We start from the raw sequence: 72,089 nt of genomic DNA on the forward strand, positions 1-72,089 counted from the left end.
CCAGATATTTTATGCCTTCAGGAGACACATCTATCTTGGAGTAATCGACTTCTAGTATCAGATTTAGGATATTCTCTTATATGTGCATCACAACAGACTTCTAAGACCCGGGGGTGATGATATTATCGAAACCACGAGTAGCCACAACCATACGCAGCTTAACTGATAAATGGGGGAGATGGGCTATCGTTGAGTTAAAGATCAATTCCTCTCGATTCACTATATGTTCAATTTATGGATCAAATTTAGATGAAGCTGAGGTGTTATAGAACTTGAATATGGAATTAGCAACCTGGGCAATGCCGTTGATAATTTATGGTGATATGAATATTAACTTAAACAACACAGAGTTAGCAGGAGGGCCAGATAACTATAGGGGACGTAAACCCCGTGTCTTTAAAGCTCTTTATAATTTGATAACAGACCACGATTTAGTGGACACTTGAAGTAACATGAATCCTGCTTTGCCAGGTTACACTTACTATTCGTTTACACACAAGAAAATGGCTCGACTAGATTACTTTTTTGCTCCCTTATCATTATTAACTGACGCTCAGATTGAACTATACCCCAAAGTAGCATCCGATCATGCTCCAATTGTTATAAACACACCTGATTTAAAGATTATTTACACAAGTAGAACCTTTCCCTTTGACAGAAAACTTTGTTTAGATGAACAGTTTAAGTCCTATATGTCAAGCTGGATAACGGAATTTATTAATTATAACCTGCACTCGGCCAGTATTGACATGGTATGGGAATCATTTAAAGCCTGTTTCAGAGGGGAGGTGTTGAACTATGGCAATTATCGCCAGAAGAAGCTAAGGGCGGAAATACAAGATCTTTATATGGCGTTAAAGAATTCAGAGGAGAATTTAATAAAGGAAATTCAAAAAGGGGATAACCAAGGGAATATTGGAGAAGCTGAGGACACGGTAACTAGATGCCGGGCTAGGATATCGGGTATTTGGAGTAAAGAAAACGCAAGAAAGTATTTGGTGCATAAACGGCAATCACATGAATATGGTGAGGCAATCGGGAGGTCCCTGGCATTGCGTCTAAAGATGCAGGCATCATCTAGATCAATTGTTAAACTACAGGATCAGTATGGTATTGTACAACACGATCCAGATAAAATTCTAGATATTTTTCAGCAATTCTATACCGAATTATACACGCAACAAAAAGGAGACGGAGCAGATTCAGTATTTGATTTAGGGGGTTTTACACAATTATGTGCGAATGATAAGGAATGGTTGAACAGCCCTTTTGTTATGGAAGAATTAGAATCGGCTGTAAAAAGTTTGGCGGATGGAAAGGCTGCAGGCCCAGACTTTATTCCTGGAGAAGTCTATAAACAGTTTTTTGAACAACTAAAATATATTATGCTTGATACTTTTAGAGCGGCACAACTTGGTAAAGCACGGAAATCATGGAATGATGCAACTATTGCTGTTTTCAGTAAAAAGGGTAAGCCTCCAGAGCTGCCGGGTTTCATATCGCCCGATTTCCCTACTCAATTGCGATAGTAAATTGTATTAAAATTTTTTAGCAAACCGCATCTCTAAAGTCATCACCCCGCTAGTTTCTTTAAATCAACATGGATTTCTTCCTAACAGAGGCACTGTGACACATATAAATAAAGTTATCACTCTTTTTGATATCGCTCAAGCAGAAAATAGAGAACTAGCCTTAATATTACTAGATGCTGAGAAAGCTTTTGACCGCGTAGAATGGCACTATTTATGGGAGGTTATGCGTAAGTTAGGGTTTGGAGACAACTTTCTAACTGCAATTCAAGTGTTATATTCTGCGCCGAACGCAAGAATTGCAGCTATGGGCAGGAAATCAGAAAGGATCAAAATCTCAAGAGGGACCAGGCAGGGGTGCCCCTGCTCCCCGTTACTTTTTGCCTTGTTTATAAATCCTTTCTTGAGTAGATTATCTAATAGCCCATTTATTAAACCATTCATTGCTCAAAATATACCGCATACAGTAATTGCTTATGCGGATGATGTCGCTATGGCGACGGTCAATCAGGGTGCGGCCTTAGTAGAAATTGAGCTGTTAACCCATGAATTTGGTTCAACATCAGGCTACAAATTAAACTCCTCGAAGACGCAAGTCTTATATACTGGTAATATTCAAATTAGTGACCCCAGAGTTGTATCGGAAATAATATATCTTGGTATTATAATTAAGACCTTAATGAAAGATATAGTGGATATTAATTGGACTACCACATTGCAACAAATCAAGCAGTAGCTAGACAGATGGGTCGTTTACAATTATCGATAATTGGAAGGGGGAACATTATTAAAATGAGTATTTTATCAAAAGTCTGATCTGTTTAGAGCTATACCTTTAGAGATTCCATTAAATTATCTTCAACAGCTGCAATCCATATGTGCGAGATTACTTTGGGCCCCTGGAAATCCCGCCGGGCAATGAGATTAATGACACTTCCGGTTGATAGAGGCGGTCGTGCTATTCCAGATTTTTTGTTATATTTGTATGTATGTTTTCTACAAAGATAGCGAATGTTATTGACTGTCGAGTTTGTAGAGGATCCGGCAGAAGCACCATCTTTATTTTATTTACTTCTAGGGTCTCAAGCCAGACACAGTTTATTTAAAGAACTTGAAGGAAATTATTATAAAAGAACACGATAGGGAGATTGTCTTATTATACACCGTTCAATGCAGAGACAATATTACCCTCTGTCTTTCGGGATCGAGTGGCAAGAGAATGGTCGCATAGGGGGATAATGCAAATTGGGGACTTGTATGAATCAGATGGGCTAATAGCAACTTACGAAAGTCTGACATTAAAATATCAATTAACTAGATCATCATTTTTTAAATATCTGCAAGTTAGGGCTTTTTAATCCGAAGGCACATACAATTTGTTGTTAACCCTATTGAGAGGCTATTCGAACTCGGGAAAAAATTGGGTTTCTGTATAATATGTTAATGGAGTATAGATCTGATGATTTACAGAAGTATAATATGTATTGGCAAAGTCAGCTGGGGGAACCCGATCTTTTAATAGAAGATGCGATCTTGCTGTCTAAGGAAGCTTTCCTATCGGCTAATTTGAATGTTCAATTCTTTAAGACTGCATTTAGACTATATTACACTCCAGAGCGGGAGATGAAATGGGGCTCACAATACGATGGGATATGCTTCCAATGCAGATCTGATAATGCTGATAGCATTCATATATTTTTTAGTTGTGTTAAATTGCACCAATTTTTGATCAATATTGAAAAGTTCCTTACTATGATTACTCAGACCAATGTGATGATTTCACCGGCACTTATGCGATTAGGTATAGGGGATAAAGTGAAAAAGGGAACACCTTTATATAAATATAGATATTTTTTATTTGTTGCTATGATGGTAGCTCATTTATGTATCGCATCTGATTGGCTACAAGAGGAACCCCCAGCATTTGAATTTTGGCGAGCTAAATTATATAATCTTTATGAACTAGAATGGAGCCTTTATGCATTAAAGGGGGAAAAAACCGAAGACTTGGTATGTTAATTTGGGGTGCAATTCAAGAACATTTAGAGTTGTGATATGTTGAAATGTTAACTGCTAGTACAAATGGTGTAAAATGGAATTATGTGACTTGTGATATATCTGCTTTTTTTGTGCTGTTGACTTGTCCCTACTGGGGAATAATAAAAAAAAAATCCTATCTATGCTAGCTGCCCAACAAGCATCACAGTCTGCTATTATGGACAACCTCTGTAAACAATGTCTTGCAAGACAGAGCGAAGGATGCCGAAGGCCGGGCATGCTGAAATAATGTGGGCATCATTGAATGCCAGAGGGGACAGAAGGGACCAAAGCCATATTGTTTATTTGAAACTGGCTGCAGAAGGGGGTCGCTCCATGGGTACTTTCAGCCCTGTTTACAGTAGAGAGGGCATACAGAGTAGCAGTGCAACCTCCCACCTCCGCCCCCAGGGGGAACCGCCAGGACCTATCATTGTACTCATTCTCAACTTCAGAGACCAATGCGTGATTCTACAGAAGGCCAGAGAGTATATGCCAATAGTTATGGATAGTACAAATGTGTCCCTCTTCCCGCACAACACAGTGGTGATCCAGTGTTGGAGGGTATCCTTCTTGGCTGCCAAAAAATAACTTAGAATGGAAGGACTCACCTATGCACTGATGTTCCTGGCCCAGTTGAAGGTCGTCCATGGTCAATGCACTCTGTTCTTTGACATCCCAGAAGCTGTTTGGGACTGGTTAGAGCAGTATTACCCTAATGCACATCGTCCTCTTCCAAAGGAGTCACTGTTTCAGGAGGTGCATGGGCCTCGCAGGTGGTGTTGAGGTAGAGTTGATCAAACAATGATGACTAGAGCCGTCCCCTCCCCACAACAGGCCCTGGAGGGCAAGTGGGCCATAATAGCAACAGTGCCCTCCATTAGAACTCAGCAGATGTTGCCTTGCTCTAGTTCCTCAGCGAGTGCCACTTCTGATTCAGATTCCAATGCCAGTAGGGCTCTTTTTCCTTCTGTGACACCACAAACAGCAGATAATGTACTCTGAGACTGATGCTATTCTGATTGTAACCTCATTTATCGGTAGGTCTAATGATGACCTTAACTTAGGGGAGTACTCTCCCCATAGACTCAGAGGCCTATTAAGTGGCCCCTATTATGCTTTTACCTATTTGGGCGCTTTAGGCACACTTTGGAATATTGCACTTAATTCCGTACTGCTAGTCCCCTGCGCTCCAATAATAAATGTTTTCGCTGAACACATTGGCATGGGTCCTCCCCTCTCTTTCACTTTTTTCTATGGGAGCCTTTTAACCAAAAAGGATCTGTTACACCCCTTATCCGTTACCCTCACATCCATACTCTCCATCAGTTACATGCATTACTCACCTCACAATATGCTTTTTCAACTTGGTTTCCTGAGAGATGTACACGGGGGTACCTTTCCTTTGCTATTTCATACGTCTCTGTCTCACTTCGAGGCCTTGTTGGCCTACCCCAAAGCAGTTGCACACGTTCATTACCTGCTATTATGGTTTTACAGTTTTGGACGAACAATTGTTCTTCACTGGACCTAGTATTTGGGAACTGTTCTTTTCCTTTCTGTCATCATTTGAGTTGAATTGTCTCCTATTGTATCAAATGTCTACTGTGCGGAGTATCTTAAATTTTGAATCTTACGCATCATTATCCAATTTTGAATTGGAATGTCAGGGGAATGGGATCTGTTCACAAACGTCACTGAATCCTTGCCCAACTTAACGTTCCCAAGGGCAAGCATAGTCTATTTGCAAGGAAAACACCTGTACACAGCTAAAGCAATTAAACTCCAGACTACATTTTTTACTATTACATATTCAGCCTTTGCCCATGGGACAGCTGTTAGGTTGAGAGCTTGAGTACCATTTGAAGCCTGTGATACTAAAATAGACGCAAATGGTCGATATATTTTCCCTAATGGATATTAGATGGTGAACTAATTGTGCTGGATAGTATTTATATCCCAAACACAGACCAGATTGTCTTACTGGTCCACCTGTCCTCTGTACTGGCTGAATGGTCACACCTTTTCAGGAGACTTTAACACGGTCATGAATATACATTAGATCATTCACACCCTCCTCTACCGAGTGCAAGCTCAGTCAAACAAGCAAAGGCCCTAAGTGACTGGGTGTTGGGTTAGTCTTTTACTGATGCATGGTGGGCCCGTTATGTTATGTTATGTTAAAAATGCTCTTTTATAGCGCACGGCTACTCCAAGGAGTGTCCCGGCGCTTTGGCAAAGAGCCTAAGGAATAAGGAGAACATAGCACAACAGACACGAAAAGAAAGAAAACAGAAACCAAATACTGAGTGAAAAGCCAGGTTTTGAGTCCTTTTCTAAAGGAAAGCAAATCATCAGTTTTCCTGAGCAAAACAGGCAGGTCATTCCAGCCTTGAGTCGCTAGAAATCGAAAGGAACGTCCTCCGATTCTAGTCAGACGGATGGAGGGAGTCAAGGCTTTGAATAGAGACGCAGATCGTAACGTCCTGCGAGGCACATAAAAAGCCAAGCGTTTCTGAAGGTATTTGGGGCCTATCCGATGAAGGGACTTGTAGGCGAAAGTGAGCGCCTTGAAAGCAATCCTTTTAGCAACTGGAAGCCAGTGCAGTTTCTTTAGCAGCTCTGTGGCTCCAGCTTTGCGCTGGAGGCCAAAAATGGCTCTAGCTGCAGAGTTCTGCCCAATCTGCAGCCGGGCCAAAAGATATTTCGGCAGGCCAAGATAGAGAACGTTCGCGTAATCCAGACGCAAACCTATCAAGGACTGCACGATGATCTTTCTGTGCTTCAGCGAGAGCAGCGGAAGAAATTTCCACAGCATCTTTAGAAGGCCGAAGCATTTACCAGTCAGTCCAATGATCTGGGGGCCAAAGGTGAGGCCATCATCTACCACAACGCCTAAGTTTTTGGCTTTAGAAGAAGCAACATCCGGTGGGAACATGTCTGAAGGCCACCAGGTCTTCCAGCCAGGATCTGGAGGACATCCAAAAAAAAGCAATTCCGATTTATCGGAATTGCATTTTAAACTGTGGCGCTGAAACCAGGCAAAGACAGCTCCCAAACAGTCTCTAATCTGCGAACCGTCGAAATCCCTGCCCTTATCAGATGTAAAGAGCAGCTGGGTGTCATCAGCGTAGGTTATGATCTGGACACCAAAAGATTCCGCAACCGCCGCCAAGGGGGCCATGTAGATGTTAAAAAGCGCAGGGCTCAAAATAGAACCCTGCGGCACCCCCACCTCCAGCGGCGGCATTTCAGCGGAAAACGGAGGTGCCCAGACCACTTGCCGGCGGCCGGTCAGAAATGACTTAAACCAATTCAACACCGTCCCTCGAAAACCGATCTCCTGGAGTCTTAAAAGGAGACCTTCATGGGGGACGGTGCCGAAAGCCGCCAACAAATCCAGCATAACCAGAATGGCCTTCCCTCCAGTATCCAAAACCTCTCTGATGGCATCGGTGACCTCGAGAAGGGCAGACTCAGTGCTAAAAGTCGTGCGAAAGCCCGATTGAGAGTCATGGAGAATGTTATTACTCTCAATAAAGTTAGAAATAGAGCTATGCACGTGCTTCTCGGTCACCTTAGCCAGAGCAGGGAGGAGAGAGATAGCTCTGTAGTTAGCATGGATAAGAGGATCAAGGTTAGTTTTCTTGATCAGTGGAAGAATCATTGCCTGCTTCCACGCTTGAGGGACAACACCCGTGCTCAATGAAGCATTAAGCAGAGGATTAAGCAGCGCATTTAAAGCCGGCGCTACTCTACCTAAGCATTTAGCCGGGCAGGGGTCAGACGGAGAGCCGGATTTAAGTCGAGAAAAAAGATAAAAAGAGACCGTGAGAGACATCTCCGGAAAATCCGAGAGAAATGGCCATTCTTCAACTGTAGATGTGGACGAGCCAGATATATAGCCCGGCGGTGGTGGAAGGCATGAATGGCTAAAGGAATCGCGGATAACTTTAATCTTATCCACGAAAAAGTCCGCTAACTGGCTAATCCAAACTTCGGTGTGCGTATGAGAGGGAGTACTGGAGGATGAAGAGGTAAATTCCTTAACTATCCTAAATATCTCTTTGCTAGTACTCTCAGAGTCGTCTATTCTACGCTTAAGGTAGACTTTTTTTCCTGCAAGGATATGCCTATGATATAACTTAATGGCATTCCTATAGCTAACCTTGAGATGGGGGTCATACAGGCGTCTCCATGCCCTTTCGGCTTTCTTACATTCCTGCCGCATCGCACCCAAAGATGAAGTAAACCACGGGGCCGAAGTACGCCTGTAGGCTGACTTAGCCAGTTTCCCAGGAGCTAGCTCCTCAAAGATAGTATTCATCCATTTATGTACCAACTCAAGATTTTCCTCCAGATTGCCAGAGAGTGAACAAGGGTGACGACAAAGCGCCTCAGACACCATAAGGCAGGTATGCGGGAATAAACCTTTTAGTCTCTTCCAAATAAATTACATTCCCATCTAGATCGTATCCTTTGCCCAACACCGTTGCAAGCGCAAATTAGGAATGCAACTTAAGTAGGTAAAACACTGTCAGATCTCAATCCCGTTGAATTGAATATAGCCTGGGGCCTGGTCCCAACCACTATCCCGACTTGGGGCATATTTACAATATTTTTGGTGTATGGCAGCGAGGCAAACCTTCTAGCTGTGCTGCCCTATGTCAAAAGAAAAGGGCATGACTGTGCAAAATCTACAAGATACGGTGCATTCCTGTCCTTTCTGCTGGCGCGCAATCTGCATCTGAGCGCCAACACAGGCACCCTTGCACCATGGTGCAAGGGTGTCTGTGTTGTTGCCATCATTTTATTTGTGCAGGAAGGGACACCTTCCTGCACAAAAGACAGAGGAAAAAATAAGGAAAAACGTAAACATTTCTCCTCCTTACGCCTGCTTTGGGAGAGCGTTAATTTTGGCGCAGCCAAAGATTTATGCTATGTTGTAGGCCTTGTAAATATGGGCCGGCACACTTCGCCTTTGGAGCATCACAAAAGTGACGCTTCATTGGCATAACTGTGCTGATGGGCATTGTAAATATGCTCCATGGCGCCTACAACTACTACTTTTAGAAGATATTTTATTTAAAGAAACTTTGGCCAACGCCATTGATACATACTTTGCTGACAATACAGACACCGCTTTCTCTCCTTTAATAGAATAGGAGGCATTAAGGTAGTAATAAGGGGGGTGTTAATTTCCACCATTACCGTGGCACGACAGACTGCTATGTGAGACCTCTGCAATACCGAGACACAGCTGGGGCTGCTGGAACGTGCAACGGCACATAATGGCACATATGCAGAAGAATTACAAGACACTAGATTCAAATATGCAGAGCTCTGGGACTGCCTGAGGGTTATGGACTATAATGCCTATAGCCTGAAACTACACACAGAAGGAGATAAACAGGTACACTCTTAGCTCGTATGATGCGGGCAGTGCAACTACCTTCGCCAGTCCTCTTTTTGGTTACACCCTTCAATTGGATATTAATGATTCATTTTGTGAGTACCTATGCTGGGTTCTATGGCGCCCCCCCAAACTTTTTAGTATAAATGCTGTCCTTCATGGTGTGAGATTGCCATACGTCTTGGCTATCCAGAGGAAAGAGTTGAGAGCCCCTCTGACGTCAGGCGAATGCTATTGGGGAAATTGCATGTAATAAGATGCCCGGAATAGATGGCTATGCCACATTTGCCACCGGTTAATTTCACAATTAAAATGACTTTATAATGCCTCCTTCGAAGTGGACTCATTACCACATGCCAATCCCTAGTCACATCCTTACTAAATTCTAGCTGCAACTCAGAAGACCTATCTTCCTATAGACTTCTATCCCTTCTAACCACTGAATATAAAATATTAAGTAAGGCGCTGGCAAGAAGACTGCTCTCCTTGCTCCCTGAGTTAATAAATGCCAATCAATGATGATTTGCTCCATGACGGAGCACCTACTCGAAAATACGACAAATGTACCAAGTTATGAAGGTAGCTAAACAGCACTTCCCAGCGGCAGGTTGCCTTTCCCTAGATCTCCAGCAGGCATTTGATACATTGGGGTGGGATTATATGTTCTCAACATTCTTTAAATTCAATATTCCTCCCACCTTCATCAGCTAGGTCAAATTCCTATACACTAACCTTACTGCAAGAACAGGGAGACATATATTGTCACAGTACCCAATATTCTGTGGGACCAGGCAGGCCTTCCCACCTTCACCTCTGTTATTCGTCTTGGTAATGGAAGCCGTGGCGCAGCAACTCAGGCACGTGGCAGGTGAGTGGGGCATTCCATAAGGGCCGCACATTCATGCCGTTTCCATGTATGCAGATGACATGATTGTACATGCTCGAGACATGAGAGAGGACTTAACTGGGACATAGGAGCCACTAACATTCTGGGGGGGACAGGGACAACCATGTGGACTTTCCAATGACCCTATACAAATCGCCCATTGTGTGAGACCGTAAACCTGTTAAACGAATACAATCGCAAAGTTTTGAAGTGAAAAATTGAGAAAGGCAGGGATGTAGTCACAGTTTGCAAGTATGTTTTATTGTTATTTACATTCATATAGTATTTGGACCACATGTGAAAAAAATGCATATGAATCTTGCGTCTAGATGCACCAAGCAAACAAAGGTCACTGACTTTGATTGGGGGCATGGTGTATGCAAGTGCATTATTGTTTGAAAAGTACCTGCTGCTGCATTCCTGTCACCCATAAATGTTCAGGAAACAATAGAAATGTCAAGATAATTCCAGTGGTTAATGTTCTTCATTGAGAGAGAGTGGAGGTTTTTCTAGTTGAAGTTTTGACCCATGGTAAGGTAGCCACAGGCGGTTAATATGCCTGCTGCAAAGAATGTGTACCATGCAGATCGCAAAGAACATATAATATAAATATGTCAGTGGGTTACTGCTTCTATCTGTGAGATTCTTTTGTTACTTGAAGTTTATAAGTTAAAATCCTAGCATTGAACAATGTCATCTGGTACCTTTACTAGGCTTCATTAGTGAAGTAAGAAGGCACAGGGGAAGTGCTCAATGCAGTCTGTGATTCCTAATTTCAAGCCCCAGATCCCACCAGAGCCAAATGTGATCTCCAGGCTCCAATAATATTTCAGTTTGTGCGGCCTCAGCATTCAAAACACAATAAACAAGAAGCAGTGGTCGAAGTGGGAAAAACAAGTAGGAAAACTCTGGGTGGAGAATCAGAGGGTGAGAATAACCTGAGATTTGGGTCTGTGTGCGGAGTCAGAGGTGTGGCCAGAAAGAGCAAAACACCCCTATTTTTAGTATTTGTTTGCCCTTTCACTGACCAGTTAGAGAGTATTACATTGTTTAGTTCAACCAATAGATACACATGTTTATGTAAGGTTTATTATGAGTTATTGACATTAAAATACATTCACTAAGTGGGATATGCTTCCGATCACAGAATATTGCAAATAAGCTTAAAAGTGAAGTTACAAGCCATCTGTCTCCGAGCCATGCAGTTTCTGTCATCAGCACTTCTCCTCCCTTTTTCCACATGAGCAGCTCAAACATAAATGGCAAAATATCCTAGTTTGCAAATGTTTTTCACTTAATTATGGCTGTACCATAATTGCCACATAATACATTTAAATTGAACGATCAAACTTCCTTTTCAGGTGGTCTTATCTATCGCCCGCCTGGCAATGCCACCGAGTTTCTTGACTCATTGTGCGACTCCCTGGGACACTTCCTACTCAGGTACCCTCATTTCACCCTACTCGGGGACTTCAACCTTCATCTTGAGTCCAAATCCGATGCTCAAACCATCAACTTCTCCCAAACCCTAGAAATGTTTAACATCCAGCAACTCGTCACTCAACCTACTCATTCGCTGGGTCATACCCTCGATGGTGTGTGCACCAACCTCTCCTCCCTAACCACCTTGCCCCCTCTTCCCCAAATCTGGACTGATCATAGCCTGATCCCGTTCCATGTCAATAACGTGCGTCCTCCTTCCTGCAATAAAACTAACTCTCACCTCACCAACTCCGTCAATTGGAAAAAAGTTCAAGAAAACATTATTCTTAAACCCATGCATCAATCCCAAACCCCCACCCTATCTGGAAACGTCGAACTCGACGCCGATCTCTTCTACAACTGGATCGCACAGGAAATGAAAACCAGAAACCCTCCCAAACGTCACGGCACTTCTCATATAAAAACCAAAACTAATGCCCCCTGGTTCACCCCCGATCTAGCTACCTCTCATCTACTTTGTAAGAAGGCAGAGCGAAAATGGCGCAAGACATGATTTCGAATATCAAATCAGCTAAAAAAACTTTCTACGTGAACGCCATCAAAGAATCCAGTCAAAAACAAAAGACTCTGTTTACTATAGTAAAATCATTCACTCAGCCCAAAGCACTCCAACCAGAAATACCCCCATCACAGGACTTATGCGACAAAATCTCTGACTACTTTGAAGACAAAATTGCCTCCATTCAAAGCAACTTCCCCCCTTTTTGTACTTCTTCAATTCCCCCCCCCCCTGACTCTCGAGCCGGCAACCTGAAAAGTTTCTCCCCGGTAACTCTGGCGCAAACCAGAGAAGTCATCCTGGCCTGCAAATCGGGCTCTCCGTCTGACCCCTGTCCCCCCAAAATACTTCACCAACTAATCGATGTGGTGAACCCAACAATCAACGACATAGTCAACTCGTCGCTCCGTACAGGAATCGTCCCCCTCCGATCGAAGAAAGGAATTGTCAAGCCTCTCATGAAAAAGGCCAACAAATCCCCGTCAGACCTGACCAATCTTCGCCCGATCTCACTACTCCCGGCCTTGGGAAAAATAACGGAACAACTAGTCTATAGAGAGCTTAGACAATACCTGGAAGTAAACAACATACTCCATCCACAGCAGTCGGGTTTCCGTCCCAAACACTCGACTGAAACAGCGCTGATAGAACTATCAGATACCATCAAACTGCTACAAGATCAGCGAAAAAACTCAATCCTCATTCTTCTCGACTTAACTGCGGCGTTTGACACCATCTCCCACTCCATCCTTATCAGTAGACTGATGGACATAGGGATCTCAGACTCCGCCTTATCCTGGTTAAAGTAATTTCTCGCTGACCGATCACAGACCGTCGCTCTTGGCCCTTTCCACTCTAAAGAGAAGACGATCTCCTCTGGCGTACCGCAGGGGTCTATCCTAAGTCCCCTCCTTTTCAATATCTACCTCATTCCACTCCTGTCCCTGATAGAATCATTTGGCATACCAGTAACCTCGTACGCCGATGACACACAACTCATTGTGCCCCTTGATGGTAATTCCACCAGCTCTGAGCTCAACCTCAAGAATTGCCTAACTGAGGTTTTCCATTGGATGAACACTAACCATCTGAAGTGTAACTCCAACAAAACGGAGATACTCCCGATTGGAAAAAACACCTCCTTCTGCCCAGCCCTTTGGTGGCCAGACGACTCAGTCGCTCCCCCTCAAACTGTAACAACGGCCAGGAATCTAGGCGTCATATTCGACTCAGACCTCTCTTTCGATCAACATGCCAGGACTGTAGCCGGTAAATGTTTCGGAATAATAAAATCCTTAAGAAAGTTCTTTGACTTTCTTCCTCTCGACGCAGTAGCCCTTATAATTTCACGATTAGACTACTGCAACGGCCTCCTTGCAGGGGCAAAAAAGAGCACTCTAAGGAAACTCCAAAGCGTACTTCACACTGCCGCTCGACTGGTACTCAAAGTGCCCCGTAGAGCATCTATCTCCGCAGCCCTTCGATCCTTACATTGGCTGCCCCTTCACAAAAGAATTCTCTTCAAAATATTGATCATCGCCTTCAGAGCTTTTAACAAATCCGGCCCAAGATACCTTAACAGACGTTTTCCCCACTACACCCCCAGTCGATCCCTCCGCTCGTCCCAGGACAACCTCATCCTCCCCGCTAAGTACAATCTGAAGACGAAGGGAGGTAAAACTTTAAGCTTCCTAGCCACGAAAGCCTGGAACAACCTGCCCAAAAATCTCAGGCAACAAACCCTCGAAAAACCCTTCAGAAAGCTCTTAAAGACATGGATTTTCAACCTCTCCGATGACTACGCCAAGGCAGACATCTAATCCCCATCTGTTTTTGGACCGGTCATCTAGGATTATCAGCGCCAAGATGCTCCCTCCGGAGCGAACGTCGCGCTTTAGAAATACCATTACAAATTACAAATTACATCATCTGGTGCATAATATAATGATTTTAAAAAAAATGTAGCTCAAATGGATCAAAAATTACTATAATAATTTTGACTTATGTTGCTGCAAATTGGAGGACCCTTTGCAAAGGTTGACTGGTCACCTTTCTCACTGCTGTATTTGTACATTACACAGGTACTAATGAGTCAAAATCTTTGCAGAGGCTGTATAAAAATGTAAAAATAATAAAATATCAAAAAATGTACCGCATTACACTGCTTGTTTTTGCTGCATATTTTAGTCAACACTGCAACATAATTTTGTCCTACATTTCTGCATAATTCTAGTGGCCCCAGAGCAGGCAGCACATGTTTAAAGTGCTTGTGCATGAAGCAGATAGACCATGAAATTTGCAAACTTATTTTGGTGTGTGTGCAAATCCTGTATTGCCGTTCCCCAGTGAGTTGCACTACTACTGCTGAAAAAGGCCAATGGAGATACCAATGGGTGAGGTGGACTGGCCTCAAGGGTCTTGTGACCTCATTGACAGAATCACTATCACTCTAGGGTGTGCTGCTTCGTATGCCTGCCCACAAGACTAGAGGTGAACTTCTGTATGGATTGTGGTGGACAGGTCTTTAAGGTTAACCCACACTTGCCACCATTAGGGTTCACCTACGGGTGCTAATACACTAGGGCTATCTGGGCCTTCTAAGGTGTAGCATGGGAATGTGTTCCATCAGGACAGTGTTCTAGTGCACTGGTCATGAAGGCTGAAGCGGGTTCTCCAGTTCCAAATTCAGCAGCTCTGGCCAGAGTGCCACTTCCTCTCCCCCACTGAGCACCATACTGCCCCACTGACAGAAACTTGCACTGCCTTCAGCTACAATATAATTGTGTTGTGACTCAATTCAAAACATGCACTAGACAAGCGTACTATCCTGCCTGATATAATAAAATAATAATATCTTGGAAAAAGCAAACACTCATAGGGAATGCGAGGAAAAGTCAAGCATGTGAAATGTAAGCAGGAACAACATGGTTACCTTAACACATTTACACTCATTATTCAGAAATCAGTGAGTGCTTTTGCCTGAAAAGTTGAGGACATGACTACAGGCACCCGTTTCAAATTCATTGCTTATATCCTTACAAAATGTAAGGAGTCTGGTTTAAAAAGACCACATCCCTGAACACGGAGCCGTCGTACACATTTTATAAGCTAAAAAAACTAAAACAGTTGAAAAGGATCACATTAAACATTTTCCACTCCACCCATCAACCAGGTTTTGCAGTCCCTCCAGGAATGGTGCACTTCCCCGCCCTGGGAAAAGATTGTTGTTCAAAGGAAGAAGATAAAAAGAAAGTAACGCTGCACTGGCAAAATATGTAAAGTGGCGCTAATGTGAATAGGTGTGAATAACACCAATCTGACCTGTCTGCGACCACTCTGTATTGCTTTAGTTATTTATTTTTTGTATTTTGATCTTTTTTTTTAGGTCTCGCCTGAGCCAGCACATGCTCTGCTCTGCGAGACATTTAGTAAGTGGGCTTTTAAAAGCGCTATCACACGCTTTTGCTGGCTTGCGGCTACGCGCGAGTGCACTCGTGCCGGCGCAAGATTTCAGCGCCCGAGGCGCCAACTGGAGCGCGATCACTTTCACTTTTGCTGCTGCCGTGCGCGCAACACTCGCTGCTTTTTTAAAATTTCCTTTTTGCGCGCACGCACACAACTCTCTCACCTCTTGCGGGTTGGGTTTTTTTTGCGCTCGTGCACACACAACTCCCGGGCTTGCGGTATCACCAGGCATAAAGCATGTGCCGCCTTTCTTTTCTTATGCACACCGTGGTGGGCTCCATCCTGCTTGTTTCTTATTTCGTTCATGCTTGCTCTTTGGTGGTGTTCAGCTTCGGCTCCCAGCCATCGTCCCCCCACCATCACCTCCTAGCGGTCGAGTATTCAGAACCATTTTTGTATGATGCGAGACTGTAAGTAGATTCTGTTGTTGACATTATACTTGGGCTTCGCTACTAATGAAGCAACTTCCTGTTCCGTTAACAAGGCAGTACACTGCCTTTCTCTGAGGGCAGCTCAGCTCTACCCACTTGAGCTACGTCATCCTCCAAATCCACCAATCCGTGACGCACAAATAGAGGCACTGGAGTGGCAAACTGTTGGCTTATTTCAAAATGTTGTGGAGAAGCAGTAAGAGCAGGATCCTGGAGAAAGTGATGAGCTATAGGGGCGCAGGTGGGGGTTGGGGTAAGTGTAGTCCTTTCAGCTACACCCAAAGAGGCATGTGCCAAAACACGGTGTTCAACTGTGCAGCACCTACGCACTTTTGCGACCCTCCCACTTACACACTTTCTGCAACTGCTCTGCAGGTACTAATGCTTAGAAGCTAATAATAAGGAGAGTGCATTTGCCCAAAATGCTGGGGAGTCAGCGTACTGCTTCTTTTTAATTAGGGAGCTACACAAAGGAAGATGTATTCTCCTGCATTAAATTTAGCGGAATGTTGAGTTCAGTGCTGTTATTTTATTGGTGCTATACAGCACATAGTGAAGTCAAATTATCCTGCCTCATACAACGTGTAAGGGCATGATATGGCAAAAAAATATATATGAGCACTGGCTTAAATAACCATATTTCTGCCTGGCTAGATTACCCTAAGCATGACCACTCCATAATTGCATGAGCACTGAAGGACCGCTCAGGACATCATGCTTGGCTTATTACTTGACAATTTCTTGGAGCTTTATAGAACAGATAGCATGGCAAATTGCATGGCAGACTGCTTGGTAATTGTGTACCAATCTTAAGATAATTAACCGCACTTGATTGGTGTGTTATTTAATTTCTTCCCTTCTCTTAATTGCGTGTATTGTCTTTGATATGCGGGTTTCATTGCATTTTGGTATAGTGTGTTTGTGTGGGTACTTGTTTGTGTCAGATGCTTATTAGTTTCCATGTGTGTACATGTTTGTATCTGTGTTCATGTGTTTTTTTGTGTCTTTGTTGCTTATCCTACACTACACACTTCATGGCGCACACATGTGTCTTTTCGCATAACATCAAAATAAATGCGGATTTATTCACACAGCCATAATAACCCATGGGCATTTTTCCTTCCTGCTGTCCCAGTCCAGCTCTGCCTCCCCTGTTCTCGGTTTACACTCACCCAGGGATGAAATCTGCTTCATAGAATCCCAAAAAGAAATGTTGTTCACAGGACCCATGCCAAGCTGTAAAACCTACTTCCTTCCACGCAATACGGGACCGCCATGGATGGACTCGGAATGGAAAGCAATTACAAATGCCGTCCTGGGATTTGTTTTTCTCACAGCAAGGCCCAACGAGCTTTGGAAACATCGATTCCAACCAGTACATGTTATGAAAGTGGCTAATTCCACTCACAGGCCCAGGCCTCAGACAGTAGTTTATCCAATAAGTTATGGTCACTCTTCTCATGGGGACCTCGGGCAACTAGGGCAGACTAGGCAGTATCCTATATTTATACTGTTATTTATCAATGGTTTCCCATGGCCACAATACTGTTGTACTCCAGCCAGTAATCAAGTTACTTCCTTTTGCCACTTGAATGCCCACAGGTTTTTAAAGTTTGCTTAAATGCATTTCAGTTAAAGACGGTCCGTAACCATTAAATCACACACATAAAAATATACAGACAAAAATACAAATTAAAAACAATAAATTAACAACAAAATGCAATTTTAACTTAAAATTCATTGTTATCGGCTTTCCTTCAAAGAAGTATAAAATAAGATAACTCTGTTCACTTTTATTGATCTCACCATTATGCCATTATTGAACAAGCATTGGCATAGCCAATAGGTCTCACCTTTGAGACCTTATAAGTGCTTAGCCATGCAACAGTTGATGTTGTTGCACCAAGGATATTGTGCTGCATAGCTAAATACTTATAAGGTCCCAAAAGCGAGGCCTATTGGTTATGCCAATGCTTGTTTCTCTTGGTCCAGAGGTTGCACTTTGGAATAGAAAAAGGTCCAAAAAATGAGGACAATTCTAACCAAAGTGTTTCGTTCTTTTTTTAATCCAACTCACAGTGGAACAAATAAAGGAAAGTAGAGGCAAGAGAGGGTAAGAGCTGTCTCTAGAAATCACACAAGTGAGGAGGAGCGAGACATAGACAGAAAGAGAGGGAGAAATAAAGGGAGAGAGGGGGTAGGAGTGCATCTACCAGCGGCAGAGCAAGAGCAGTGGACACTGTCCTTGCCTTCTCTTGGCAGGAAGGACCCACAGCGTCTGAGCCTTATCAATGGGCATTGGCTATTTCTGTGGAGGGGTGCAGCATAACAAAGGGCAGAGGGCGGGTGGCCTCTGTGACTGGAGGCAGGTCACAGGTCAAGTGCAGGGTCTTTATGGGTAGCGCTTTTGTGCGCTAATGGCCCTGCTAATCTCAGAAGGTAGAGGGGAAATGATTGTGTCCCCCACTCCAAAATCTCTCGCATCCCCACACTTCCTATACCCTTGGGACTTAACACATATATCTAATTTACACCAATCATTTTGTGACCTATCTGGTCTCTGGGTCAATCACGCTAAATCCCATGCATTCCCATTCCAGGACACTATGGCCCATGACACATAGGTACGCAAACCCTACAAGTTCCGATACCCAGGCATCCAAATACACAGATCCATCATGGATTTAATAGAAGGAGACTTACTAAAAGCTATCATATCGCTGAAATTCCAAATACAAATCTGGGTTACACTCCTTTATTGGTGGCAGGACGGATTGCATCATCTAAAATGGTGATGTTGCCATCTCTTATTTACTACTTTGACAATCTCCAGCTGTTGTCCCCACGATCATTTAAAAAACACTGAATTCCTTACTGATTGACCAAATATGGGTATGGTGTAGGGTTGGCCTGTACATGATGCAGTTACCACCTGGAGAAGGGGAATGGGTGCTCCTGACTTTAAAGTGCATTGGTTCACAACAATGGCTGTCCTACTGGTGGGCGGGTTTCCACTTAAACTAAATTGGCTATACTCTGCATATGTTGCAACTAGGCACGCTTTTTAGTGGCCGGAGAGGTGCGGCACCTAATCCCCCACCTCTGCTTAGCAATGCAATAACATACTGGAGATATAATCTACGAAATATGAACTCACCCCTGCATTTAGCCCCTAATAGACCACTAAAGGGCCAGCCAACACCGGTGGGCAAACTCACATTGGTCAGGTTGGCACCCTGGGAGAGTGAAGGGATTACAACAGTAGGGGATCTATTTGAGGAGGTTGCACAGGTGACCCATTATGATTTTATACAGCTTCATGGACTCCCATATTCCCTTTTCCTAGCACACGCAACCATTCTGTGCTACATTCGTGATCACTGGACACCAGCAGGGTCTGAGTCAGAAGCGCATACATTGGTTCAGGTGGTATATGAGATGGGTACAGGTTATATAATTCAGTGGCTCTACAGGGGGCTACATGCCAATTTACACACATCTTTAGACCCTCTATGGGCTCAGTCAGAAGTGGATTTGAATTGCACCTTACATGGTAAGGAATGACACTTTCTCATCCAAGTGTGATCTCATGCAATTCTGGCTTTAAATCCATTAAATTTTTCCTATTACACAGAGCATATTAAGCATTGTTAAAACTTCATTCAATATTCCTAACATCATCACCCAATGGGCCTCGATGTTACGCAGAAACTGCAGATCTGCTACTTATATTGTGGGAAAGTCCCTTGCTGACATCTCATTGGGGGATATAAAAGGCACACTTTTGGGGCTTATGGGGGTTACCCAATGGGAAAATGCTGAACACTGCCTCTTGGACCTGTATCGTAGGCCTAAGAAATTCAAGACAGTGGCACAGTTCGCGGACCTGGCACTCCCTCTGGCCAAGCAATAGAATTCAAGACGCTGGAAATCCCCTAAGACGGCCCCCACCTAGGGCTGGCAAGAGGAAGTTATACGCTGGGGCACAGCTGAAAGCTATGCGCTATGCAGGGAGGAATATCGGGGTATACGTAAATCACCTACTGGGTCGGACTGGGAACAGCAACCGACCCTGACTAGGGTGACCAACTGGCATGGATGCAAATTCAGGACCGTGAGTGTAAACATTCAGGACAAAGGCTCAAAATTCTGGACAAACATTCAGGACAGGAGGTCAAAATTCAGGACAAAACTTCTGGACAAAAGGTAAGTTTTCCAGACCCATCAGAGGAGGTTGTGCAATAGTATGTAAGTAAGTAAATAGACAACCATTTAAGCACTAGTCAAAATAAGTTTATATTGGGTTGAAACAATTGTGTACTTCACAGTTTTTCAGTATGCATGCAGCTTTGATCAAATGTGCAGGTGTTTTTGTGGTATTTCATATGATAATAATCTATGTATATGGTTACAGCACTGGGTTGTCCAGTCTGATATTTTGTTTACAATTCATGGTCTTGAGCAAGCATGCTTGGTGAGAGAAATGGTCGGGAAGATCTGCTCGGATAGACATTGCATTGTGAGATGTAAAGTGGCAACCATAAGATGCAGCTAATCCAGATCCAAACATATTCAACCATTTGCAAACCTATGCATCATGTGTAAATCCATCCATTATTTCACTCATCCATCCCTCCATCCACCTTTTCACTCATCCATCCATTATCCATCCATCCGCCCTTTCACCCTATCTATACGCAAACTCATCCATCCACTCTTCAACCCATCCATCCATTCACTCATCCATCCAGCCATTTACCCTTTCACCCATCCAGCCAGCCTTTCACTTACTCATCCATCCACACATTCACCCTCTCAGTCATCCACACATCCATCCTCCCTTTCTCTCTCCTTCGACCCGTTCACTTAGCCATCCATCATTTCTTCCACCCAACCATCTATCTACTCATCCAGTCATGAATCCATCCATTGACCCTATCACTCATCATCCTTTCAATCATCCATCCATATTTTCTCTCATCCATCCACCCTTTCACTCCTTTACTCATCTATCCAACCTTTTGCCCATCTACGCTCCCTTTCACTCACTCATCCATCCTTACATCCACCCTTTCACACATCTGTCCATCCATACATCCTTTCACTTATCAATTAATCAATCCATCCATCCATCATTTCACTCATCGATCCACCCACTCTTTCTCTCATCATCCATCCATTGACCCTTTCATTCATCCATTCACCCTTTCACTAATCCATCCAGCCATCCACCCATCCCTTCACTTACTCTCTCACATTAATTGTGAGCTGAGACATTGTCTGCAGAGTTGCAGACAGAGGAGACCCACCAGGAACTCACCCCTCACAGTAGTTCCTAAGGCAAAGGGAGGGGTTCAAGATGCCCCTGCACATAGTCAATCTGAAACCTTGGAAGTCATGAGTCATGCATGATGCACAGTGCCAGGATGTGGGGTGACTGTGGCATGCATGGTGTTGTTTCGAGGGCTTTAAGTGGGATGATAAAACTGGGGGGTCTCTCCAAAGGGGTTGTTCGATGTAATTAAGAGCGTAGCTTAAAACACCGAAGCTAAAAATCTGTGTTTAGCATAGTGTGCATCCCAACGGATATTTTGCTGCTTCTGTCATTGCATTCAGATATATAATTAATTAAATAATGTTACACCTACAAACAGCCAGAACTATAGGCTTTGCCAATGTTTGTTAGTTGTATAAAATAAAAAAGCAGCAACCATGGCTTCCTTGAATATAATATTGAAAATGTGTCAGTTCTAAAATGATGAGACTGTGAAAGAACTTAGGGCCAGATGTAGGTGGCCCAATACCGGTCGGTAACGGTTGAAATTACTGAATTTCGGCTGTTACCGACCCGCATAGGGCATTTGGGATGTAGGTGACCTAAATTGCAAATTCGGTAATTTACCGATTTGGTATTTTAAGGAATTGGTAAATTACTGATTCCTTAAAATATCGAATCGGTAAATTACCGATTTTGCAATGTAGGGAGCACTCAAATGAGTGCCTTTCCCATTTTAGGATTCGTTATTTACCACGAACTATAAGTTGGTGGTAAATAAGGAATACCTTTGAAAACGCAAATCAGTGCATTTTCAATTGTGCCATGTGGCAGACATACATGCCCTTAGGGCATGCATGTGTGCCACATCTGCACACAAGCACGATGCAGGGGTGCAACAGGGTGTCAAAGTGACACCCTGGCACCCTTGAATGTGTCCCCCATTTTACCGAATCGGTATTTACCGATTCAGTAATTGTCATTCATTCCTAGGGGCCTCCATACCGATTCGGCAAATACCGAATATTACCTATTTGGTAATTTTTACCAAATTTTTTGCTACATAGCATTTACCGATTCTAAAATACCGAATCGGTATAATTCGGTATTTTAGAATCGGTAAATACTATTTACCTACATCTGGCCCTAAAATCCTTTTTTATTTGCAGCATGAGTGTTATCGTACATTTCGCCCTTCTGACAGGATGCCCGAGGCAGGGGGAGGCCCACCCCATGCTTTATCAGCCACTGGCCCATTGTCATTCTGTATGTGACAATCAGCCTCATACAGAATGACAATGGGCAGGGTGGGGCTCCTCTTGCGCTCAGAGGAGTGCAAGGCGGCCCCATCAGGGCGTTGAGGATTCTCACAGGGGAAAAATATATTTTACCACTTCTGAGGGACAAGGGATTTAAGCAAGTGAAACCCGCTTTGTTGTTCCTACAACTCATGGAGACCCCTATTGTGATGTTTGGGGTTGCCAACTTTTTGGTAGCAGCAATGCGCTCCAAACGGCATAGATCATTGAATATTTCTATGACGGAATGTATTGTGTAATAGCCAAGGTTTAGATTAACTTCTTTCCTTCATGTGTTGTTCATTTTTTGCTCCCTGTTGTGTCTAGGCCCTCAGGTTGAAGTAATATGGTAATGAAACTACCTATAGAACTAATCTGATGGATTTATTAGGGTACATGAACTATTTTTAAAAAGCTATAATTGTTTCTGACTTTTTCCCACACAATTGTTCTTAACCGTTTTTAATTGTTTTTAACAATTGCCTGTAACGTATTGTATAGTATTGTATCATAGATTTGTGTATGTATGTATATTCTATTATAAATGTGTGTGTAGTATACTTTTATGATTTTAAATAATCGAATAAAGTATTTTTGACTCTGACTCTGACTCTGACTCACAGGGGAACAGTGCTGTTCCCCAAAGGCCAAAATTACGGACAAAAGGCATCCGTCAAAGGGATCATCACGGACAACGGACGTGAGATCCCAATTACGGACAGTCCGTGAAATTTACAGGCTGTTGTGTTGTGTTTTACCTTGTTGTAATGATTCACCATTTCTTTGTTTCATTGGATGTCATACCCTCGCGCTGCTGCCTCCGCAGCGAGCCCATGCACAGGGGTCTATGACGTTCCTATATTCCATCATGGAACCTTGGGCATGGGTGACAGTTGGCAGGCAGTTGCGGTGAGGAGCTACCAGGAAAGAAGACTTACCCTTGGTGTCAGTGGTTGTGATTAATAAATACTTATGACTTACCTTCAGTTTCCAGTTCATCTTTACAATTTTGGCGACGTGGGAGCCCTGACACCCCTGCGAACCCTAATGGCGTGTTTTTTAACTTTCTGCCTCGTCATCCAAACTGCGGAGGGACGTCTTTTCTAACCTGCTTTGGACGTTCTTGCCACCCTACTGTTCCTGTCCGGTTTTGACGTTGTGGAGGGTCGTTTTCATTGACCTGCCTTGGAGATTTCTTGCCATCCTGCTGCACCTGACCGTCTGTGCATCTTCTTTGAAGCTTCTTCAAACAGGTTGGCCGGGACGTTGTTTCTCCATCAGGGTCAAGATTTCCTGCTGAAGCGACGGAGTTCTCCACTGTCTGCCAGTGAGATTGTTTAGTTTTATTGTCCTGCCCTGACAATAAGATGTGGGCTTCATCATAGGGGTCTTCCCGTCCCTATAACAGGGCGGGGCGTGCTGCGACCAAACGAACTACGCGGGAGCACTTAAGTTGTGACAGATGCTATGTGTAGGTGTAGGGCTGTCAGTGAAAGTGTAGGGACCTAACAAGTGAGTGCAAGAAAAGATACATAAAAGTTAAAAATTCCCTGGCTTAGTAGAAAAATATATTTTATTCACTTCTCTAGCTGGGAACGTTAAAAAGGGGATTGTGAGGTAGAGCAATAGCTTGCTACCTAGCCGACATGTTTCGTAAGCAGTCCCCTACTGCTTACTCATCAGGACCATATAGTGATCCCTACTACTAATAGCTCAGTTCTACAGAGGTATGCCTACTGTCCTACAAACAATGCAGCAAAAATAGGCTGACTGTTTGGGCTTCAGGGCATGAGCTGGCCCGAGTGAAGCATGGTAATTTGCAATGAATACCAAAAATATTGACCTATTGCGGTCTCTGTAAAGGAAAAGGAGAAAAAGAGAGGGAGAAACCAACATAAATGCGTGATTTGCACATCAATTTGACTGGTGACACAAATTATTCATGTGGTCATGTAACACAATGGTAGAAAAGTGCCTTGTTCATAAAAGGCGATTGTTTTGCCCTTTGAAATAAAAGGCAAAATCAGAACACCTCTCATAACTGGTTGATTATCACCAGATATATGCTATGGAACCCTCGTGGTGATGGGGTTCAAGTATGTCTCATCACACATACCAACAATCGCGACTCAATACACTCATACACACAATCTAAATGGAAGAAGTACAGGAGACCCTTGTTTGCGTTTAAAAACACTGGTTATATTGACTATAACCTTTTAAATGGCATTATATGTACTCTTTTCATTAGTTTTCAATGCCCCATGAGCTTGCAGGCGAAGGGTGTTCAACGCGGTTGACTGCAAAATAAAACCGCACCCGTATGTCATTTACGGATCGCATCCGTGATGTTACTAGCCCCTGTGACCCATTTGTTAGAGACTCGAGGTCAGAGTCTATTAATTACATCACCGGCAGAAGAACGTTTCCTTATTCCTACCCCCGTGCTGCTCCGAGGACTGCCGATCTCGTGTATTTGGCATTGTTAAAAGCACTTCATTTCCGCATTGTCATCCGCGTGTGTGCACGGCAAATTTGGGAAAAGCTAGTGCGCTCACCCAAGATGGCTGCCGCTTTTTGGCACAGTGGAGTAGAAAGATAGGAAGTCTTTCTACTATTTTCATTCCAAGGCAAAACATTGGATTTTCTGTTTATCGGTCACATTTGGGGGGTTGGTATTTACTCAGATATAAATCAGAATCTAAGGAAATCATTGATGGGGTCATAAAAATATATGCAGAGGGCAAAGAGTGATGGATGCCATTCTAATGAGTAGTTTTGAGTTTTTACGGGGCGGGAGGGGAGAGTATTGACCAACTGGTCAGGTGGTTTTTTACCAGATTACTGACTTATTGACGAGATGAGTTCATTATAGCTGTCCCCAGGGTATGTCATCGTTCAGACCAGCTTTGTGGGATTGGATGCGAAACACCCATCTTTGTTCTTTTTCTAGGAGAAAATTTTCGTTGCTGACTTGTTCTATCACAGTCCATGAACTTTCCTCAGGTTTGTGGTTCTTTTCCAAAAAATGGTTAGTGAGTTTTGTGCTTGATTGTCTGCATTTTATAGTGCTTTTATGTTCGCCTATCCTGATCTTTATTGCTCTGCTTGTCATACCTACATATTCAAGTTTGGAGGGACAGGTGATCAGGTACACGACATTGGCACTATTACAGTTGCTAAAACTCCTCTGTTCCCAAACAGTACCATTGTTGAAGGTTAGTTTTTTACTCTTTTCAGTTAGACAGCAGACTTTGCATCCTCCACATGGATGGTGGCCCTGTACAAAATTAGGATTTTTTTATCCGTTGGTGTTGTTTGATTTGGCTCTGGTGTGGACTAGAACATCTCTTATGCTTTGTGCTTTTTTGTGTGAGAACATAGGTTTAGGTATCTGCAGACCGCCACAATTCAAAATCTTCCAATTTTTGTTGATGATTTTCGTCACTTGGTTTGAACTGGTATTGGACGTGGTCACACAGATAGGTCTTTTCTCCTCATCCTTTGGTACTCTTTCTTCCAAGAGGCTCTCACGGCAGTTGTTTTTGGCTCGTTTGTATGCCTGATCAATGATTCCGTTTGGGTACATCCGTGCTTCTAGTTTCTTTTTTAGGTCTTTTGATTGTAGTTTAAAGTTGCCAATCTCTGTGCAGTTCCTGCGGAGGCGCAGAAACTGACCATATGGGAGGTTATCCCGTAGATGTTTAGGGTGAAAGCTGTTGTACATTAAGAGACATTTTTTTGAAGTGCTTTTGAAGTGGGTTGTGGTCATTAATCTTCCATCTTTGGGAAAAATGTTCAAGTCTAGGAAAACCAGGTTGCTGTTGGAGGTGACGCTCGTGAATTTCAAGAAATCATCTTGAAGATTCAACCATGTTAGAAATTGTTCGGAATTCCTCTCATCTCCATCCCAGATGATAAGGATATCATTGATGTACAGTTTCCACAACTTGATGTTAGATCTGAAAGGGTTGTTGGGATTCAGTATTTTGGTCACCTCTAGATGGTGCACATAGAGTCCAGCTATGCGGGGAGCAAATGTGCTCCCCATGCTGGTACGGTGTTTTTGTAAGTATAAGGTGCCTTTATATTCAAAAAAGTTCTCTTTTAATGCCAGAGAGCAGCACTCCATCACCACATTGCGCGGTGTCTGATATTCCCAAAAATCTTCAAAGAGTACATCTTCGATAATCTCCAAGGTTGCATGGTGTGGCAGGCTGGTATAGAGACTCTCCACGTCACAGCTGATTAGCACCTGAGTGTTTGGGTCGAAGGTGACCTCTTCGAGGAGATTCAATACATCTTTGGTATCTCTAAGATACATAGATGTTTTTTGAACCATAGGTCTGAGCAAGGCGTCCGCAAATCTTGAGACTGGTTCTAAAATAGACCCGATTCCAGAGACGATGGGTCGTTCTGGGGGATTCTGCAAGTCTTTGTGAATCTTGGGTAGGGTGTATAAATATGGGATTCTCAGATTCTTTTGGCAGAGAAATTCCCCTTCCTTTTTGGTGATCCAGTCATGGGATAATGCCTCCTCCACCATTGTGCCGATCTTGGTTTTTATTCTTTCGGTGGGGTCCATGTGAAGGACTTCATAGTTTCTTTTGTCCTGTAGAAGTCTCATACATTCCTTGTCATATTTTTCTATGTTTTCTATGACAGTAGCACCGCCCTTGTCGGCTGGCTTTATTATGACTCCTTTATTGTTGCTCAAATCTCGTAATGCTTTTCGTTCTTCATTGGTGATATTTCGGAAGACGCGTTTGTCTAGAGGGTTAATATCTTCAAGTTCCCTCATTACCGCTTTTTCAAAAGTTAGTACTTCAATTAGAAGAGTGTTATCCATCGGAGTGAACCTAGATTTAGGTCTTAGGTTGGTATCTCCATGTTCCGTTTCATCCTCTTTGTCTTTAAAAAAGACTTGCAACTTCAGGCGTCGCATGAATTCCTGTACCTCTTTGCAGAGGTGGAACTTATCCATGTTGGCTGTAGGCACGTATCCTAGCCCCTTCTCCAGGACTCTTTTTCGTGGGTCTTTTAAATCAGTATCAGAGAGGTTCACCACCAGACTCACTTCTGGTTCCTTGTGGCGCCTGTCATGCTCCTTGTTGATACCCGTGGGGTTTCTTCCTCTCCGGTGTTCCAATGTACAGTGGTGCCCCTCCTGTTTCTCCCCTTTGTCCGGCCTTGGCTTGCCCCTAAAAAAGGCGTTGATTGATCAAAGTAGCCACAGTCTTGCTGTTGGTATCCCCAGGTTGGAAAAGGCCCCTGCTGGTGTTGGAAGGGGGCTGGGCCATATTGTTGTTGTGGGGGATACATCATGTTGGGATGAAAATTGTTCCATCCTCCTGTGCCACGGTAGTTGGGTCTGCGGAAGTTCCTCCTATTGCCTTGGTATCTCGGACTTTTATTACGACTGGAATTAGAGCTATTAGATCCGGAGTCGGATGATTCATCATCAGTGGTGTTTTTATTAGTTGATTTGTAATCATCTTTGATGTAGGGGTAGATTTTCTCCTTTGTCCACCGACTGGTGTCTTTTTTCAGTTTCTCATATTTACTCTCTTTGAGAGTGGTTTCGAACTCATTCAATGATTTGTTCATTTCATCCAAATATTTTTTGATGTCGGCGGGAGATTCATAACTCTTTAGACGTATTTCTATCGTTTGTATCTCAACCTTGAGTTCGCTAGCCAACCTGCTTGCAATCTTTATAATGAGCACAATCCAATCTCTGGTACATTGCCACGAGATTTTGGACCAGTCGATTTTAAAAGTTTTATCATGTAGAAAGATAAATGGTTCATTGCGGACTACGAGACCTGATGGTGCAGTGTTTACTTTGAGGTATTCAGACATGAGTAGGCCATGGATTGCAGTTTTTATCTGGGTTCTTCTTAGTTCTTCCAATTCATCCCAGTCGTTATTTCTTGTAGAGGGACCTGCGGTGTTCAAACCCTCAAAAGTCCCCAGGGTTGACATTAGATTGGAAATCTCGTCTTCAGTGAATGCTAGGCCTAGATCAGCCATTTTTAGTTGCGAAAGATGTGATTTTAGAGGGGTCCCTCGATCCACCAAATGATTGTCGCAGGGTGCAGAATCACTTTCGTAGTAGTTGAGAGCAAAGTTATAAGTATTAGGTGGGCCTCCGCAGCTGTGCGCTGCCAGTAATTCCAAAACAAGAGAGGAAGCGTAGAGGTACTGATAGAATCACCCTCCTAGCAGAATTGTATAAACAATGGGATTCTATCAATGTGAAGAGGTGATCATTTTTATGATGTTTTATTCTTATGGGGTCCGGAGAGGTACTCGGCTCTCTCTTAGGAATAGAAAGATGAGAGCACAGTGTGCTTGTTAAAATATCCCTCAAACACTAAAAAGTCCTTTAGTGTCATGCTTCATCATAGGGGTCTTCCCGTCCCTATAACGGGGCGGGGCGTGCTGCGACCAAACGAACTACGCGGGAGCACGTAAGTTGTGACAGAGGCTATGTGTAGGCTTAGGGGTGTCAGTGAAAGTGTAGGGACCTAACAAGTGAGTGCAAGAAAAGATACAAAAAGTTAAAAATTCCCTGGCTTAGTAGAAAAATATATTTTATTCACTTCTCTAGCTGGGAACATTAAAAAGGGGATTGTGAGGTAGAGCACTAGCTTGCTACCTAGTCGACATATTTCGTAAGCAGTCCCCTACTGCTTACTCATCAGGACCATATAGTGATCCCTACTACTAATAGCTCAGTTCTACAGAGGTATGCCTACTGTCCTACAAACAATGCAGCAAAAATAGGCTGACTGTTTGGTCCTTTTTTACTATTAAGAGGAAGAACCCCCATCACTAAAGATAGTGTGGGTTGGCCACCCCGAAAAGAGTTTGTTGGTCTCCTGATAAGGTGAAAAAGAGTTTTCTACATTCACAAATGAACAGCAAAAGAGATTATGGGCCATATGTATCATCATGCCAATTTGCGATTTCTAAATAGCGATTCTTAAGGAATCGCTATTTAGAAATCGCAAAATGGTATGTATGTAGGAAATCGCTTCTTTTTAGAGATTCCTTAACATTCCTAAATTGCGATTAGCAAATTGCTAATCGCAATTTTCCCATTCATTCATTATAGGCCAGGAGGCCCATAGGAATGAAGGGGAAAATTGCGATTAGCAATTTGCTTATTGCAATTTAGGAATAATTTTAAGGGTGCATGGGGTGTCACAAGAACACCCTGCTGCACCTCTGAAAATGACATGTGTGGGCATTTGGCGCACATACATGCCCTAAGGGCATGTATGAGCATCATATGCCACCTTTGGATTTTAAATAAATTGCTTATTCAAAAGAATTCGCAACTTACCACCAACTAGAAGTTGGTGGTAATTTGCGATTCCTTATGGGCATTTTTGCATTATTTTTTATTTGATACATTGCATTTAAGGAATCGCTAAATTTGCGATTCCTTAAGTGCAATCGCAAAATAAGGAATGGCAAATTTTGCGATTCCTTATTTTACTGCGAAAATGTTTCATACATTCCATTTAGCAAATTAGCATTCACAAAGGCCGAAATTCGCAGAATTTCGGCCTTTGCGACTGCTAATTTGCTTGATACATATGGCCCTATGACTCTAAACATGCATGCAAAAAAGTTTACATTCAAGTGGGAGACAGAGTCAGAGTAAGGAAATCTGATTTCACTAAGAAAGGGCAAAGACATTTCTCACAACCCATGGGGGTTAAGAAAGGTTTTTGTAACTTTGCCCTCTTAAGTGACGGCATAACCTGGCATTTTTCTTCATTGTCGTTATGTCTGGATGGTGCCATTGCCTTCCCCTCTCATTGCATTTCTGATAACCAAGGTTCTTCCTTTTCCCCAGACTATGATTGGATTCTGGATGGTGATGCTGTTAGGATTTCTTACCCACAGTGGACGAGTAATGCGTCTCCTGACGGTGAGAGTACTCCTGGTGGCACACCCATTCGTGAGTACAGTTGTAGTAGTTTGAGTGGGGAATTTTCGGAAGTTAAGAAAGCTAATCTCAGTACAAGCAATTGTATTGTATTGTATTGTATGTTGGATTTATATAGCGCTTATCACCCAGGGGTCTCTAAGCGCTTGCCTTGGGAACCCGTCCTGGCTTTTCCCTGTGAGATAGGCCCTACAGGGCATCCCCAAGGTGAAAGCCAGGCATCCCGCCGCAGGGGGCCGTTGTGGAGATTAAGCAAGCTTAATGCCCAGAGTTGCAGAGTGTGAACCCATGATTAGGTCAGGCACCGAAGCGAGAATTATCGAGTCCGTAGACATTTGAGCTCAAGACCCTGCCGTGTCGGGAATTGAACCCTGGTCCCGGGTCTGACCTCTGCTTCAGGGTCTGCCTGCTCTAACCAGTGAGCCACACTTCTCCACAAACATACAAATACAAACCATGAACTGAAGGGTTCAGATGTGGATGATGGAACGTCCCCTAACAGCATTGTTCGGAATGAAGCTACAGTGAGCAGATACAGGAGGGTTGTAAAACCACCAGCTAAGTTACACGATTTTGAGTGTGATTAGTTTCTTTGGTTCTGTTTCCTTCTTGTGCTGCCTCACCCAGGAAACTTTCCCATATTTTCATTTTATTATTGAGAAGGAGATGTGTTGTGTTTTACTTTGTTGTAATGATTCACAATTTCTTTGTCTCATTGGATGTCATGCCCTCGCGCTGCTGCCGCCGCCGCGAGCCCATGCACAGGGGTCTATGACGTCCCTATATTCCATCATGGAACCTTGGGCATGGGTGATGGTTGGCGGGCAGTTGCGGTGAGGAGCTACCAGGAATGAAGACGTACCCTTGGTGTCAGTGGTTCTGATTAATAAATACTTATGACTTACCTTCAGTTTCCAGTTCATCTTTACAGGCTTGTCACCCTAGCCCTGGCAGATTGCTGCTCGACCAGCCCTGGGTGCGGGGGTGGAGGTGCTAGCAAGAGGAACTGCTCCTGCCTTTGTTACAGGAGGCCACCAGTGACAAAACCGACCCCCATGGTCACAAAACCGGCCCTCGTCCCACCATGGAAATGTTCAATGCCTGCTACAGCCAGTCCGGCCCTGATGACCTATAGCATTGGTGTGGGATGACCTACTGGAGTAGTTTAAGTCCCAGGCTGACAATGAATAATCAACACCATCCACACATTGGCGGCAGTGCCTTCATTCCTCTGGCACCTGCCACACTCGAAGGACATGTATAAATGAAAAACAACCCCCTTTAGGTTACTAGGGGTGCAGAATGGTCCCACTCACTATAGTACAGTTTTTCAGAAACGTGGTTTACCGATGGCAGTTCAGGGGAGGGGATGGAGGTTTCAGGTCATATTTTACATTCAATGTTTTGTTTTTATTACTTGTTTTTCTTGTTTGTATACAAGTAACCATTATGTCGCCTGGCATTTCTCCAACATGTAGCGGATTATATACGAATGCTCACAGATGATGCCCAGTGCCAACTATTAAGCTTGATCGAACCACGTTGTATGGCTATATTTATGATATAAGCGTATTCTTTTGTTTAAGAAAATGCATTAAAGCACGTTAAAAAAAATTATCAAAGGCAGGCGATCTTTTCTGATTGAAGAGATCTAGTGTAACTCTACGTCCTTGTAGCATCTTGTCCTAGAAGCATTGAGGCTGACCACCCACGTGACTAGAAAATATTTACTTTTCACGTGAAATCATCAGGGCGCCTCCTCCCCAGCCTTTTTGCCATATTAGTTTTCGGTGCTCTTGCGTTATCTTCAAATGAAAAACCCCTGACTGGACAGCAAGCCGATTTTCCCAAGCGTCCTAAATTAAGAGAGTCAGTCTTCCTTGTTTTATAAAGCAATTTCTCACCGCTGCATGTTCTGACCTTGGCATGTTTGACAACAGTCGGCATCTGCGAGCTTTACACTGCTCCTATCTCGGAAGGGCCTGGCATTGCATGACACGAGACCTGTAAACCCGCGCGAGATGACGGATGTTCACTTTCAGCTGCACGCCGAGGCTTCGCTTCAATTAGTAACATGGAGATTAGAGAGAAGTTCTCCCGGGTCTGGCCGGTGGGAGCAGCAGTCGCAGGGAAGCTGTTGGTGTGAGATAGAAATAAATCAAGGCTCGTGTAAAACGTGTCAGAGGGTCAGGGAACGTGTATGCACTCTTTCTGTGGCTAATCGTAAATCATAACCATCAGCTCAATTTGAGAGGGGGAACGCGTTTTTTTCCTCATTTGTAATCAGAGACTGGCTGCAAGGAGAAAGACATTGAAATAGCATTGCAACCATTCAGTGCAATTTCTTGATTACTTTACTGGTAGTGGTTATTGCTATGGCTCTTTCTTCCTGGCCGCATTCCTTACTAAAATGAGCAAAAGGTTTCTATTTAGCTCCCAGCACCTCTTCCCCAAGCCTCTTTATTTGTTTACTTCTTCTTAAGTGATAGCACCATTTCCCTATAAACTACCCACCTTCTTCACTTCCTGTTTCTTAAAAAGCCCATAAACAGATCGATGAAGAAGGACCAGGCAGGGAAGGGGTTTTATGTAATGGGACAAGGAAAGAAGAATTGCAGTAATGAAGATTAATGGAAAGTAACCCAGGCATTACCTCCACTTGCCTTCATCAATATCTGCGAATGCCAAGATAACATACCACACAAAAACAGAAATGCTGCTTCTGCACTTCCAAACACAAAACATTATCGCTGCTTAAAGGAATGCATACAAGCATTCTAAGCAAGATCTATATTTGATATAACACCTAAACCAAAAGATACTTTATTCTGCGGAGCTACATTCAATGTATAATGTGAACTGAAAGTTGAGGGTGGTAGCCCAAGATAATGCTCTACAGGTGTCAACCAATGACACAACAGCCCACTGGGCCCAGGAGGAAGACGTTCCCACTGATTTCTGGTAGGCTGAAGAAACTACCGGCCATATTATCAAGAACGGCGATAACATTATTGCCGCGTTAGAGGCAGGAAACTGCCGCTAAAGCGGCGATAAGGGGCTTTATAACATGCCCATGTGATTTCCCATAGAAGCCCATTCACAAGGGCATATTATCAAGCCCCTTATCGCCGCTTTAGCAGCAGTTTCCTGCCGCTAAAGCAGCAATAATGTTATCGCCGTTCTTGATAATATGGCCCTACCATTTTAATTCAGTGCTGGATGAATATAATCTAATACTGATGCACAACAAAAGTCAGACTCTAGAAGTTGGAAATGAAGCAAACAGAAAAAGAACTAGAACCAAAAGAGTGCATTAATGGACAAACTTTGAGATTCCCTGCTATCCTCACATCCAACAGATGCAATTTTGTTAACTGAGTTAGGGGAGAAAGCAAAAAGCATAATTTCCAATCCAAGGGTCCAGGACTGGGGTGGCACCATTTGGCAGGATAAACTTACAGATGGTAGAGTCTAGGTGCAGGTGTCAAGTTGTTGGAGGCCTTTTATGTCCCTGAGGCTTTAGATCAAGAGGCCAGCCAACTAGCCCATGTAGTCACTCTGGGTTCTGGGTTCAAGAGATACAGGTCCAGTCCTTCTCACCCAGGCAAGAGGGCAGTAGGCAGCAAAGCAGCACAGCAGAGTGGCAGTCCTTCAACAGCACAGCTGTCCTTCTTCCTGGCAGAGTATCCACAGGTCCAGTGTACTGCAGTGGGGTTGTCTGAGGTCCTTCTTTTATATACAGTTGTGTCTTTGAAGAGAAGATTCTAGAGACTTTCTTTTGAAGTGTACAGATGCCCTGCCTTCCCTGCCCTGGCTCCAGGCTAATAAAAAAGGGTATGCAGCCCTTTGTGTGGGGACAGGTCACGGGCCTATTCATGGATAAGTGAGGCTGGGCCCAGCTGCTCCCTCCCATCCTGCCAGTGATGGCCCACTCAGTCACACCCAAGCTCCCATTGTGTGTGACGGTCTAGGAGGAATAGACAAAGCCCAACTGCCAATTACACCCAGTAACGTGACCAGAGCCAGACTGCAGGCACCAAATGGCTAAGGCAAGAAAATGCCAACTTTCTAAAGGTGATTCAGAAAAGGGGGTGGTGATGAACAGAGTGTCTGAATTAAGCAGACCACTCTTACCCAGTCCAAAGATCAGGGCTTGATCCATCACCATTTTTTAGCTCAGTGCACCATCCCAGCTCAGAACCTGGCTACATGCAAATTAGTCTGTTCCTGTCCCAGTGCATGATGGGAACAGGGCAAACCAAACTACCAAGCCAATTCTTATACTGGGAAGGAAACAAGCTTGCCTCCTTTCCGGTGAAGAATTGGCTTGAATGTTTGGTCTGCCCTGTTCCCATGATGCACTGGGCCAGGGACAGACTGATTTGCATATAGCCAGGTTCTGAGCTGGGATGGTGCAGTGAGCTAAATAACGGTGATGGATCAAGCCCTGATCTTTGGACTGGGTAAGAGTGGTCTGCTTAATTCAGACACTCTGTTCATCACCACCCCCTTTTCTGAATCGCTTTTGGCTCACTGCACCATCAGGATTCAAGCAAGCCGGGCCGACGACGGCTGAAATGCCAGAAACCGGTCCCCGGAAGCTTGTCTCCTTTCCGGTGAAGAATTGGCTTGGTAGTTTGGTCTGCCCTGTTCCCATGTGGCACTGGACCAGGGACAGACTGATTTGCATATAGCCAGGTTCTGAGCTGGGATGGTGCAGTGAGCTAAATTACCGTGATGGATCAAGCCCTGATCTTTGGACTGGGTAAGAGTGGTCTGCTTAATTCAGACACTCTGTTCATCACCACCCCCTTTTCTGAATCGTTTTTGGCTCACTGCACCATCAGGATTCAAGCAAGCCGGGCCGACGACGGCTGAAATGCCAGAAACTGGTCCCCGGAAGCTTGTCTCCTTTCCGGTGAAGAATTGGCTTGGTAGTTTGGTCTGCCCTGTTCCCATGTGGCACTGGGCCAGGGACAGACTGATTTGCATATAGCCAGGTTCTGAGCTGGGATGGTGCAGTGAGCTAAATAACCGTGATGGATCAAGCCCTGATCTTTGGACTGGGTAAGAGTAGTCTGCTTAATTCAGACACTCTGTTCATCACCACCCCCTTTTCTGAATAACTTTCTAAAGGTGGCATTTTCAGAATTGCAATTTAAAATCCGACTTCACCATAAGTTAGGATTTTAAATTGTGATTCCAGAGCCACCAAACTTGAAGGGGTTATCTTTTCCAATTTGGAAATTACACTTATAACATGTAATAAGTTATCTCCAGGGATATTCCATGGGACTGGTTGCCCTTGCTGTAGTGCAAAGCAAATTTAGGGGTTTTTCACTACCAGGACATGTACAACTTAAAAGTACATGTCCAAGGTTTTAAATGCACTGCACCCAACCCTTGGGACTGTCTAGGGTATCCCTGGGCAAAGTACTACGCTACGCCCGCGTAGTTTGCTTTACTTCGCACTACGCGAATTGCATGTAGCACAGTGCAAACATGCATAGGGGTCATTTTTTGCTTGCTGGTGGTCCTCAACGTCAAGTTGGTGACCGCGAGCGAGCAAAATTACATCCCGGCGAGACTTTTTCCTCGTTCACGATCAGCAACATCAAGTTGCCGATCGCGAGCGTGGAATATAAATCTCCCGGCGAGATTCTCAACGCGGGGAGGTCAGATTTCTCATTGTGAGTGGTCGCGTTTGCTCTCGACCGCTCGCGATGAGAAACTACCAGTCCGCGTTGAGAAAGCTGCCACTTGAGTAGAAATCTACTTGAGTGGCAGAAAACGACTGCTTGCACTGTGCAAGATGCGGTTTGCACTGATTGCACAGTGCGGACAAGCATCCGGCACTGTGAACTCAGTGAGAACAGCCTTTTGCACAGTGCATTACGCAGTTTGCGTAGCTACGGGTAGCTCGCGTAGTGTGGAAAAGAAGCCCGCATTACTATCGATGCCCAGGCTGCTGGCGCAAGTCGCCTCTTAGTTCCCATTCTGAATAGTTACCAAATAAAGAGACGGGCGCTGGGAGCAGGAATCACAAGAACAGAGTTTAATTCTCATGAGGAGAGCCTGTCATTTCAGACACGAAACAAGATGTCATCGGGAGGTGCTCTAACAAGTGAGCTGAGACTCCTTCTTTTATACCTTACAAAACACTTGGCATTACAATCATGATATTGTGTAACAAGGAAAATACAACCCCATGATCCTAGTGTCAATCCTACCCCACATGTGTTCACAATAGGGACCCTTGACCTGCTGATAAGAGGGGAGGGCAATCACGCAGCTGAGTGTTCCGTCAACAGTTTAGGATGTGTGCGCCTGATCATAGCCCAGGGGGTGGGGTGGCCAGGATCAATAGTGGGTCCTTTGAAGAGGAGTGACTTCATACAATAAGAGGCAGTAAATGGTATCTCCTGGCTTAGGCGATGGCCTCGGACATGTGTGGTCAGTCGGACTCGGGGGAAGGGGTCATCAAAGGAGTGGTATTCATGCTGCGTGGACAATCGAGCGCGGAGGGAAGGCTTTGTCAACAGAGGGGCATTCATGAAAGGAGAGGAGGTGCTGGTCAGGCGCGGCCGTGACTCCCAAGGACAGGGTCTTGCAGACGAAGAAGGTTTATGACTTGCCCATGTGAGGAGAAGGGGGGGGGCCAGGGGGTGCACAGGGACAGAGTCGCACAGAGAGAGAAATCTTATGACTCATGCATGAGAGAGCGGGGGCAGTCAGGTGCAGCTGGGGAGGGCTGTGTCAGCTGAGGCGAAGGATGCCTCTTCAAGAGGAAATGGGGGGGTTTGCGTGGGTCAAGCAGAAGGGCTGCCTTTCAGGGCAGGGTCGCGCAGAGGGAGTGGGTTTCACGGTTTATGCATGTGAGAGAGAGGGGGGGGGTTTCAAATACGCACAGAAGGGAAGCCGGTGATTCTAATCTTAGGCGGGCAAAAGGCCAGGGTGCCTAAAATGGCTGTCATGTACACATGGGTACAGGCCTTTGCTGGCAGAGGGATGCAGTCAATGCTTTACGGTATTCATGGTGCGCGCAGGGAGAGGAGTGGGGAAAGGGAAATGAACGTTGCTTATGTACATCAATATTTCTAATTTTCTACAGTCGCCCCTTTTTACATAGCAAAAGTTCATTTTCGTAATCGATGAGGGTACATATAAACAGGTGCGGTCGCAGAATTAGCATTTGTCAATACTAGCATATGGCATATAATCATGGACAGTTGATGTGTTTGGCGGAATGCAGCACATAGGAAATTGCATTTGTCGAATTCCTATCATTCCAAAAGCACTACATAGCATAAAACGTTTCTGACTTAAAAATGTGACCAGTGAACATTTTGACCAGGTAGTTGAGGGCGGAATTCAGTTCAATACACAAGATCTCCTCGTCACAGTGTCTTTTTGGCAGTGAGCCATCACTGGTAGGCTCTAGTCCGTGTCCTTTCGTTGGCGCTGTTGAGCACCGGCGGTGGAGCTATAGGTCCAGCTCGAGTCCATCCTTACGCGTTGCAGGGTGCGGTCAGTCCTCTGCTGTTAGACCACAGTCCTGTTTCCTAACCAATCCTCCAGTGGCGCCTTATGCTCGGCACCCATATTCCTGCGGTGCACCCCATTTCCACCTGGATGCTGTTCTTCCTTTCGACAAGAAGTCATGTGGAAAAGAGGGTGTGTGGTTTCGATAGTCGATGGGAGTGAGAGGGCGGAGTGGAGGCAGATTTTCCTGGGACACACCAAGGGGACCAAGGGAGCAAATGATAACAAGCAAGCAAGCCCATCAATCGGGCCCAAAGAAGGGGGACGGAGACTCCAGGCACACGTGGGTTAGCAGACGGAGGGCTTCAGGGTGGCCCGTCATTTCTCATGTTCCACGTTGAAATTGCTGTCTCGTCCCGTATCTTGTTGCTCTGCAGCTCCACCTTTGGTCGAGGTCACATGTGTCTCAAGATCTGCAGCTAGGCTGTGTGTCACGTCCGACCCTTCTCCTCCGGTGATCGTATATCTTTGAAATAGGTACAAAACAAGTTTTTAGAGAACTGGCAGAAGAAGACATCTACGCATGTGAATTCCTCCCTCAATCCTACATACTTGGGAGATACGCTCATCGGTCACAGTCAGAGGTCTATTACCAGGCAGTGCATATGTCGGCATTCTTATTGCGTTCATGCCAAGCTTATTCATCATCTATATATGCCACATATAGAGAAAAGTCAGACTCTTATCAACTGTTCATTTCATCAAATTCAACATTTCGGAACTTCCAGGGAGACTCGTCTTTCTAACCTTAGCCTTAACAGTTCTAACATTTTCCTTCAAGGCTGGCTAACCTTTTCAAACAGGGCGGGGGCGCTATCATCGAGAGTCAGGGTAAAACAGGTTTCTCTCGAGGGACGACAGTTACTCATGGTCATCATACTTATATCCGGGATAGCAGCTGGGGTCAATCAAGTGAGGCGGGGATGCTTCGGTTATTCGCGCTTGGGTGCAAAGGGGGTGGGACAATCTGGGCATTGGGGGTCAATCTAGACGTTGGCGTTCGTCTCTGATGAACTAAAAAATAAGGTGCCATTGACATACAGTTCCCCTATAAATGGCCAGATTGGGGGACCTTAGTCGTCTTACCTGTCCTTTCCTTCTCAGCCAATTCGAGTTCATTCATTTTACAGAAAGGAGAGGTAGTAATATGGCGAGATACGATCATTTTAGTTTCGGTCAATTTCGCTGAACACCTTCGCGTTCAATAAGTATCCAATCAGACTGGTGCCAGTGGGGCACAATTTTACCACAAAGAGGGAGAGAAAATAGGGAGACTCTCATAGAGAGTGAGAGTCGTCCGCAATCTAAACGAGCCATTCGGTACACGTATGACATGTAGAGAGAGAGAGAGAGAGAGAGAGAGAGAGAGAGAGAGAGAGAGAGAGAGAGAGAGAGAGATAAGGGGGTGGAGAGAGAGAGAGAGAGAGAGAGAGAGAGACGTGTACGAAAATAGGTCATTTAGTGCGTTCACAACACAGAACAGCAGAGGTCAGGTAACACGCAAATACAGACAGAGGGAAGACATAAATCCGTACATCACATACACACAAACTCAGACAAGGAAGACAGCACACGTATTACATATATATAAGACATTCACGACAAAACAGAAAACAACAGGTGGCCAACAAAATCCATATTATATCCTACGTATCTTTACTATCCTATTTATCTACGTGCTTAGCTCTTTCTACCCTTCCCTCCTTTTCATTCTCGCCAGTTATCTCTGCGAGCGTTCTCAATTGCCAATACTTACACCTCGGTTAGTCGATCAGAATTTAACCTGGTTGCGCTATTTACGCATGGTTGGATCTTAAACCATTTTTCAGTTCCTTCCTTTGGTGGGAAGTTCTCCAGGCTGAGGCAACGGCAAGTATTGATCGGGAGAACAGTCGGGCAGCTTGGCTATATTTATAAGAGTGTGAGAAAAGGGGGGCAGTGCATTGAACATCAGCAACATTTCTAACTTCCCAGACGGGTGGTGCCGTGGTAACCCTTACCCACACACTTTTCCTTGTCCTTTCCCTACCTAGTCAAACGTCTAGTTACATTGTCTAACGTGTTATTTCTAGTCAATTTTCGTCATACAGTACCCGTCAAGTTTCTATGTCAGTCCATCCTCCCAGTCGCTATGTTCTAAGGAGGAACAGTCATGTTTAAGTCTACGTCTTTTAAAAACTTATCGTCATAAGGACTATGCACATATTCCCTCCTTCCCTTTTCGTCGGTGGTTCGACCATCGCTCTCCCACACTTCAGCCGACGTTCTGACGTGACCTGCAGAAGGGAGGAGAAAGAAGGGGTGGGGCGCAGCATTCAAAGCACATCAGCATGCAGTAGTCCGAAAATGTTTTTACCTACCACATACTCGACCTATCTCCACGCACTGTATTTCTTTACCATCTCGGCGTTTAAGCCCAGAGGGACCAGTAATGTCAGATAGATAATCATTGACGATCCACGTATCTACATGAGTTACTTGGTCGCAACCCCTTTTGCTGGGTGCAAGGGTGGCGGTCAGGTGGCATTTCTGTGGTGTCGTTTTAAGGGCGTCTAAAACACTTTTCCGGCTGCCTGTGACACATAATGTAGCTGCTAAATATCTGGTCCTTTTTAACCTTCAGCTTTCATCATACTTATTCTTCGCTCACAGTAGTAAAACATCCAAAACTCATTAATGCAACCGCTACAACCATGCTTTCTTTTTCAAAATACTTTTAATAAAAAGTGTTGATGTATAAATACAGGCCTACAACCCAGTGGACCGGCCACGGAGCAGGTTGAAACTGTACATAAGAAGAACGAAGTTGGTGGCAGTTCATTGCATAAAGTGCAGCAGTGCAATAAAATCGTATTAAACTTCCCTACAGAGCAAGCATGATGCATGTCAAGAATTCAGTTTTTAATTAATTCATAAATTCATTATCCAATGCTCATTCATTATCTAAATTACACCAATTCATTTTCCAAATCATAATCAGTACCCACTCTAAGTCAGTTCATTGTCCGAGCACATACTCAATATCCTTCATATCTACTTTCACTATCCAAAGACTGTATACATATCTCGGGACAAAAAGCTGCGCAATCAGGGTGCAACAAAGTTTATTTAAAAAGTCTCATTTTGTGTCGGCGCCATTTTTGGGTGGGGTCAGGCGAGTTCCAGCACAGTCAGAATGTCTCCAATGACTCGTGGTTGGACCAGAACCTTCCGTTGGTAGTTCAAAAGGTTGTGAATCATGTGGTAACAGTCTAACGACAGTCAAAGAGTGGGGAGGGCGGCAACAATTTTCCTACCGGGTCATTCTGGTGTTCCTCCGGAACTGAACAAGTCTGTGCCGTGGCTGCACTTTAGCCATTTCCAAACTGAAGCTGGCGCTGGCAGGAGTGTGTCGATGTCGCGGTTCCCAGTGAGGGGGACGGGGGCGCCCATGTGGAGGGATCGGGGTGCCCCCCGGCTCTCATAGAATCTTCAAAGTTGAGGAGAGGAGGCATGGGCGTGTGCCCGTCCTGGGCAAAAGACCGCTTTTTGATGTTGACTCTCTTTAAGCAAGAGCATTGGGGTGTCGCTGAAAGCCTCCACCTGGAGGGAGGTGGGGGAGGCTCGTTCGCGCCGCCTCCCCCTTCCAGCGACCCCGCGCCGTTCTCCGGCTCCAGTTGTTTTGGTAAGGCCGTGTCAGGCGATGAAGATGGGGGGGGGTCGGTGGCTGAGGCAAGACATCCCCCCCCTTTTTGACATGTGGCGGGACTACCTACAATTGTCCAGGCGTCGGCATGTGGCGGGACTACCTACAACTGTCAGGCGTTGGGTGTAGTTGCAGCCATTATAGCTCAAAGAACTGCCGCCATCCTCGCTTTGGCTTCGGCCTTCGTCGAAAGCCGGATCAGGTGAGAGAGAGGGGTGGTCGGTGGCCGAGGCAAGACAGCCCCCTCTCTCCCCGTGGCCTGCAGGGCGGCAGAAGAGGGAAAGGGGAGACCTCCATGATTCCTCGGGCCGTCCGCCCTACAGCCTCCCCTTCCGACTGCGGCCAGGCGAGCCCTGCATGCATCGAGGCCTCGCCTTCCGGATGGGCGTAACCGCGGACCTGTTGCACTTCGGGAGCTTCTGGAATGGGGGTAGGTACCTATTGAATTGTTTCTATTTCATGTGACCGTTATTTGGGCGTGGTGGGCAATGAGGCAGACATGTTTGGAGCAGGAATAGGCAATGGAACCTAGCTACCTCGTGGCTGCCTTGGTGTCAAGCTTGTCTTCCCTCGCCATTTTTATGTTTCTTATTGCAGGTTATTTCTAACGTTTCTTATTTTATTTTTAGCGAAGTTGATAACTCATCAGTGGCCTACTGATTTCGCTCAACTCTTTTTCTTGTATTTTTATGCCATAACCTATTATAAGCTATAGCGACTAGTCCACACTTAATGAACATGTCCTTATTAGGTGTACCCTCCAGTGGAGCTGGATGGTTCATCTCTAATAAGCGGTCCGGGCTAAACAGGCTACCAACCAGTGGGGAGAAGATAGGCATGACGGATTACAACGGGGACAAAGGTCTGCATTACCTATCTTATCACAGCGGGCAAAGACTAGGCAGAATATTTCTATTCTCCGTTGTTTGGCGGCGGTGAATACCTCAAAAGAACCAATATCGAACAATCAATGTTCGGTCAATCAAACAATCAGTGGGGAGAATAAGTGGGCACGAAAAGTTATCGTTACCTACTCTTTCTCTACCTGCAAAGAGAGACCTTGTTCTTCCCTGTTTGCAGACAAAGAATCTCCAGACAATAATCCACGAACGACAGTTCGGGAAACAGTGGGGGAGGAAGATAGGCACGACGGATTACAACGGGGACAAAAGTCTGCGTTACCTATCCTTCACTGCTTGCAAAGGGAGAGCCTGTTGTTTTCTCCGTTTGCAGACGGTGAATCTCCAGAGGTTTCAACAAAGCGTAATACTAGTATTATCCAAAACAATCATTTCACAATTTGTCGCATTTACGCGACCTTACCCGGACCGGACCGTGTGGGCAGTTCTTCGCCTTCCTCCTTCCAGCGCCCGATCGTTCTCTTACTCCATGATTTTACCGCAGCAGTCCTGTGGGATTCCAGTCAGGACAGTAGGTCACTCGAGAGAGGTCCGTTCAGAATCGGTGAAGTTCATTCAATCGGCAGCCGGACGAGGGCCCTCTCAAGGCAGGTATACTCCGATCATTTAGATATTCACCTCATCGTCTGGATCTCTCTTACTGGACCTTATGTCACTGATGGACCCCGCGTTGGGACGCCAATTGTGGAAAAGAAGCCCGCATTACTATCGATGCCCAGGCTGCTGGCGCAAGTCGCCTCTTAGTTCCCATTCTGAATAGTTACCAAATAAAGAGACGGGCGCTGGGAGCAGGAATCACAAGAACAGAGTTTAATTCTCATGAGGAGAGCCTGTCATTTCAGACACGAAACAAGATGTCATCGGGAGGTGCTCTAACAAGTGAGCTGAGACTCCTTCTTTTATACCTTACAAAACACTTGGCATTACAATCATGATATTGTGTAACAAGGAAAATACAACCCCATGATCCTAGTGTCAATCCTACCCCACATGTGTTCACAATAGGGACCCTTGACCTGCTGATAAGAGGGGAGGGCAATCACGCAGCTGAGTGTTCCGTCAACAGTTTAGGATGTGTGCGCCTGATCATAGCCCAGGGGGTGGGGTGGCCAGGATCAATAGTGGGTCCTTTGAAGAGGAGTGACTTCATACAATAAGAGGCAGTAAATGGTATCTCCTGGCTTAGGCGATGGCCTCGGACATGTGTGGTCAGTCGGACTCGGGGGAAGGGGTCATCAAAGGAGTGGTATTCATGCTGCGTGGACAATCGAGCGCGGAGGGAAGGCTTTGTCAACAGAGGGGCATTCATGAAAGGAGAGGAGGTGCTGGTCAGGCGCGGCCGTGACTCCCAAGGACAGGGTCTTGCAGACGAAGAAGGTTTATGACTTGCCCATGTGAGGAGAAGGGGGGGGGCCAGGGGGTGCACAGGGACAGAGTCGCACAGAGAGAGAAATCTTATGACTCATGCATGAGAGAGCGGGGGCAGTCAGGTGCAGCTGGGGAGGGCTGTGTCAGCTGAGGCGAAGGATGCCTCTTCAAGAGGAAATGGGGGGGTTTGCGTGGGTCAAGCAGAAGGGCTGCCTTTCAGGGCAGGGTCGCGCAGAGGGAGTGGGTTTCACGGTTTATGCATGTGAGAGAGAGGGGGGGGTTTCAAATACGCACAGAAGGGAAGCCGGTGATTCTTATCTTAGGCGGGCAAAAGGCCAGGGTGCCTAAAATGGCTGTCATGTACACATGGGTACAGGCCTTTGCTGGCAGAGGGATGGAGTCAATGCTTTACGGTATTCATGGTGCGCGCAGGGAGAGGAGTGGGGAAAGGGAAATGAACGTTGCTTATGTACATCAATATTTCTAATTTTCTACAGTAGTGCGAAGTGCACTTCGCGTTGGTACGTGTAGAGCTACTACGCGAACTACGCCCAGGGTAAGTCTAGGGCCTTCCTTGGGGGGACATGTATGTATTAAAAATGAAGGTTTGGGCCTGGCAAAAGATTCATGTTGCCAGGTCAAAATGGCAGTGTAAACTGCACACACCAGCTCGGCAGTGGCAGGACTGAGACATGTTAAAAGGGCTACTTAAGTGGGAGGTACCATCAGTGCTGCAGGCCCACTAGTAGCATTTAATGTACAGGCCCTGGGCATATGTAGTGCACTTTACCAGGGACTGATAAGTAAATTAAATATACCAATCGGGTATATGCCAATTCTACCATGTTAAAGGTTAGAGCACAGGCACTTTAGCACTGGTTAGCAGTGATAAAGTGCACGTGTGGAAATTCACGAAATTGATGTACATAAGCGGCGTTCATTTGTCTTTTCCCATTCCCCTCCCTGTGCGCACCATGAATGTCTTGAGACGTTGACCGCATCACACCGCCAGCAAAGGCCCATGCCCGCATGTACCTGACAGCCATTTTAGGCACCATGGCCTCTTTGCCCGCTCATTGAAATCCCCGGCTTCCCTCCTGCGCGCATTTTGAACACCCCCCCCCCACCTTCAAATGACCCTCTTCCTCCGCGCACCCCGGCTGCCCCCTCTCTCACATGCACAAGTCCGCATGACCCTGTCCTTGGGAGTCACGGCGCGCCTGACCAACACCTCCTTTCCTTTCATGAATAACCCTTCTGTTGGTAAACCCTCCCTCCGCAATTGACTGTCCACACAGGTCCGAGGCCATCGCCTAAGCCGGGAGATACTGTTTACGGCCCCTTATTGTATGGAGTCACTCCTCTTCAAAGGACCCACTATTGATCCTGGCCTCCCCACCCCCTGGGGTACGATCAGGCGCACACATCCAAAGAATTGACGGAACACTCAGCTGCGTGATTCCCCCCCTCCTCTTATCGGCAGGCTAAGGGCCTCTATTGTGGATGTATGTGGGGTGGGATTGACACGAGGATTATGGGGATGTCTTTCCCTTGTTTCACAATGTCGTTATTGTAATAAGGAATGTTTTGTAAAGTATAAAAGGCGATGTCTCAGAGAACTTGTTAGAGCACCTCCCGAAAGACACTGTGTTTCGTGTCCGAAATGACAGGCTCTCCTCATGAGAAATAAATCCTGTTCTTGTGATTCCTGCTTCCAGCGCCCGTCTCTTTATTTGGTAACTATTCAGAATGGGAACTAAGAGGCGACTTGCGCCAGCAGCCCGGGCATCGATAGTAATATGGGCTCACTTTTTACAATTGGCGTCCCAACGCGGGGTCCATCAGTGACATAAGGTCCGGTAAGAGAGATCCAGACGAAGAGGTGAACATCTAAATGATTGGAGTATACCTGCCTTGAGAGGGCCCTCGTCCGGCTGCCGATCGAATGAACTTCACCGATTCTGAACGAACCTCTCTCGAGTGACCTATTGTCCTGACTGGAATCCCACAGGAATGCTGCATAGAGTAAGAGAACGATCGGGCGCTGGAGGGGGAAGACGAAGAACTGTCCGCATGGTCCGGTCCAGGTAAGATTAAGTAGGGCGTTTTTACGCCTGATTGGTAGGATGGTTTTATCCATCTGATTGTTTGATTGATTGTATTGGAATCGGTATTTAAATACTGATATTGTTTGTTTATTGGTTCATTTAGCTTTGGTTGCTACTTGAAATATTGGTTCTCTTCGTGAGAACGAGACATTCTTTGTTTGCAAACAGCGGCGAATAGGAACGTTCGTCTCTCTTTGCAGATAGAGAAGGGTAGGTAATGCCCCTTTATGTTTCGTCATGCCTACCTTTCTCCCCACTGATTGTTTGATATCGATTAAATATCGATTGTTGCTCTTTGAGATCTTCCCTGTCCACAAACAGAGACAAATAGGAATATTCTGTCTCCCTTTGCAGATAGCGAAGGGCAGGTAATGCAGACATTTGTCCCCGTTGTAATCCGTCATGCCTGTTTTTCTCCCCACTGATTGATTGATTGACTGGACATTGTTGTCCAAGGAATTGTTCGTTTGAGGTATTTTCTGTTTGCAAATAACGTGGAATAGAAATATTCTGTCTAGTCTTTGCAAGTAGTAAAGGGTAGGTTATGCCCCTTTATGATTCGTCAGGCCTACCCACTCCCCACTGATTGACTATTTATTGGGGGTAGCTCACCTGGTCCGCCCAGGAGGCTACCCTAATGAAGGGACATATGCTCCCCACTCATTGACCATTTATTGGAGGTAGGCCATCTGGTCCGTCCAGGAGGCTACCCTAGTAATTGGAGGTACATCATTTGGTCCGTCCAGGATGATACCCTAATGAAGGGACATGTGTTCCCCACTGATTGATAATCTAGTTCCACCCGGACCATTTATTGGAGGTAACTCATCTGGTCCGTCCAGGAGTACCCCTAATGAAAGGACATATAAAAATATGAAGTGATCACCGTACCCTATTAACAGAAACTTTGGCTTGAAACACGCTAAGGAAAGGAAGGAAAAATAAAAGAAATCGGGCTAAGTCAGTAACCCCCTGATGAGCTTTCGACTTCACTAAAAATAAGAAACATTAGGAATAGTTCGTAATAAGAAATTTAAAATGGCGAAAGCTTGATGGCAAGACAGCCACGAGGTAGCTAGGCTCCACTGCCTATTCCTGCTCCAAACATGTCTGCCTCACTGTCCACCACGCCCAAATAACGGTAACATGAAATAGATACAAATCAATAAACACCTACCCCCATTCCGGAAGCTCCCGAAGTGCAACAGGTCCGCGGTTACGCCCATCCGGAAGGCGAGGCCTCAGCGCGTGTAGAGCAGGGCCTGGCTGGCCGCCATCGGAAGGGGAGGCTGTAGGGCGGACGGCCCGAAAATCGTAATGGTCTCCTCTTTTCCCCTCTTCTGCTGCCCTGCAGGCCACGGGGGGGGATGTCTTGCCTCTGCCTCCGACCCCCCCCCCCTCTCTTGCCTGATCCGGCCATCATCGAAGACCGAAGCCAAGGCGAGGTCGGCAGCGCTTCTTTCAGCTATAATGGCTGCGACAACACTTCTTTCTTTTCAATTATGTCTTGGACAACTCTGGAAAGTTGCAGGTAGTCCCGCCACAGCGGCAACCCTTGAGAGTTGCAGGTAGTCCCGCCACAAAAAGGGGGGGGATGTCTTGCTGCCTCCGACCCCCCCCATCTTCATCGCCTGGCACAGCAATACCAAAGCGCTGGAGCCGAAGAACGGCGCGGGGTCGCTGGAAGGGGGAGGCGGCGCGAACGAGCCTCCCCCACCTCTCTCCAGGTGGAGGCTTCCAGCGACACCCCAACGCTCCTGCTTGAAGAGGGTCCATATCAAAAAGCGGGTTCTTGCCCAGGACTGGCACACGCCCTGTGCTCCTCAACCTTGAAGATTCTAAAAGAGCCGGGGGGGCCGACCTCTCCACGAGGCGCCCCCCGCCCCCGTCCTCCGATGGAGCCACGAGACGTCGGCGCACTCCTGCCGGCGCCAGCCTCAGTTTGGAAATGACTAAAATCCTGCAAAGATACAGATTTGTTCAGTTCCGGCGGAACACCAGAATGACCCGGTAGGAAAGGTTGTTGCCGCCCTCCCCACTTTTTGACTGATGGTCCATATTGCTAGTCTGTTATCCCATTGCGAAAAAACTTTTTGAACTACCAAAAGAGGTTCTGGTCCAACCACGAGTCAGTGGAAGCATTCCGACTCTACTGGGACCTGCCTGACCTCGCCCAAAATGGCGCCGATACAAAATAAGACTTTCAAACTCCTTGTTGCACCCTGATTGCTCAGCCTTGATGCTCCAAGATATGTATGCAGTTTTTGGACAATGAAAGTAGATAAGATGGATATTGAGTATGTGCTTGGAAAAGAAAGCGATATAAGATGGATATTGATTATGTGCTGGGACAGGGAACTGATTCAGGGTGGGTACTAATTATGTGTTGGAAGCAATGAATTGGTATGAAATAGACACTGGTTGAGCATTTGGACAATGAATTGATATACGTTAGGTCTTGAGTAAATAGTTGGACAATGAGATGATATTATTGAAAGCTTGAATTCTTGGCACGCATTATACTCGCCCCGTAAGAAAGTTCGATACGATTTTATTGCACTGCTGCACTTTATGAAATGAATGACCACCGACTTCGTCCCTCTTATGCACAGTTCCAGTCTGCTCCGTAGCCGGCCCACTGGGTTGTAGGCCCGTATTTGTGCGCCAACATTTTTTTTTAATTAAAGGTTTATTGAAAAAGAAAGTATAATTGTAGCGATTGCATTAATGAGTTTCGAATGTGTTACTACTGTCTCCAATATCAGCGAAAAATAAGCAGCTTTATTAAGGTTGAAGGGTAAAAAGGCCCGATACTTAGCAGCTACATTATGTGTCACAGGCAGTCGGAAAAGTGTTTTAGACGCCCTTAAGCGATACCAAAGAAATGCCACTTGACCACCACCCTTGTACATGACCTAAAAGGCCACGATCAAGTGATTCATGTAGATACGCAGACCATCGATGATTATCTATCTGACACTACTGGTCCCTCTGGGCTTAAACGCCGAGATGGTAGAGAATGCACCCCGTGGAGATAGGTCGAGTATGTGGTAGGTAAAAACATTTTCGGATTTATGCGCGTTGATGTGTTTTGAATGCTGCCCCCACCCCCTTCTTTCTCCTCCCTTCTGCAGGTTGCGCCGGAACATCGGCTGAAGTATGGAGGAGTGATGATCGAACGACCGACGAAAGAGGAAGGAGGGGATCTGAGCATAATACTTATGCTAACGAGTTTTGAAAGACATAGACTTAGATATGACTGTTCCTCCTTAGAATATAGCAACTGGGAGGATGGACTGACATAGAAACTTGACGGGTTAGTACTGTATGACAGAATTTGACTCGAACCAGCACGCCAGATAGTGCAACTATGACGTTTTACTAGATAGGGAAAGGACAAGGAAAAGTTCCGGGGTAAGGGTTACCTAGGCACCACCCGTCTGGGAAAGTAGGAATGTTGTTGATGTTCCAAATGTACCACCTCCTTCTCGCACTCTTATAGATATAGCCAAGCTGTCCGACTGTTCTCCCGATCAATACCCTCCGTTGCCTCAGCCTGAAGAACTTCTCACCAAAAGGAGAAACTTCAAAGTGGTTTAAGATCCAACCGTGGGCAATAGCCCGACCAGGTTAATTTCTGACCGGCCGACCGAGGTGTAAGTATTAGCGATCGAGAACGCTCGCAAAGATAGTAAACGAAAGGAAAAGGAGGAAGAGGTAAAAAAGAGCTCAGCACGTAGACAAATAGGATACTAAAGATGCGCAGCATGCAGAAAGATCTTTTTTGGCCAATAACTGTTCTATGTTTTGTTTTGTCATGAATATTCTTTGTATGTGATACGTGTCCTGTCTTCCTTCGTCTGAGTTTGTGTGCATGTACTGTATGGGTTTATGTCTCCCCTCTGTTCGCGTCTCTTTGTTACCTGACCCCTGCTGTTCTGTGTTGTGAGCTCGCTAAATGACCTATTCCCGTACACGTCTCTCTTTCTCTCTCTCTCTCTCCCTCTCTATCTAACTCTCTCTCTCTCTCTCTCTCTCCCTACATGTCATACGTGTACCGAATGGCTCGTTTAGGTTGCGGACGACTCTTACTCTCTATGAGAGTCCCCCTGTTTCATCTTCCTTTTTGTGGTAAAATTGTGCCCCGCTGGCACCAGTCTGATTGGATACTTATTGAACGCGAAGGTGTTTAGCGAAATTGACAGAACCCAAAAAGATTGTAACTTGCCATATTGCTACCTCTCCTTTCTGCAAAATGAATGAACTCGGATTGGCTAAGAAAGAAAGGACAGGTAAGACGACTAAGGTCCCCTAATATGGCCTTTTATAGGGGAACTATATGTCAATGGCACCTATTTTTCAGTTCGTTAGAGACAAGCGCCAATGTCCAGACTGATCCCCAATGCCCAGATTGCCCCACCCCTTTGCACTCAAGCGCGAATGCCCGAAGCGTCCCCGCCCCACCTGATTGACCCCAGCTGCTGTCCCCGATGTATAACTAATGACCATGACCAGCTGTCGCCCCTCGAGAAAAACCTGTTTAACACTGTCTTTCGATGATTTCACCCCCGCTCTGCTTGAAAGAGTTAGCCAGCTCTAAAGGGAAATGTAAGACTGTTAAGGCTTGGGTTAGAAGGACGAGTCTCCCCTGAATGTTGCCAATTTTGGAGTTTTTGATGAAATACGCAAGTGATAGGAGTCTGACCTCTGTCCATATGTGTCATGAATGAACGCCGATTAGACTTGGTGCGAACACAGTAGAAATACCCACATACTTACTTCATAGTAATAGACTTCTGACGATGACCAATGAGCATAACCCCCAGGTGCTAGGATTGCGAGTGGAATTCTAATGTAAAGATCTCTTCTTCTGCCAGTTCTCTAAAACTTGTTTTTACCCATTCAAAGATATACGATCATCGGAGGAGAAGGGTCGGACGTGGCGCACAGCCTGGCTGCAGATCATGAGACACATGCGACCTCGACCAAAGGTGGAGCCGCAGCGCAACAAGATACGGGACGAGGCAACACTCTCAAACGCGGTAAACGAAAGGATGAAGGGCTGTCCTGAAGCTCTCTGTCCGCTAACCCACGTGTGCCTGAAGCCTCCGTCCCCCTTTTCAAGCCCGATTGATGGGCCTGCTTGCTTGTTATCCTTTGCTCCCTTGGTCCCTTTGGTGTGTCCCAGGAAATCTGACCCCACTCCGCTCTCTCTCCCATCGACTATTGAACCACACACCCTCTTTTCCACGTGACTTTTTGCCGAAAGGAAGAACAGCATTTAGGTGGAAATGGGGTTATGCCACGGAAATATAGGTGCCGAGCATCAGGCGCCACTAAAAGGATTGGTTAGGGAACAGGACTGTGGTCTAACAGCAGAGGACTGACCACACCCTGCAACGCGTAAGGATAGATCCGAGCTGGACCTATAGCTCCACCGCCGGTGCTCAACAGCGCCAACAAAAGGACACGGACTAGAGCCTACCAGTGATGGCTCACTGCTAAAAAGACACTGTGACGAAGAGATCTTATTGGACTGAATTCCTCCCTCAACTACTTGGTCAAAATGTTCATTGGTCACATTTTTGAGAAAATCAGAAGCATTTATGCTATGTAGTACGTTTGCAAATGCAATTTCCTATGTGCTGCATTCTGCCAATCACATCAACTGTTCATGATTATATGCAATATGTTAGTATTGACAAATGCTATTTCATCAACCACACATGTTTATATGTACACCCGTCAATTAGGAAATGGACTTTGTTATGTAAAAAGCGGCGACTGTGGAAATTCACGAAATTGATGTACATAAGCGGCGTTCATTTGTCTTTTCCCATTCCCCTCCCTGTGCGCACCATGAATGTCTTGAGACGTTGACCGCATCACACCGCCAGCAAAGGCCCATGCCCGCATGTACCTGACAGCCATTTTAGGCACCATGGCCTCTTTGCCCGCTCATTGAAATCCCCGGCTTCCCTCCTGCGCGCATTTTGAACACCCCCCCCCCACCTTCAAATGACCCTCTTCCTCCGCGCACCCCGGCTGCCCCCTCTCTCACATGCACAAGTCCGCATGACCCTGTCCTTGGGAGTCACGGCCGCGCCTGACCAACACCTCCTTTCCTTTCATGAATAACCCTTCTGTTGGTAAACCCTCCCTCCGCAATTGACTGTCCACACAGGTCCGAGGCCATCGCCTAAGCCGGGAGATACTGTTTACGGCCCCTTATTGTATGGAGTCACTCCTCTTCAAAGGACCCACTATTGATCCTGGCCTCCCCACCCCCTGGGGTACGATCAGGCGCACACATCCAAAGAATTGACGGAACACTCAGCTGCGTGATTGCCCCCTCCTCTTATCGGCAGGCTAAGGGCCTCTATTGTGGATGTATGTGGGGTGGGATTGACACGAGGATTATGGGGATGTCTTTCCCTTGTTTCACAATGTCGTTATTGTAATAAGGAATGTTTTGTAAAGTATAAAAGGCGATGTCTCAGAGAACTTGTTAGAGCACCTCCCGAAAGACACTGTGTTTCGTGTCCGAAATGACAGGCTCTCCTCATGAGAAATAAATCCTGTTCTTGTGATTCCTGCCTCCAGCGCCCGTCTCTTTATTTGGTAACTATTCAGAATGGGAACTAAGAGGCGACTTGCGCCAGCAGCCCGGGCATGGATAGTAATATGGGCTCACTTTTTACACACGGGCCCCGAAAGCCAATAAAAATAAATTCAGCGAAAAGGGGACGAGAAAGACAAAATGCTTGGGGGTGACCCTGCAGAAAGGGCCATTTCTAACACACATCTACCCCATAGCTAATTCACCTTTGTGACGGGTCTGGATGCAATACACAAACCCCGACAATAGAGACTATCACAGCCATTTGACCCAAGACACTGGCAGATGCTATAAATGGTTGGGACAATAAAATTTCAGCTTTCTAAAAATTCTGAATTAGAATCTGAAATTACCATAAATGAGGATTTTAAATTACAAGTGTCTGTAGCTCAACACTAACAAAATCAAAGTGCTGATGTTTGGCAACAACAACTCTCCTTGGAACGAATCACTTCCACACCGACAGACCACACCCCCTACCTCTGCATCATCCTGGACAGCAACCTCACCATGCAGCGACAGATCCACGCAGTCTCTTCCGTCTGCTTCCAAATTCTCTGCACGCTCCAAAGAATCTTCAAATGGCTCCCCATCGGCATGAGGAAAACTGTCACTCAACCCTAGTAACCAGCCGTCTGGACTACACCAACGCACTGTATACAGAAACCACTACCGAACTCATGAAGAGACTACAGACCATACAGAACTCAGCAGCCAGACTCATCCTCAACCTCCCAAACAGACCCACATCACACCACACCTTAGGAACCTACAGGCACTCAATTGGGCCCACTGAGCAGAGTACCTTAAATCCTGGTTGCGGAGCGCTGCGCAGATCTTCTGCGCAGCCAAAGTGATGCGTCCATTCTGAGATACAGTGAGGCTGCGGTGTGAGGTCCAGAAAAGATGCCAATTAAAGATATTGACACACTCCTACAAAACCCTTTACAACCTAGGACCAGCATACCTTAACCACCTCCTGAACTTCCACCAACCATCAAGAGATCTTCGCTCTGCCGCACTCGCACAGACGCTGCGCATCCGCCATAGTCACAGCGGTGGTCATTCCTTCTCCCACCTCGCTGCCAAATCCTGGATCGGCTTTCCCCTCCAAATCCAGACATCACCTTTTCTGGCAAATTTCATGAAGAGACTCAAGACCTGGCTGTTCGACTGAGCCCTGCAACCTAGTGCCTGGGTAGCCTCACAGGTGACTGGCAGCGCTATACAAATATTGATGGATTGATTGATTAAACAGCATATCTCTTTCTGCTCTCAATCTGAAGTTAGCTCATATTAAATATAATAAGGTAACTGAGTGTTAGTCAATGGGAGAAATAGGACTTACAACAGTGAAAAACTGCTTTAGGAGTTTTTCACTGCCACAGCATCTAAAACTTAAGCATGTGTCCTATTTTTTAAATAGAATGCGCCCTGCCCTACAGGGCCTACCTTAGAAGTTAAGTATACATATTAAAAAGAGAGGGTTAAGCCTTACAAATGGATATTTTTTTCAGGTCGAAATGACAGTTTAAAACATTATTACAGGGTGTAGTGGCAAACTGAAAAAAGGACATGGCACATGTTTCATTTGTACTAAATTGAAAATGAATGTTCCCATTTCATTCCCATTTTAGAGACTTTGGCAGGCAATTGACAAAGGAATGTATGATTATGTAAAGGAGTACTACAAGAGTACTTTACACTCCACAACGCCTTTGTGATTATTCCCCTGTAAAAAAAAATGCATCATATGCAGGTTTCTTCTCTGTGGTGGGAAACAGGGGTCTTCCTATTTCCCTCCAGAATTCAAAATAATGTTCTACCTCCTGAAAGTGAACAAACATATTTGGAGCGTCAGAGAGCAATCAAAGCGAGTGGTTTCAGTCTCTAGTACAACGTGTTTTACTGAAGCCTTTAAAGAAGTGTAGTTCTGCGGATCTGGAGACTGGTTTTGTGTTTTGACAGCTCAGCCCACAGATCGCGACAAATCCGACCACTAACCTTCAATTGACAAACACGGCGGAAGGCAGCGCCCATTCACCCCACACGAAGCTGATAAAACCCAGCGCCGAAAGCCAAGGAATGCTCTCCGCGTGGGGGAAATATTTGGGAAATACGTTCACCCTCGACATGTTTCCACTTGTTAACCTTTCAAAATTAGATTGTTCCGTTTTCATGGCTTTTAGGTTTTAAATCGTGGTGGTAAAACGACCTTGGGGTTTGTTAAATGGCACAAGTGTGAAAACAGTGCTCGCTTCTAGCAATAACCTGACTAAAATGTACACATATTTGTATTTGTTTCCTATCTCAGCTCAAACCTTGCCTTTAGTGAGGTAGCATCCATTGTTTGCTTTTTCACATATTCAGTCCAGAAATCTTTTACAGCTATACAAATGTTAAAATGGTCTTATTCCTATTTACCTCATAACATTCTGATAAATTAAAAATAACCATTTGAACTTTTGACGTAGGGGCCATATTCCTACACAGTCAGTTACGGGCATAACGATGAGCAGTCTCAGCATTTCTGTATGGTTCAAAATCCTGTCAATATAAAATACAGGCCCTGGGCGTCTCTCCAAAAAAGTAGTAAAACTGCACCAGCTGTAGTGAGCAGATTTCCTACTTATGGGAATCCGCTAATCATTTCCAGAAGAACACCTAGAAAACGCTGCCAGGTGCAGCTTTCCAAGAGTATTAACATTCTTTCGCGGGGCAAATTTCCTGGACTACATATTTTAAAAAACATATATATATCAATTTCAAACCATAATCACATGAACGAAAACTTATATGCTAAACATTAAAGATTACACCATATAATCAACAAAAAAATGTAAAACAAATTATTACTTGATACATTACAAAACGTTAAAATAAATAAATAAAATAATGATGTTCATGCTTCCCTACAAAATTAAACAACCCAACAAAATTGTTTTTTAAAAAATATATATATTTTTATTGCAGATTCATAAACAAACATTGAAATAGTTCGACCTTCCCATCCCTGATCACCATAAGACACAGTTCAATAATAAAATTGCACACAGCCATTCAGCCCACATCCCGGGGGCCGGGCGGCGTACGTGTCCAATCCGTTAATGATGTCAAGGAAACCACCTGAGATAGGTATCCGGTCAACAACATAATTCAGTATCTGCTTTTCTATAACTCCTAACCCCCTCCCCCATACACTCATCGGAATACAGCGTTACATGAATGGTGAATAATGTCAATGTCAGCGCAACCCGCTCCATTCAGTCGTACTTCGGAACTCCCCTGTACTAGTTCTCCTAATCTTTCACAATGAACCAATCTATGCATTAGCCGAAGATCCGTTCCACGGGCGCTCCTTCCTTCGCCCATAGCCACGTCTAGCTTCTGCTGATATCCCTCCTCTATCTGTATCGGACCCCTACTAACCCCCCCCTTATCCCTACCCCCTCAACTGCTGCTGATGTGGGCAATAATCATAAATTCTCAATCAAGACTTCGCTATCTGAGGGATCCATACATACACATCTTCATGTCCCATGGAACCTCCTACCCAGACCATCCCTTAGTCTTCATCCTCTGTTAAATAGTCCTTCAGAGCCTGCACTATTGCCTCCCAGGCCCTCGCCATCTCCAAGCCCTTCACGTTTGCTGTACGAGCGGCTTGCCGCAGCCTAACCACACCCTCACACCTGGCCCATTTCTGCAATTCATTCATCCATCTCCTAACCAATGGGCCTTCCTTTGATTTCCAATGCCAAGTGATCTCCCTCTGGGCCAGTATAGTCCTAGGTCAATGAATTTACTTGTGATTTTTGTCTTGGCCGTGTGAGGGAACCATAGCAGCAGACATGTCGCCATGTCATACTCCACTTGCCGATCAGTGACTGCGTTAAGAAGCTCCCCTACCTCCAGTCAATACGTCCCTAGTTTCGGGCATCCCCATAGTAAATGGTCCAACTCTACCTCAGGCGCCAAGCATCTTGGACACGCTGCGTCCTGTACCTGGAAATACCTCCTTATCTTCCCCGGGGTCAAATAGGCCCTGTGTATCACAAAGAAATGCACTTGCTGAAAGCGGGCATTTCTGCATCCCTTTCACGTTCTCTTCAAAATGTGTCCCCAGATCGTATCCTGTATGGGTTTCCCTATGCTCTCTTCCCATTTTTCTTTCAGAGCTGTAAGCGGCTCCAGTCCCTCGTGCAACATTCTAGAGTGGAGGCAGGTAATCGCCTTAATTTTACCCGCGGCCATTACTACATATTGACAGGCCATGGTCGTGCTGGGTTCTGCTAACCCTCTCTCCAGTGCTTCAGCATTGCCGCTATTACCGCCGCGTGTAATAGGAAACTCCCATCCGGGAGGCCAAACTGATCCTGGAGTGCTCTAAAGGGCACCAACACCCCATCAATATATAGGTCTCCCTTCACCTGAAGGCCCGAATCCTCCCATTCCAGTAAAGGGGACCAGTCTGCTCCATGTGGTAGCGCTGTCAGCATCCCCAGGGGAATCTCCGGTGCATATGGGCGCGCTGCCTTCGCTCTCTTTAAGGTCCTATGCCAGCACAACCGCAGAGTCCTCTCCTCCATGGTCAAGCCCCTCAACTCTAACTTCTGTTGCATGATTATGTATGATAGGATATGTCTCTGAATGCCTTTCCCTCTATCTTGGTCCGGACCTCTAAACTCTTTAGCAATATTTTGGGTTAGTATCTGTAGCTGTGCCGCCAGGTAATATAACTCGAAATCGGGGACAGCCTTCCCCCTCAAGCTTGGGTCTCATCAATTTATTCAGTGCCACCCTACGCCTCCCATGGCCCCAAAGGAAATCAGTCATCATTGTTCTCAATTCTTTAAAAACCCGCTGGGGGATCCACACCGGCAATGTGCGAAAGTAGTAGAGCAACTGGGGCAAAGCCACCATCTTTAGCAGTGCCACACAACCCTGCACCGAGATAGGGAGGGACGCCCAAAAGGTCATGCACCCCTTCAAAGCCCTAATACAGCGACCTATGTTTCCTTCTAGCATATCTATAGCCTCGTGATATATGCGGACCCCTAAATAAGTAAAGCATGTTCCTTCCCAGATGACATCTACTGTTAGAGGTGGATGGGGCATATTCGTCCGCAACGGAAAAACACATGTCTTATTCCAATTCACCTTAAGGCCTGATAGTCTTCCAAAACTCGACAGCATTGCAACTGCACCCTCCAGCGCCATTCCTGTATCTTCCAGGTACAGCAACAAATCGTCCGCATACAATGAAATATGATGAAACTCCCCACCATTTACGATCCCATTGTACATCACCCCTAAATGCGCCTGAGCCGCTAGTGGTTCCATCGCTAACGCAAATAACAGAGGAGAGAGCGAGCATCCCTGCCTCGTCCCCCTACGCATCGGGTAGTCGGAGGATATCACAGGACCCAGTCTCACCCTAGCCGTCGCGAAAGAGTAGAGAACCCTCGTCCAGCGCCCGAATCTTTCACCTAAGCCAAACTTCTCCAGTACTTTATCAAGGTACACCCATTCTAGGCTGTCTAAAGCTTTCTCGATATCAACAGCCAACAGTGCTGGCCTTTGGTCTGGCTCCAGTTGGCTCTCCAATATTCGGATTAGATGACGGATATTTATCGAGGTGTTCCTAGTGGGAATGAACCCGGCTTGGTCCATGTGAATTAGTGTGGTCATGTGCTGCAACAGTCTAGTGGCCAAAATGCGACTTACAATTTTGTAGTCCACCGTCAGCATGGACAGCGGTCTATATGATGTGACGTCGGTAGCCTCCCTACCAGGCTTCAGCAATGGGACCACCAGCGCCTCCCTCATCGATTGGGGCAGACGCCCCAGCTCTAAGGCTTTAGAGTATACCCCTAACAGCCTGGGTGCCAAGACGTCGATATATTTTGCATATAATTCGATCGGTAGGCCATCAACCCCCGGCGTCTTGTTCCTAGCCATCTGCTTGATGGCCACCCTAATCTCCGACATCGTGATGTCACAGCCCAATTCCTTCGCGGTATCCTCACCGGGAGTTGAACGCCCACCAGATAGTTCTCAATGTCAGAGGCTTCGGCTTCCAATTGACTCTCATACAAAGTCGAGTAATAATTCAAGAAGCACGACAAGACTGCAGCCTGCGAATAGACCACCTGTCCCGTCTCCGCCCGTATGCTCATGATTGGGCTCCTTCTAGGTTCTGGATTAGCAAGTTTTGCCAGCAGCGTACCCACCTTGTCCCTTTCTGCATACACCTTGGTGGTATACAACTTATAATCGTAACACCGCAATCATTCCGTTTCTGTCGCAACCAATTCCCTTGCTTCCTGCAACTGGGCCTGTAATTCCGGTCGCTCAGGCCTTTGCTGTTCTAGGTCCCTCAACGCACTTTCCGCTTTCACCACATCAGCCAGGACTGTCGTTCTCTCATTCGAAAACCTACCAATGCAGAGGCCCTTCACTACCACCTTCATGGCATCCCATTCCACTGACCTAGTATTGGCCGTACCTTAATTTCCGCCAAAATAATGCTCAATACCCTGACGGACCGTATCACTGAACACCTGGTCCTCCAATGTATCAGGCCGCAACCTCCATGTGGGAACGGCTGATCTCACTCACTGCCACTGAACAGATATCAACAAGGGATTATGATCTGATATGGTTCTAGTTAAATATTCTGTGTGTGTTATCATGGCAGCTAATGGTCCACTACATAGTATAGAATCTATTCGCACATGTAAAGCATGAATTGCTGAGAAAAAGGAATAGTCCCTAAAGTCAGGATGTTGTTCTCGCCATACGTCAATAAGGCCCCATCTCTCTTGCCAGTCCTTCCTATGTGTAGCTAATCTGCGCACTGGGGAGTCAGTCAGTGGTGGTTTGATCTATCCAACAACGCATCTGTAATGGAATTGAAATCTCCTCCCAGTATTATTGGACCTGCTAAAAAGTGAGCCAACGAACCAGTTAGTCCATCGAAAAAGCAAGCCTGATCCGTATTGGGAGCATATACACTACATAAAACCACGTCACGGCCGAATAGCCTCCCCTCCACCGCTACAAATCTACCTTCAGGGTCTACCAGATGGTTCGTGGCCTGAAAAGGGACTTCCGCTCTCACCCATATCAACGCTCCCCTAGCAAATGCCGAGTAGATCGTGCCAAACACCTGGCCATGACAAAAAAACAGGTTCCCTTTTCGTATGGTCTAGAGGAAGAGACTTACGTCTCTGGGGGGGTTACAGAAGGGGCTTGGGGTGTGCCAAAACACGTATTAAAGTTGTTCAAGAATCGACAAATTCACAATCAATTTCAATCTTCATTAATAAACATCATTTTGCCTCTCTAAACATAACATAAGGTAATGAGGATGTAAACACTATTTGTATAAAAAGGGATTCTTTATTAATTGTTGTATATATTGTTTTCTGTTCATACCATTTTATAGAGCAAGTACATAAATCTATACATTTAAAAATATTAAAAACAGTTACTATAACATTATACTCCACAAACATGAAAAATCAAAATTACAGTTTAAAAAGGTTCTTTCAATGCAACAAATTTATCACATAAAACAAAAATTGTCAAATTTATCACATAAACACAATTTGTCGACGCGGCGTTTCGGTGATACTATGTCTTCACCTTCTTCAGGACAGTGTGTAAGTTAAAAACTATAAATTTAAAACACAAAGAATATATTAACATTTAATGTTATTTGATCTGTGGTAGAACAGAATTTTACTGTCACCTATACAATGTCTCCAGCATACATCCTATGTTCACAACAATACATATTTATTAAGCATTGCAGGCAATGTCATTAACACTCTCTCTATTATGAAAATTTCCAAAAAAACAAGCCTATTAGTTATTTGTAAATCCCACAACTTTAGTTTGGTCACACCTTTTAGCTTGCATCCCTTCGTGCCTCTTATTCTAGGGCAATGGGTTGAACATTAATACCTATGTTACTTTAGGTATTACTTATTGGTCATCATTGTTTTAATGTTGTTCTGATGACATGGTATCATTTTTAACTATTTCTTAGATATGGGGTGTGTTTGGTTTATACGTACCTCCAATTAAGCTGTTGTTTGGTCAGTCGCTTTTTTAAGAAGAAATTGGCGATATGTGACCCTGTCGGAATTCTCAACTTCTGTAAAAATGATTAAATATACCGGGTCGTTAGATCACCTCTAGGTATTATTTATGTTTTCTCTAGATGCATCTTACTTCTGATTTCTTTTACCTCTCTCTAAAGGGATTTCCTCTCCGGTAGAGTGGTGTTAGTCCGCCTCTCCGTTACTGTTTAAAATAGACGTGCCTATCAAGAAATTCTATATATTAGTAGTTGCTCTGACTTATTCCACCCATTATTGAACATCCTAGTTTAACTAACGTTATCCTATCCTATCTTAGCTCATGACTCTTAAAATAGAATTGTCAGATACTCCTAAACTAAGTTCCCATATGTTTTTCCCGGTGTCCCTAAAGACTAGAAATAATAATCTGACCAATACCGGGCGAAGATAAGGAAGACCGTCCTCTGCATAAGATCCTTCTATGAAGCATCTCAGGTACTTACAAATTCCAGGTCAAACGTTAGAGAACCTAATAATAAAGCGGAAATAGGATTTCTAATAATGTGAGAATCCCCGCTGTGGTCTCGAGGTAAATCTTATCAATTGGTGTTTCCCAGTTTTTTTAAAGATAAAATACCTCACCGAACAGACCGGGTGAAGCAAAGTGATACCATCCAAGTACAAAGACTTGTCTGTGGAGAATCCCAGGTACTGACAATTCTATTTTAAGAGTCATGAGCTAAGATAGGATAACGTTAGTTAAACTAGGATGTTCAATAATGGGTGGAATAAGTCAGAGCAACTACTAATATATAGAATTTCTTGATAGGCACGTCTATTTTAAACAGTAACGGAGAGGCGGACTAACACCACTCTACCGGAGAGGAAATCCCTTTAGAGAGAGGTAAAAGAAATCAGAAGTAAGATGTATCTAGAGAAAACATAAATAATACCTAGAGGTGATCTAACGACCCGGTATATTTAATCATTTTTACAGAAGTTGAGAATTCCGACAGGGTCACATATCGCCAATTTCTTCTTAAAAAAGCGACTGACCAAACAACAGCTTAATTGGAGGTACGTATAAACCAAACACACCCCATATCTAAGAAATAGTTAAAAATGATACCATGTCATCAGAACAACATTAAAACAATGATGACCAATAAGTAATACCTAAAGTAACATAGGTATTAATGTTCAACCCATTGCCCTAGAATAAGAGGCACGAAGGGATGCAAGCTAAAAGGTGTGACCAAACTAAAGTTGTGGGATTTACAAATAACTAATAGGCTTGTTTTTTGGAAATTTTCATAATAGAGAGAGTGTTAATGACATTGCCTGCAATGCTTAATAAATATGTATTGTTGTGAACATAGGATGTATGCTGGAGACATTGTATAGGTGACAGTAAAATTCTGTTCTACCACAGATCAAATAACATTAAATGTTAATATATTCTTTGTGTTTTAAATTTATAGAGTTTTTAACTTACACACTGTCCTGAAGAAGGTGAAGACATAGTATCACCGAAACGCCGCGTCGACAAATTGTGTTTATGTGATAAATTTGACAATTTTTATTTTATGTGATAAATTTGTTGCATTGAAAGAACCTTTTTAAACTGTAATTTTGATTTTTCATGTTTGTGGAGTATAATGTTATAGTAACTGTTTTTAATATTTTTAAATATATAGATTTATGTACTTGCTCTATAAAATGGTATGAACAGAAAACAATATATACAACAATTAATAAAGAATCCCTTTTTATACAAATAGTGTTTACATCCTCATTACCTTATGTTATGTTTAGAGAGGCAAAATTATGTTTATTAATGAAGATTGAAATTGATTGTGAATTTGTCGATTCTTGAACAACTTTAATACGTGTTTTGGCACACCCCAAGCCCCTTCTGTAACCCCCCAGAGACGTAAGTCTCTTCCTCTAGACCATACGAAAAGGGAACCTGTTTTTTTGTCTGTTTAGAACCCCTTCCCTTTTCAACAAAGGGTTTCTCCTTCCCAGATTTTGAAACACCTGGCCATGCCACCTCCTCTGCAGTGCAGTACATTCCTGCTTGGTGATATGAGTCTCTTGCAGCAGCGCTATCTGAATGCAACGCCTCACCAAATATGCATGGACCTTATAACGCCTTGACAGGGTTCGAAGTCCACGGACGTTCCATGTAAGAAATTTCAAATTAGGTAACGTCCCCGTTGTAGCCGTCTCTCACCCGCCCCAACAGTATCTCACGACTGCCCACATCATTGCAGCACAACCCCACATTCAAAACTCCCCTAAAAACTCCCACAACCCCCCACCCCAGAACAGGACCTAATAACACATCATCAGCCCCCATCCAAACTTTTAACACAACACAGTCTTCTATTCTGTAGTGAAGGACCGGGTTTTTAGAACCCAACGGCGTCAGGGAGAACGCCTGAAACCTTCGAGTTCACCTGTCTTGGCAAACAGAGACACGGGATACTTCTTGATGACGTCAAAGACCAAAGTTTATTGGCTGCAACCAGGAACAGAGATCTACGAAGCACACACGGGTGGTTCGCTAGAGACTGCACAAATTCAATAAGCAGAGCATGGTCTTTTATGCCAAAAATCAAGCCTCAGGCAACATTTCAAATTAACATTCGGTGCATACAAACTAACCAATGACAGTGTAACATTTCAAAAGTAGCGTATGACGACAACCAAAGACAATCCCATTTTCCGTTGTCCAGCCCACCAGAAATGATCAGACAAATTCCAGGTTTCCTGCTCGATCAGGCCGGACAAACCCATCATAAAGCCTTCAACCCAAATCAATGATTATGTCGTAAAGGAAAGGCAGAAACAGATTGTAAAGGAGATAGAAAGGTGGGAGCAGTGTACCATAAACTCGGGCACGTCCTGCTCTTTGATCTTTATCAGGCCAGCTGCTGAACTGGCTCAGCGAGGTCAGCCTCGAGCAAGGAGTCAGTTCGGCCAGGTCACCCAGGAGTCAGCTAAGGCGTACGTGTCTCAAGAACTCGTTCGGCCACAGTCATCGGGCCTATGTTAGGGCAACCACACAAAATGGCTGCCGTATACAAAATGGAACCCGGAGGTTCAAACTAAATCCTTGAATACAGAGTGTTCTCCTATATCGATTCATACGAAAACACTCAGACACGCTACACTCGCCATTTGCGGTCTGCCGACACCAAAATCGTCCATTTCCGACGATCTGAAGTGAACGGGTTCGAAACCATCGAACCCAGTTCGAGAACCACGGAACCACAGACCCTCCTTTTGCCCTTACATAGGCAACAGACCCAAACCCATGTCAATCTGAATCTGGATCTATATTCATCAGATCATCGATATGTTGCTGTAGCATCATCCTATTACTTAGTACCTCTCTCTGGACAGGTCTCCTTGCACACAAAGTAGCGCAGAGGCCACAAATAGCAGGAGCACACTGTACACAGAGACAGAACATGAAAAGGATTGCTAAGACCATACCAATAACCATCAAAATCTTCCAACCCCAAGTGGATATCAATCCCCATAACCATCCCATCAAAGACCAATCTCCTTTGTCCAAATGGACAGAATCTGAGATTTTATGCAATTTGGAAATGGCCTGGAAGACTGATGGGGCGTTGTCTGGAATGAAAACGCAGCAGCTCGATTGAATCAGCTTGCAAACTCCACCTCGATCTGCTAGAATAACATCAAGGGCAACTCTATTTTGAAGTGTCATGAGTCTATCCGACTGGAGCTCAGCAGTCAGGTTACCAAGGGCACCAGCAGTTTCGACTATGGTGGACTCAACCACTCTCGTCAACTGGCGAATATTCCTACTGTTAGCCATAGGTCCCCAGAACGGCAGAAAACCCTTGAAGAAATCTCCCAGCTCTTGTCCTGCAGTGTCTTCTTGGCTAAAGACACCTCTAGCAACTCTCGTCTTATGGTAATCTGCCGCAGCTGTAAAAGTGGGAGGCAACAGAAAGGAAACAAAACATGTGCCCGAGAAGTCGGGGGGCAGCCATGTATAAGCTTTGTCGTAGCAAACAAAATAGGTACCCTTAGCAGCTAGAAACGCTTCGGAAGACTGAGACGCAAATACATAAGTCTCAGCGCAAACACTCTTCCCTAACTGAGCCTTCAGATTCTTGCCGTTGCCCTGCAGACAATAGTGGCCCTGATGGGGCACTATCCAAATTGGTGGAGAACTTTTCGCTCGCTGGTTAACACTCAGACTAACTCCATATCCAGTAACGTTCCAACCAATGTAAGCTAATGTCTCATCTCTCGGAATAGTCTCATACGAGCTGATCCCTCTAATCATGTCAACAATGCCTTTAACTATAGCACTGTTCTTTGGGTTGTCTTTCAGTGAACGTTGGGGGTAAACACTATGGGCGTAGATAAACATCGTTCTATAAGCCCAAATCGAACCGTTTAAACTAAAGGGCAAAACTAAATAAGGAATACCCTTATCAGTTGTATGAGGCATCAAACCACAAATCCAACAGTTTGTCGTATTCATCACTAACTGGTGTTGGTGCAGAAGTTGAATGAAGGAATTGTTAGCAAATTCCAATTGTCTAACTACCTCATGCTCAGGCAAAGGATGGAAAGAATGAGAAGAAATAGTAGGTGAAGGTGTAGGTTGTACAGTGGGATTAAACGTCATTTTAAAAACAAAGGTTACATAACCAGCTATAAATATCACGAAGCTCAATAGTAAAAATAAACACGGTATCAAAAAACTTTTCTTCGGTATTATTTTACATATTCGTTTTCTAAAAGTCAATGTCTGTACAGGTCTCTCCAACTCAAAGAAATCCATCCTAAACTAAATGTGCTGCCTGCGGTGGTAGGTTGTTTCTGCTCCGGAATGCCTCTGCTAACCCAGGAAGGCTGCCTTGGGCCAACAGAACCCTCGACCTAGTGTCTTAGGCTTGCACTCCAAAGACTGGTGGCAACCGCGACCCTAGCAGCAAGAACCAGATGGCGGTTCAAGAAAAACAAAAATGAGTAGATCCTTGGTGGAGAGTTAACCTGCAAACAGAAAAAAATCATCAAACTTTATTAGTCTTTATTTATTTGTCCGTAACTCTCGGTCTCAGATTATAGCGATTCTTTCCAGGTAATTCTTGATCAGCGAACAAAAGGTGAGGCTCTGTAGTGTCCAACCGATCTGCAGGAGGTACTGATTCTTACAAAATTCTATCGCTCTCTTTCTCTGAGTTTGTTCCAATCAGCCGAGCATCGCTGAACGGTATAAACCGTGGGACAACTTCTGTTTCAGAGTCTGCAAGTCCCTCCTGGACCCACTTATCGTATGGCAAGGGCAGAGGTGCCCTTTTAGTATGAGATCCGTGGATCCAGTTACGCTTGCCCCGCACTCGGACCGCAGATCTTGTTGACAGGAGTACTTGGTAGGGCCCCGTCCAACGGGGCTGTTCGTTCTTGGTCCGCTGGAAGTTACGTACAAAAATCCACAATCCAGGTTCAATAGAATGGCCTGGATCCTCTGCAGCTTGTGGAAGGCTGTCATGCACCTGTTGGCGTAAAACACTCATTTTAGTTGTCAGTTCACGCAAGTAGTCAAGCAACACAGGATACTCGAGGTCACTGAACCTCGTTGGTCTTAGTACGCCCCAAATATTTGCCGGGCGACCAAACACGACTTCATACGGACTCAAACCCATTCGCGAATGCACAGTCATTCTTGTGGACAAAAGTGCTAATGGCAAGGCATCTGGCCATTGTAAACCAGTGCTCTCTTGAATTTTGGCCAATTTTAACTTAAGAGTGCCATTATAGCACTCGACTAAACCAGCTGATTGGGGGTGATTTGCAGCGTGGAATTTCTGCCTAATCCCGAGACCCTCACACACTCTCTTCATAACTTGACCCACAAATTCACTCCCATTATCACTCTGGATAATTCTCGGCATTCCGAACCTCGGGAAAAATTCTTTTATCAAGGCCTTCGCTGTGGACAAAGCAGTATTGTCCTTAAGGGGGTAAGCTTCTACCCATCTAGAAAAGGAGCAAACAACCACTAACACATATTTCAAGTTGTTGTATCTCTCCATATGGATGAAATCTAGCTGCAAAGCCTCGAACGGATACGTAGGAGGAGCAAAATGACCAGCTGGTGTTGGAGTTCCCTTACCAGGATTATGCATCAAACACACCATACAGTTTTTGACCAAATTCTCTGCACATCTGGGGATTCCCACATTCTGCCAAACAGGGGCCAACAGTTTGCAAATCCCTTTCACACTAATATGTGCTGTTCCATGGGCCATTGTAACAACTGGAAGCACATACGCGTTAGGCAACAACCATCTCTGATGCTCTGACAAATCAGTCCAGCAACCATTCGAATCCAATCTACCCTTGCTTTCTCTCCATTCATTCTAAGCATGGGCGGAAAATCCGTTTCGCTCGCGGATTTTGCGGATTTTCGGTAAATTCGCAATCCGCGAGATTCGCGAATCTCCCGCAAAATCCGCAAATCCGCGAGCAGCGGATTTTATGGCTTGCTCGCACTGTTCGCGTGAGTTCGCGGCTTCCCAGTACAACTTCGCGCCCCGCGAATAAGCGCTAAATTGCAGAAATACGATCTTAGCAAAACTGAAACTACTTACCAGGTTCAAAAGTTCAGGCTCATCATTAGTAGCCATTTCCTGTAGTGCTTCCTGAGGGGCCCCTCCAGAGTTCAGTTGCCAGTTGCAACTATTATGTGACCCTGCTCTGAACCTCAGAATAGTTACACATATGCCACAAAGGTCCTGAATTACAGCTAAGGGAGACAAGCAGGAGCCAGGCTGGAAGTTCAAATCCATTAATCAACCCCTAATTCATTATTGTCAGTTGGGGCAGGGCAGGTGTTGTAACTAATTTTGCAACAATGAAAGCACTTAGCAAGTGCAAAAGATCACTAATCAGGAAGCACTAAGGAAGCAGGTGCCAGCTAAAAAAATATTCTGTGACACATTAATCAGCCCCAAATTAATTCAGGTCACTTGAGGCAGGGAAGGTGTGCTTTGCTTTGCCACAATAATGTACACTGACTGGACAACCAGAGGGTGCTGTGATGAAACAGAGGGTGGCATGGGTGGGCCAGAGGGTGGCATGAGTAGTCAGAGAGTGGCAGTGGTGACAGAGAGTGGCAGTGATGAAGAAGAGTGTCCCAAACAGGCTGGACACGTAGAAACAACAAGTTCGCAAAACTTGCGACCCGACAGGTAAGTTCGCGTTTGCGAAATTGTACAAAACCCTCGCGAACTGGCAGAAACCCGCGCGAACACAAAAAAAAAATCCGCAAATTCGCGAGAATTCGCGGATTTTGCGGATTGCGAGTTCGCAAATCCGCAAAATTCGCGAACGCGAGATTCGCAAAATTCGCCCATGCTTAATTCATTCAACTCTTTCTCTGTGGCTTCACCTTGAATAGATTTCACGCTCTCAATGGTATCTTCACACATACTCTTCTCTGGAACCCATCTCGCTGGACCCGCAACATACATTCGACTCATTATGTTTCTAGCAGTTTCTTTCGCAACTTCATCCGCAAACGCATTACCACGACCAACATCATCCGTAACCTTTTTATGGGCACTGCATTTCACAATCGCTACTTGCAATGGTAACGTAAGAGACTCAAGAAGTTCATTCACCAGTTGCCCATGTTGGATCTTCGTCCCATGCGATGTCAAAAATCCACGTTCACGCCACAAACGTCCAACGCTATGAGCCACGCCAAACGCATATTGACTATCCGTGTACACATTCACGCGTTTTCCTTTTGCCAACACACATGCTCTCGTAAGTGCGATCAATTCAGCTGCTTGTGCTGAGTTATGTGGGATACGTGCAGCTTCAACAACCGTATGCAAAGTCGTCACAGCATATGCTGCAGTCGTATCACCATTCGGCAACTTAAAGCACGAACCATCAACCCACAAAGCATCATCACAGTCAGGAAGAGGAGTATCCCGGAGATCCACTCTCCCTTTCGTCTCTTCTTCGGTTCTCAGAAAACAATCATGCTGTTCTTCACTATCATCATCTGTCTCAAGCGAAATCGGCAACAATGTAGCTGGGTTTAAGGTATTACACCTTTTGATGTGCACATGACTCGCTAACAGTGTAAGCTCATACCCTGACAACCGAGCACTAGTTAAGTGCTGTGTCTTGGTACGATTCAACAAAGTATCCACTGCATGTGGAACCATAACCACTAACGTGTTATCCATAACCAAACCAGCAGATTGTCGAATTGACACAGCCGCTGCCGCTGTGGCTCTCAAGCAACTTGGCAATGCTCTAGCTACAGGATCCAAAGTCGACGAAAAGTACGCACATGGGCGTTGCTTATCGCCAAACTGCTGAGTCAAAACCGACAATGCACATCCCTCTCTCTCGTGGACATACAATGTGAAAGGCTTACTGTAGTCAGGAGTACCCAACACAGGAGCCGAACACAACGCATTGCGTAATTCAGAAAAGCTCTTCTGACATTCTTCAGTCCAAGGAATAGGATGTGGAGTATCCTTAACAGTAAGAGCTATCAAAGGCTTCGCTAACAAGGAAAAATTAGGAATCCACTGTCTACAGTATGACGTGATACCCAAAAATGCACGTACTTCTCTCTGTGTCGTAGGAACACTCATTTTCACAATAGCCTGAATTCTTTCTGGGGTCAGTTTCCTTCCCTCCTTCGATAAGAGGTGACCTAGGTAGGTAACTTCTTGTCGACAGAATTGCAATTTTGAGAGAGAAACTTTATGATCACAATCAGATAAATGACGTAATAATGACAAAGTGGCATCCTTACAAATCTCCTCAGTATCGGCAGCAACTAACAAATAATCAACATACTGAATAAGAGCTGCACCTTCAGGTAAAACCAACAGATCAAGTTGTGTCTTTAACGCTTGACTGTAAATCGATGGACTCTCGCAATAGCCTTGAGGAGCGCGCTTAAAGCGGAAACTTCATCCTCCTAAAGAGAATCCAAAGATATCTCTACTTTCCATGGCAATCGGGATGCTGAAGAAAGCATTCTTCAGGTCAATCACCGAAAACCAGGTGGCAGAAGCCGGAATCAAAGTCAATAATGCAGTAATGTCAGGCACAACAGGAAATTGCGGAACAACAATCTTGTTCACTTCACGAAGATCGATGACAAATCTATATACAGGAGGCTGTGAAGGATCAGTTCTCTTCAGAACAGGTAAAACAGGACTATTGCACACATTACCTCGTGTCTCTTCAATAACACCCTTGTCGATCAGATCATAAATGATCGCTAAAAGTGCACGCTCACCATCACTCGAGATACGGTATTGTGGAATGCGCGGTAACTTAGCATTCGCCTTCAGTGTCACAACATACGGGGGAATATCCAACAGGCCCACATCATTTGGACCCGTAGCCCACAATGAATCCGGTAACAAAGACACTTCCGATGGAAGACAATCTTTCAATACATACATCGGAGAAATCACACTCTCACCCAAAGTAAGATGTACTCCTGCCGGAGAACAATACAAAGTCGCATACAATCTCTTCAACAAGTCCAATCCCAACAAATTCTCATTACAACCTTTAGTCAAAAGAAGGGGTGCTTCAAACTTACGAGGACCAACAGAAAGGGGTAATGGAACAGAAATCGGATTCGTAACGGGGGCGCCAGAAAAACCTACAGAAACATTGTTAAAGCCAGACAAAGGTGCGCCAGGGAGTTTAGAATGCATAATAGAACTCTTCGTAGCACCAGTGTCTAGCAGAAAAGGTTCTGACACACCTGATACAATCACTTCAACATAAGGTCCACTCTGATCTACTGGAACTGAAACAACTCCCTCCCTTTGTCTATGGCTGTCCTAACAATTACTACCATTTTCTTCGTCACCTTCAACGTAATAATCATCTACGTAGTACTGTGCTGTCCTACCAGACAAATTCTGCTGTTGGTCAAAACTATTAATTGAGTTCTGTGGGGGCAAAGAACGTACATTCTGTCCGCGACCTCTACCTCTAGGCGCTTGCTGAGCACCTCTACCTCTCACACCAGGAGCACTATTCGCTCGTTGTAACAAGACCGGACAACTATTCTTATAATGATCCTCTTCTTTACAATACGCACACTGATTAGGGGCATACGGAAAACGCTGTTGAGAAGTCTCGTCTTTTTGCGAGTTTCTCGAATACTGTTGAGGTTGCTGATAATCACGCTGATTATTAACACGGGTGGATAAGCTTGTTGTAGAAGAACTTTAGTCTTCAATTCCTTAGTCTTCTTATCCGCTTTCTCTAACTCATCCTTGCGTCTATTCTCATAGTACTGAGCCGTAGCTAAAATCTGTGCTAATGTAGAAACAGGCCAAGCACTCTCAGAATCCTTCAACTTAGTGCATAACTCGGGAAGAAGATTGTGTACAAATTTGTCGACAAACAATCTCTGGCCACCCTCGGTAGCCATATCCTGCCCACTATGATCGACGAAAGTTTCTTCGAAATGCGTGAAAAAATCTGACACAGTCTCATCTTTCTTCTGCTTACATGCAGACAACTTATCCCAATTAACACGTACTTCGGGCATCAAAGTCTTCATGAGATTAATGATCCTACCAGGAAGTTCTGTAATAATATTTTCAGGCTTAGCACCTCCAACTTGTCTATCGTTTGCAGCAACCAGATTAACCCACGAATCACCCAATTCATTATCATGATCCGTATGTCGAATGACATTCCAGATGGGCTGTGGAACAACATTCCCAAACAACATATCTATGTCCGCCAAATTCATGACGCACGAACTCACAGTTTGCGTAAGCTCTTTATAATATCCTGCTGGATTTTTCCGCAGGTCAGGCAAAGTCTGCTTAAGCGGTAGAACTTCAGCGCGTTTCATTGGAACATGTACCCACACTCGCTGAAAGTGCGCAACAACAGGTGGAACAGCATTAGCATCAGCAGGTCTCCAAACCGGAGGAACCTTTCGCATCGGATATTGACGTGCTTTTCTCCCAACTAACGAATCGGGCTCAAACAGCCGTTCAGAAGAAGCAGTATTTCGAAATGACAATAACGTCGACACCGCTCTCTCGATGTCGAGGAAACTCACAATCGTTCCTTTTGCAAACTCAGAACGCAATCGGAACAACTCTTCAGGAGGTTTACCCACTTCGTCCATCCATTGGTCATGGAGGAACGCACACATGATCTCAAAAACATATCGTTGCTTAGGTGCTTCCCATTGCCGAAAGACATCCATGATACCCTCAAGGTCGTACTGAGACGTGTACGTAACCCATCTACGTGCCAAGTGATCCAAAACCACTCGTTCATCCGTATCAGGCAACTGACTACGCGACTGTCTACGCTCACTCACTGGAGACATACCCAATTGTCCCAACCAAGGAGTCAGAAAACCAGAAAAGGCAGC

Source organism: Lissotriton vulgaris, chromosome 6 (assembly GCF_964263255.1).
Source record: "Lissotriton vulgaris chromosome 6, aLisVul1.2, whole genome shotgun sequence".
NCBI lineage: Eukaryota > Metazoa > Chordata > Amphibia > Caudata > Salamandridae > Lissotriton > Lissotriton vulgaris.